Below are 72089 nucleotides of genomic sequence, written 5' to 3'. Positions count from 1 at the left end.
GGAGAGACAGGGACAGAGGCAGGATGACAGAGCAAGAAGGCAATCACAGACAGAGTCCATCTTCCTGGTCCATTTGGAATCTCTACTCCTGATTTAGAAGATGAACCTCTTTGTATTAACAGCTGCTCCAGTTTTCTAAATGGTTGAGCCAAAAGTAAAAGTGACCCAGTGAGGGGTGAGGATGAGTGGAAATGGCCACTTGAGTGTCTGCTGTATCGGAGTCACTGGGCTGGGAGCTTTACATATAAAATCATACTCAAGCCTCAAAATGCCCTACGAGGACAGCCTTCTTACTCCCATTTGATAGAAGAAGAAATTGAGACTCTGAGAGATAAAGGAACCTGCTCCAGTGTCACCCACCCCTAAGTGGAGTTTGACTCTAAACCTTTGTCCTACCCTCCCCAAGTCTACACTCATTACTCTAACTTAGAAAGATGATGCTTAAGAACTTACTGAGTAAAGAATCATAGTTTCCGAAAGGTGAATAATAGGAAGTCTTTAAAAATAGCTATAGAAATTATTTAGTATAAAGCAATGATGTCTGTGATTTTTGGTCTTGTTTTTTGGAAATGGACTGACTTTTCTGATGGAATGAAAACAGTTAGAAAACAATATGTAGTCTATAAAATGCACATGCGCATTGAAAAGTTTGTGCATCAAAAGCTTAAGAATGATACTACCTTGAAGTGTAATACGGTAGTGTAATTATGGGTGGTTTTCACTTTCTTCTTTTGGATAAGATTTTATTTATTTCACAATGAACATACATTCCTTTCTAAAAAACATAATTATTTAGAAAGCAATGACATCACCAATAAGAACAACAGAAAAGTTCTTCTGCTCAAAAATTAAATCATCACCAACACGGCCAGCACCTCCACCGCTCGCACCAAAACCAATGTCAACACCATCACCAGCATTTTCACCCAAATCAGCATCACCTCTACCACCACCACCAGCAGCAAGTACACCACCACCACACAAACTGGTGTCACCACCACCATCTCCGCCCCCATCAACAATGATGCCATTGATTGTCTTACTGTCCAGCAGGCACCATATTGGTATCATATCAGCAGAGGCTGATGAAATACAACCACTGCCCTCCAGGGGTTCTGATGAGGTTGGGGAAAATCGTTAACTTGCATCAAAAGACAAGCTCTTTCATCTTGGTATCCCCAGGAGCGAAAATGGTTCTTGGCATTAGTAGGTGCTCAGTAAATGTTTGATGAAGAAAAACATGAACAAAACAGCATGTGTTAACCATAAGTGTCACTAAATTTCAAACTATGACTTCAGCACACAGGCTGTGCAGATAGATGGAGTTAATTTGTAATGATATGGAGACGCCATTTTCTTTTCATTAAAGTCTACATCTGGTGCCTTTGTAGCCTGTATTAAATGCCATTTGTCATGCTATGGCCTTAGAAGGGCCCCTGGACTCTAGTCCCATTAAACAAACTCTGCCTCCCACATGTCCGTTTGCTATCCTGAGAAGCAATTAAAGCTACGTGGGCCCTTCAAACGAATCTCCTCCAAACCTTTCATTTTGTGTCTAGAGAAACCGAGGCTGAGAAAGTAGAAGTGATTTCTGCGTGGTCCCACAGGCTCGCCATCTTCTTGTCTGTTTTTAAGGTTAGTCCTTCTCTGCTTAATGGGGAAACAAAAGGATCAGAATTTCCACGGGGAAAGAAAGACAAAACTAAGAGTCATGTATGTCTATGTGAGGCACAGGGCTAGAAATTTTATACACGCGGTCTCATTCATGCTCACAGTGACTCAGAGCAGTGGGCATTCTTTTCCCCACTGCACAGATGAAGAAAGTGAGACGCAGAGTTAGGTACTCCATCTAGGTCACGTAACTGTTAAGCAGTTAAACTCGCATCTCTCTGGCTTCCAAATCTATTCTCTTTCTGTCTCACAGCTTTTAGTTGTCACTGAGTTATCTTTCTAAAGGCAAAGTTGCGAAGACAATCTGTTACTTAAATATCCCAGTGGTTCCCATTAGCTGCAGAAGAGGATCTGAACTCTTTAAGATGACATTCAAGGCCCTTGCAGTTGGCCCCAGCCAATTTTGCCCAGCTCTGCTTTCTCCACTCCACCCTTTACCATCACTGGTGTGCTGGTCTTCAATTTAGGGCTCTCTTAGACCCCTCAGCTTATGCATACACTGTTCTCCTGCAACTCTAGTCTCTTCTCCACACAGAAGCATCCTTACCATTTTTCTGGTCACACTTTAAGTTCTATCTTCTCTTCATTATCAAATCTGCAAACGGACCTCTGTCCCTGAGCCCCTTATCCTCCAGAGCATTATGAACATAGCACCATCTTTTTTCCTTGAACAGTTGGTTGGTACCTATAGCACCAGACTTTCCCAATTGAACTTTATTGTTTTGTCTGTCTGCTCCTCTGTGAGACTGTAGCTCCTAGAGCACACAGGCTGTGTACTATTCATACAGAGAACCCAAGGAACCTTCAACCTGTGGCCCAATTACCACGTGTTGTTGTTCACTAAATGTTTGTTCGACTGCATCTTTCCAGCTTTTTCTGTAGTTTACTTTTGTTAAAACAATAATTGGCATTCACATCTGGAGATCATTTGCAGTTGATAAAATCTGCTTTTCTTTTCTTTTTTTTTTAAACATTTTATTTTTTCTTTTTCTCCCCAAAGCCCCCCAGTACATAGTTGTGTATTTTTAGTTGTGGGTCCTTCTAGTTGTGGCATGTGGGACACCACCTCAGCGTGGCCTGATGAATGGTGCTATGTCCGCGCCCAGGATTCGAACTGGCCAAACCCTGGGCCGCCAAAGCAGAGCACGCGAACTCAACCATTCAGCCACAGGGCCAGCCCCCAAAAATCTGCGTTTCTTAGGGACTTTATGGAGTAGGTAGGACAGACTTATTACTCCCTCTTTGTGGATGAGGAGACAGAGGCGAGAGACCTTGTTTTACTCAAGGTCACAGAAGTAGAAGGGAGAGCGCTATGGATGCTGACTCGGATTGTGTGTGTCAATTTCCTCTCTCTTTCCAGAAATGCTCAGCTGCTGGAAGAAGTGTCCCCCCTCCTCTTTTTTTGAGAGATGACAAATTATATTCACTATTGTCCTAAAGTGGTTTTCATTTCTGATTACTTAATTTGCCCGGCATTTGCTTTAAATGGTTTTCCACGGCAGGCTGTAGATGTTTGCGGTTGACTTTTTGACATTATAACACTTTAGTACAAAGGAAGCTACAGAAAAAAACAATGAAAACATTTACTAAGTATGTTTATAATCAAATATATCCCTCAGTAATTTAATTTGGAGGAAGCGGAGAGCCTGGCATTACAAACAGAGGCCTCGTTAATAATTCATAAGTCCTGAAACGGGAAAGCAGGAGCGAAGATTTAGACGCAGGCCACAGTTGGCTGCTCTGCTCCGCACCCACCTCGGCCCACTGAGAACGGGCTAGTCAGGTAATGAGAGCTCTCCGATGGCTTTGAGTTGGTGGGTTTTGAACAGTGGTCCTGGGAGACTCAGATTCTGAGGGGTCAAACTCAGGGATGAGGCCAAGAATTGAGTAGGGTGGGGAAGACTGAACTGTCCCAGATTGGATCAGTACCCCACCTGTAAGCCACCAGGTCCGAGAGATGGGCCTCACAGAAACCAAGTCAGCCTGAGCAGCTGTCCAGCTGGTCTCCCTCATTCAAGGCCTTTGTCTTATCTGTGGCCTTTGCTGTTGAACATCTGGGAGATAACCGATGAGCCCAGAAGAGATGGAAATAGGTGGAGTGTGAAGTATGCTCCATTCTGCCCCATCCTACGGTAGGCCAGGCTTCAGCCACAAACACGCGCTGAGCTTCAGGTACACAGATGGCCTTGACACTCATCCTCTTGTTAGTCTCGCCACCACTGTGAGAGACCAGGGCTGCTCCTGTAGGCTGTGTCCATGTTCAGGGGGAAGTGAAGGCCCAGCCCAAATATGGGGTGGAGATGCAATGACAACCCCGTGCTATGCCTCTGTGAGTGGTTCCCACGTTCACAGAAAAGAGAAGAGGTTCGAATTGTCTCACATTTGCACACTTCCCGGATTATTTCATGACCTAAAATACAGGAGAAAGAGGTTTGATCAATTTTTTTGGAGCTTAGTCATTTAAAGAATTATAGTGAGTTTAGAGGAAAAGGATGGACAAAGGGTGGGAATAGGTAGTTTACAGAGAAAGAAATACAAATAGCTTTGAAGCATATGAAAATATGCTAACTTTACTCGTTACAAGAGAAATGCAAATTACAACTATTACGAGATATCAGTTTTCATCTATCAGATCTGCAAGGAGCAAAGAGTTTCATAAGACAATGTGTGGGCCAAGCTCAGGGGCTCTGCATAGCATTTCATCACTGCAGGGAGTGCAAACCCCGGCTGCCTCTGGGACGGATGCTGGACAGCATAATGTAAGAGTAAACCCACCGATTTTATGGCAAGTGTGTATAAAGGTAAATGTGTAAAGACAGTTGCTGCAATACTTTCTGTAGAATCAAAATATGGTAAATACACTAAATATTAATAGAAAATTGTTTCAACAAACTTTGTTATACACACACGCACAAGGGAATGTTAGACAGTCCTTAAAAAGCATAAAGGAATGAAGTCTTTCATTCGTCATTTATATTCAATATATGAAAATCCTCTTCATATATTCTCAAGTAAATATATGTATATACACATACATACACACATACACATATATACTTCATTCCTTCATACACAAATATATGTGTGTGGATGCATACATATTCACACAAACACACACACACACACCACACTGATATGGAATGCTCTACCTGTTGATAAATGGATTAGAAATTGGTTTAGAGATGAATGTGTATAGTGTATTCCCATTTGTGTAAAAATAATTCACACAAACACACGTGCACACATGCGTACACCTAGTTTCCATACGCCTGCAAAGAACCAAAAGAACTCAAGAACAATGAGCTATCAAGGAGAGATATACATACACCTTTGTAGTCTTAACTATAAGGATAATTATGTATTTATAAATTAATACGTAAAAATATCATGGAAGCAAGAACTGAAATACCCAAGAAAAGGAATTTTGGGGAAAGAAAATTTCAGGTCCCTCATTATAGTCCTTGAATTGACTGAAGATAATTTCCACCCCCAAAGGTAAATATTTTCCTTCTAAGTTGACTTTTACAGTCATGCACCGCTAAACGACAGGGACACGTTCTGAGGAATATGTCATTAGGTGATCTCGTCGTTGTGCGAACATCGTAGAGTGCGCTTACACAAACCTAGATGGTACAGCCTGCTACACACCCAGGCTCTGTAGTACTCATCTCATGGGACCACAGTCGGCCATGCGGTCCATCGTTGACAGGAAAGTCATTGTGTGGTGCATGGCTGGATATTCTTTATGTTTCTCTTTCCACGCCTTGATTTTTCATGCTGTCTGCAACTCAGCCGCTTCTCCCTGAGGATTCCCTCCTGCACATCGTTGGTGAAGTTTAGTGTTTAGAAATAAATGCAAAACGCTAAGTGTGGTCTAACTGGCACCAACTACAGCAAGGCTGTCACCCCCCTTTCCCGAGATGCTACCACTGTTAATGCAGCCCAAGAGCATAAAGCACTGTAAGTGGTCTTATTACCATGCGAATTAAGTTGGAGTAAGAATTAAGATCAAACAACTTTTCTAACTCTAGTGTTTAAGTCTTACCTACCCTCTTGTCTCAGACAAGACGTACATTTTGTCCCTATGATCTAAGAAGGGGAGCGTTATTTGACTTAGATTAGCTTTCAACTTCTTCACTTTAAATCACTTTCCACTCAAATTCCTTGGCCCCTCCCCAGTCTTGCTTCCACCACAGCCCCTCATCACCCCTCCCCCCATTACAAAGCAGATGTTTCCTGGCTGAGCCTTGACTGTGATACATATATATATTTTTACGCTGTGTCACCAATGGCACCATCAGGGTTCCTCTTGCAGTAAGATGCTGATTGGTCGAAAATGGCTTCCAGTAACTCAGTCTTTGTTTTGTAAAAACATTATTGCAACATTGTATAACACTTTAGAAATGTTTCAAATTTAGGCTGGCTGGTGATTTAACAGACTAGGGGGCTAGCATATGGAGTCTGCTATGCTCAAGAGGCTGTGGTTTTATTGCTGGCACCACCCAGCAAGTCGGGATTAGCAACCAGGGGAACTTTTCTCACATCTCAGCTGGCCAGGCCTCCAGGTATGGCTACCTCCCTTGGACCAGGAGCTGACGTTTTGTGTGCATACAGGAGAGAGAAAATTTGGATATCCGTTCAGTTTCTAATAAGCTTTATATATGCAATTCATTCATTCATTCAAACTTTACTTAGCATCTACATTGTGCCAGGGACAGAACTGTTAAAGATATATAAGACCTGGGTCCTCAAAGTGTTTGAGTCTAACCAAGGACACTGGAAAGGTAATGCAAATTACAGGTCAGCTTGAGAATTGCAAGGTGTGGGGCTTTCGAGGGCACCTGGGAATGAAGGGTTGAGAAGATGATAGTTGATTTGAGTTTAAGATCTTCTCCTAAATCTATTTGTCTAATTAGTCAATCAATATTTGTTAAGAATCATAGGAAGTAGAAGAAAAGAAGAACCTTTCGGGCAGAGAGAACTCCGTTGCAGAATCACTTAGTGGAACACGGAAAAGCCGTGGGTTGCAAGTCATGAGTGTCTTTGACTCGAGCTTGTCTGAGCGCCAGCTGTGTGATCACGGACCATCCGTCCAGTGCAGAGCTCCAGGCTTCTAGCCTTCTGGACGGGCATTTGCTTGCTCTGATCTGAGCTGCCATACAAAGCTGGAGTCTCGTAAAAATCATCCTGGTGCTACCCACTGTCTTCTTGAGCACCATCGGTGATGGAGTATTTATGACAATGACAAAATTGGAGCTCTGGGGCTGGCCCCGTGGCCGAGTGGTTAAGTTCGCGTGCTCCGCTGCAGGCAGCCCAGTGTTTCGTTGGTTCGAATCCTGGGTGTGGACACGGCACTGCTCGTCAGACCACGCTGAGGCAGCGTCCCACATGCCACAACTGGAAGGACCCACGACGAAGAATATACAACTATGTACTGGGGGGCTTTGGGGAGAAAAAGGAAAAAAATAAAATCTTTAAAAAAAAAAAAATTGGAACTCAAAAGAGGTCCAGCCTGGCTTTGGCTTTGCTCATTATTAGTCATGAGAGCTGATGCCATTTGCTGAACCCTGCAGAGCATAGGTTTCCTCCTTTGTCAAAGGTGAGTGAAAGTTCGTACTTGCCTGATGGGGATGGAGTCAGGGTCAAGGTATGTATTCCATCATGTGATGTGGGTTTGGTGACCTATGAAGCACTTCACAAATGGTAGTTACCTGGTACGTTCCATTGTTATAACAACAATAATTATCTGATGTTCACATTAAGGCAATTGGCTTCATATTTTGACAGTTCTGAGGGTCAAGGGGTAACTCCTTTTTTTTTTTTCCTGAGGAAGATTCACCCTGAGCTAACATCTGTGCCAGCCTTCCTCTATTTTGCATGTGGGTCACTGCCACAGCATGGCTGGCAATGAGTGGTGTAACTCCTTGCCTGGAAACTGAACATGGACCAGAGTGTGCTGAACTTAACCACTAGACCATGGGGCTGGCCCCCGGGGGTAATTCTTTATCTTAAGCCCAGTTGTCTCTCTCCCCCTGCTTCCCTATCTACCGTTACTAGGGCTTCCTCTCAGCATAGAGTAAGTGTAACCATTCTTCCTCATGGCAGCCACCCACAGGTCTGAGGGCTGCTCTCCTGCACCCACATTTTCTCTTCTTTCTCCCTAGTCTGTCACTGCGGCCTTTGAGAAGAGAATTCCATGCACTAAAGAATGATGTGATTTTGTCTAAGGCCTCGCTAAGGTTAAGTGCTTGTCCCATTTCATCAATCTCTTTGGGCATTCTTCTTTTCTGTAAAATAAGAAGGTGCAAAGGAAGATGATATGCTCACCGAGGTTCCTTCTCCCATTCCAGCCTACACAGTCTGGAATTCTCTAGATTGTTCTAGGAAATTCTCCACAGCTGGAGTGGAGGTCCTTGGAAGGGAACCAAGGGCCATGCCAAGGGAGAGGGAGGGTCATTGTGTGGAAGTGCCTGTGGAGGGAAGAGTCATGGTCCTTTGTAACTCTCAAGGAGATAAATCAGAGCACCATGTCTCATCTATTGTCTGAAGATCCAGCTGAGGCTGATGATGGCATTAGAAGGCGGGAGCGTCTAGGAAGACGGCTGAAGTGCAGCCCAGGATTTCTGCACTAGGGGACCTGGAAGCACACAGCACTGACCTGTGGTGAGTGAGAGTCTCCCTGATCACATGAGACCCCCTGGTTCTCCAAGAGGCACTTGAAATGACCAGGATTTTTTTTTGTCTTGATTCTCGTCTGATATCCAGATGGAAGGAAAATGACAGAGAAAAAGGACAAAGATGGGAAGGATGTCTTACTTTCTACCACAATATATCCTTGGCACGTGATTTTTGTAACAACAATGACAAATGTGCCATCAGCCATGTGGGAATCCTCAAAGAGTGGATGGAAAAATCTGACTGGGGTGGAGTGGGGAAAGATGTTGTCAAGCTCAGTGGCCTTAAAGGTCTGTCCCTTCCAATTTCTCCACCTGCCCGATGTACTCCATAGTAGATGAACAGGTGGAGGCTCTCCAAAGGGGTTCATAGGAAAAACAGCATCCAGGCCCCAGGCAGTAAGGAGGGCAGCACCAGGAATGGGTTCTGGTGTTCAGAGCTGGGAAGAGAGACAGCATCCAGCCAGGAAGGTCATGATAGGGTGGGTTAAAAGAATGAGCTCAAGCCAAAACTTTCTGAAAACACCAAGGCTGAAACCTGGGAAACTAAAATCATGCATTGAGGGGAGTGTTCACTCCCCTCAAACTTCTTTTTCTTTTTTTTTTGAAAGATTTTATTTTTTCCTTTTTTCTCCCCAAAGCCCCCCGGTACATAGTTGTATATTCTTCATTGCGGGTCCTTCTAGTTGTGGCATGTAGGATGCTGCCTCAGTGTGGTTTGATGAGCAGTGCCATGTCCACGCCCAGGATTCAAACCAACGAAACACTGGGCTGCCTGCAGCCGAGCGCGCAAACTTAACCACTTGGCCACGGGGCCAGCCCCTCACTCCCCTCAAACTTCTTACATGGTTGCTTTGTAAGGCAACCCAAGCTTCAAATGCCTTGTTCTTGATCTACCGTTTCTACAAGAGTATGTGCATCATGAGAAAAGAACCCAGGTCCATCTTGTCCCATTTCCTTGCACCGCATAAGAATTCAATAAACGGATGTTGAATAAATGAATGCAGGAGTAAAGTGCCAAGTCAGGAGCTAGACTGAAGCAGAGGGAGAGGGAACAGATTGGGACAAGGAGCCAGAGCAAAGGAGAGAAGGTCTGTGGCTGCCCGTGGGTGCCAGCCTGGGCCAGGCTGGGCCAGTCTGGGCCGGGTTTGTAGGGATCCCTCTCATTCTGGGGACGGGCTCTCAGCAGTCAGCCAGCAGACGCCCTGTAAAACTTCCAGCAGCCAGGCTGGGTGTAAGAGCTGCCTCTGAGCTGGGGCCTGTGGAGTCATTCTGCAAGAGCCGGGTGGGTCTGGAGGGAAGTGGGCCTTCACTAAGGGAGTGGCGCTGTTGGGGCCCTGTGTTTACTGGAAGTTGAGCAAAGTGACACCATTAGAACAGAGTGGAAATAACGGGAGAGAAGGGCCGGTTCGGAGTTGGAGGGCAGAACAGCCCCACAGCGGCTCAAGCCAATAATGCTTCTATTCAGATGCCATTAGTGGGTTTGGCAGGCGAGCTCACCATCTACTTCAGAGGACCACGGCACAGATTAAGGGAGGCTGGATGCTAATTTGCACATATGGAAATGCTTTTTCTCGCCGTCGATGGCTCTGTTGTGGACAGATGGAATTAGCGAGAACTTCGAAGTCGTGAAGGCAAACACATCAAAAAAAAAAAGCCTCTCTCTTCTTTTTCCCACTTTTTCTCTTTCTGTCCGCCTCCTTCTTTCTTCCTTTCTTTTCTCCACCATTCTCAGCCCTTTTTCTTTTTTCTTTCTCTTGTGAGAATCTTCAGACTGCACAAGCATAAATAAAAGTGCCCCAGAATGGCTCCTGGCATTAATAATGCATTGATCGTATTTCAATTGCAAATGACTCTTTAACAGTGAGTTCTCCCCACATCAGTTTTAAGTGGGATTCGGGGAGCCAGAAAGTGCTGACAAATGAAGGCCAGTCTTCAGAGAGCAGGGGCCCCCTTGCTGGCGCTGACCCCGGGAAGCTGGGACTGTGTGCTCCAGGGTCCCCTCCCTGCGTCCTCCTCCCCTCACGTCCCAGCCTGCTTTCCTGTCAGCTCCAGTGGGTTCCTTTCCCCATCATGTCACTGCTCAGTGGAGAAAGGGCTCTTCACAGGCGCTCGGCTTGCTTCAGGGCTGAAACGATAAATCCGATGGGATTACCTTTTATTATTATTTTTCTTTCTTTTTTATACTCTGTGCCTTTGACTGGGAAGGTCTGTAATATTTTATTTATTTGGCAGACTAACCAGGTTTAGAGTCCTTCAGAACCTGACACATAAAGGTGTCTACCTAGCTGAGACACCTACCCGGGTAATTGTCCCTCTTTGGGGGTTGGCAAACTTTTTCCATAAAGGGTCGGATATTAAATATTTTCAATCTTCCGGGCCAGAGGTCTCCCTTGCAAGTAGGAAAGCAGCCCTAAAGAATGTGTAAACAAAGGGATGTGATGGGGTTCTAACAAGGCATTATTTACACAGACAGGCTGAGGGCCAGGTTTGGCCCAAGGTCCATAGCTTGTCAACCTCTGGTCAAGGAAATCTTTAATTGCTCAATTCATCCAGTTCTGTCTACCCTGCTCGGCCTCTATTTCTAATTTATCCAACGGCTAGATGAATATCTTGGACGTGAGAAGAATGTTCTAACCCTGCTTTGTCTCAATTAACTTCAGAATGCCTCACCTCGGGGCTTCATGCAGTGGAGAGGACCCAGCGAGAAGGCCCAAGACTGCTGTGGGTTCCCACCAGCTCTGTCTCTGTGAGCCCCCGTTCTCTGTGACAGGGTGGTCATATGCCCCAAACCCACAGCCTGGATGTTTCCTTTCACTGCCTCCATGAATGACAGAGGTGAACAGACCCACTTCATTCTCAATGTTTGTGTGTCCATCTCCTTTGATCTCAGTTCTGCAAGGCAGGGACGAGGCAGACCTCAATCACTGAGCACAGGACATTCATTGAACAAATCCCAACCACGTGATTCACTGATTGAGTGAATGATGACTGGGAAGGTGTTTTGAAAACTGTATAATGAGGGAAAATACAAAGGCCTGATATAATTTTTGTTGATGTTCCATCTATGTGTGTGCTCTTTCCTCCAGAACACACCTGGTCTACTCTCTTCCTTTCCTAGGCATCCACACTGAGCTGACCTTGTCCCCTGAATGTAATTCCCCTTGGGGCCTTTCCAGGATTATAGCCATGAGGTTGAGACTACTCCCCCAGTCTGTGGTATTAAAAGAAGACACAGAATCACTAGCAGAAGAGCCCGTTGACATTCATATTCAAGTTCATCTAACGTGATCGCAGCCATTAGGATCATTAGACCATGTTCCATGAGGGCAGGGACTTCACTTTTCTGCCATGACATACTGCTATTTTTATATATGCATGCTCAAAATCATATAGACGCATATAGTTACTCATAGAGAGAGAGAGAGAGAGAAAATATAAAGATGCATATGCATAGCATTAAAAGAATGGGTAAGTGGATGGATGGACAGATGGATGGATGGATGGATGGATGAACTATGCAAAGGAAAACCTTAGAAATGATCTAATTATCTAAATTATCTAAGATCACTGTTTTCCCAGTTATTTTATAACCCATGTTCCCTCTGGTTAAATGTGAATCTAATAAGAATTTCATACCCTCTCGTATTTTAATTTGAGGAAAAATTAATTTACGTATACGAAGCGTCTTGAGAATTGTACCTTGAGATACAGGCAGAGGACAGTGCTGTTTTTCTTCACCTTGAACGTCTTGATTGCTGTTTGAAAACGTCCAAGAAATTTCATATTGTCACCAAAAATAAATTGCCGCTATTATCAACATAATTTGGAATTCGTGTAAATTAAAAATTGCTACAAAAATAAAGAATATTCTTTTTTTGCTCTACATCTGTTCTGACAGAAATTCTGACCAGTGGCACATTCTCCCTGCCGGGTTCAGATTCACCCTTTATGTATTGTTATAACGTTATAACACTGCTTCAAAACTCTATACTTGTAAAACAGTAAAAAAAATCCTCTAGTGATTTTTGAATATGAAGCTGAACTTTACCTTACGGTATTCTCTGCATGCTCCTCTTAAAATTCAGTTCTCTTGGGTATTTCCAGGTACTGGATACACTACTCTGTGTAGTCTTGCCAAACTGGGCAAGAATTTGTTTCAGATAAGTCATATTTGTTTGCAAGGCCTAACTTCTACGTAATTGGAAAAATAAACTCAGGAAAGTTTTTCTCACTCATTACTCAGGAATGCCTTGCATTCGTGGGAAAAAGTGTTTCATGAAATTTGAAAAATGGTGCAGAAACCGAGTGCCATCCAAATCAGCCACCTGCACTCTAGAACGTGAACAGTTTAAAAGCAAGAGAAGAATGAAAAGAAGTTGCTACAACGGGAGGGCACAGTTGCCAGGTTTCACTAGAGGATTGTGGAAAGTGCAAATGGAGAAGAAACAAGGTCTAGGTTGCCTCTACCTGGATTTGTAATTTGGGGCAAATCTCTGAGCATAAGATAATCATCTCCAAGAGGGAGGGGGAGAGAGAGAGAGAGAGAGAGAGAGAGAGAGAGTAGTTCAGCCAATCTATTTGGTTCAAAGTGGTGGTATGACAATGAAAGTCATGTCTCTGATTCCGTACCTTATGGTGAGCCTCCATAATCATATGCTAATATCCGAATAGCCCTGGAAACCTATGGAACTTTCCATCCCTCCCACCCCTCTCCATGGCTTTTTTCCTTGTATGTATCATCACAGTCACAACTACATCCGTATCCCACCCTTGTTTCCTCCATCCCTTGAAACACCACAGGCAGAAGACAGCTTTAACATACATTCTGCAGACAGCTGAACCCTAAGGTCCGGAGGGCTAAGGCAAGTCCACTTTATGAGTTAGCTGACCTTTTGTGTCTAAACCTGTGCTTTGGCTCTGTAACACATGTTTTCGGAATGGGGTCAGGTTCTTGCACATCAAAGCCAGGAAAAGGATGACAAAATACACAAGTCCCCTTAATCATTTGCTACTTTCACATTTTCATGACTTTTTCAGATTAGGAAAGAAATATCTGACCATCATGAAAAAGTAACACTTGGACTCCAGAACAATAAAGAGATAGAAATACAAATCACCCATAATCTCACAACAAGGACAAAATACTGTTTGTCCTTTAGAACTTTTCCTGTATGCTTGTGTTTATTTACATTATGGTGATGATATTGAACATAAACTTTTACATTTGTTTTTTTCAATCAACTTTGTGCTATAAACATTCTTGCAAGTGTTTGAATTATTCTAAAATGCAGTTTTTTATGACCCTCTGCCCATCGGCTGACTATATAAGAAATTGTTTACCATTCTCCTATTACTGAACTTTTAGGTTCTTATTTTGTTGTTGTTGATTTTATTGAAAACACTCCAATGCTTATCTTTCTGCATGCTCTATTCTTTACTCCTTCTTCCTGGGATATTTTTCTCCCCCGAACCTGATCTTCTCCACAAGCTGCTTCGGCATTTCCTCTTCAGTGAAACGTTTTTCCAATCCTTTAAAATATAGTCAATGGATTTTACATTATGACTTTGATACCTAAATAGATGTCTATTCTTTATATATATATAATGTTTTGTTATGTAGGCTTTACTATCTACCCCAGCTTAACCAGCTACTATCTAGGTGGCCATGTAAAATTTGCTTTCCCTCTTCTCTCAGAGTCTTCATCTCTAAAGTGAAGATAACTGTGCTCATTCCTTAGAGCTGACACGAGTATTAAATGAGATACTAGACGTAAAGTGCCTAGATAGAACTTGGAATACAGAAAGATCTCCATCAATCTTAGTTTCACTATTTTGTTAATGTAACTACAAAGTCAGTTCCCACCATAATGTGGACTCTTTTTCTTTTCTTTAGGAAGATTAACCCTGAGCTAACTGCTGCCAATCCTCTTCTTTTTGCCGAGGAGGACTGGCCCTGAGCTAACATCTGTGCCCATCTTCCTCTACTTTATATGTGGGATGCCTACCACAGCATGGCTTGACAAGCAGTGCCACGTCTGCACCCCAGATCCGAACCGGTGAACCCCAGGCCACCAAAGCACAATGTGCGCACTTAACTGCTGGTGCCACTGGGCCAGCCCTCATAATGTGAACTCTTAAAGAAAAAAGCACGTGCCCATACACACACGCACACACACACACACACACACACGTATGTACGTGACCTCAGTACCTAGCACAGTGCCTGGTCCTTGGAGCTCAGGAATTATGAGTTGAATGGAAAGGCTGGAGATTAATTTTCTTAACATTAACATCATAAGGACTTTTGCTCAATGGACATGTTAATAAAATTGTTACTTATAATGAGATTTTGCGTCTACTATAGAGTATTTATTTATAGAACTCATATTCACATGTATTTTAGGATTTTATTGATCAAATCTTATTTTTTCTAGAGGACTCTCATATTAGTAACAAACACTAAACTTCAGAGGCGTTCTAATAATCGTTGTGTGTTCAGTGAGCGGCTCTTTTCATCATACAAAAATGTAGTTAGTTAATTCAATGGTTATGGTGGCCACAGAAGGGGTTTATACAAGTCACAATTAAGAGAAACCCACTGCAAGAAAAGGCAAAATGTATTTTCTTTAGGCTCCCATAAGCTTCATTTTCAATGCACAGATTTAAGAAAATTCCCTTTCCAAATCCTCTTTTGTCCCACATGAAAGGGACGCTGACTCTTACGCAGCCTACTCAGGCTTTTCAAAAAATCAAATAAAAGGAATGTTTACTCTAAGTAGAACATCATGGCCTTCGTCACAGCAGTTTCATGACATTCTCCCTCCAGCTGTTTTTATTTATCCTCAACTTCCAATAAAACTTATGTTTTATTTCAAGGAGCAATCCATAATTAACTTTTCAACTGGTGGCAGTGGTTTCTTTCGGTGCCACCAACAGTGTTGAACTCAGCCTTAAAAAAATAAAGTAAAAATAAAAGACCTGGTGGATATACTTTCACCCGACCCAGGGAGGTTTGCTCCCTGGAGAGTTTCACGATGATAGAGACACTATGGAATTCGGCTTGATTGCACAAGGAGAAGCGGAAGGGTCACGTGGCAAATGTATAAGCTCAACTTCCCCCTCCTCTTTCAAAGGTAGATACTTGGAGGACAGAGTTATCTCAATTCCACTAGGTGGTAGATGGACAGATAGATAGATAGATAGATAGATAGATAGATAGATAGATGGATGGATAGATAGATAGATAGATAGATAGAAAAGTGGAGATAGATGGATGTACTCATGTCTATCTAGTTTCTATGTATTGATCGATGGATACATCTAGTGATCTCTCCATCTACTTGGTAGGCTCGCATGAAGCTGGCCAAACGGTATTTTTCTCTTCTGATGTCCTTAGCTCATTTTGTAAACACAGCAATTAAAGAAGAGAAAAAAAATGGAAAGAAAGACATCATATTTTTATTGAGAATCTGAGTGCCAAAGTAAAGAGAAAGAGAGGTTGACAGATTAAGAGGGAGAAGCCAAACGAGAGAGAAAGAGAAGACCAAATCTGTATGCAGACTTCTTTCTTTCCACTTCTTGCACACAGAGAGAGCAGTGCAGAACTCCCATGGCAAGAAGCCCTAGCCCCTCGGCCATACATTGTGTGTATTTGCCTCTCCCCACACTATACACCTTTCCCAGTTGTCCAGATGCCGAGCTGGCCTGGGTCCTCCCCAGGGACCTAGGCCCCCGGGGCCCAGGAAGGTTGGCATGTTGCAGTCAGGCTCCAGAGGAAATGGGCACACCCAGGAAGGACTCAGGGTTTAGGAGCTCCCCAAGGGGACCCAAAGTCTTTTTCCATGAGTGGGTTGCCCTTGGCAGGCAGAGTCCTGGGTATGACACAGACTGGTGGCTGTGTGCAGGACCCACTTTTCCTGTAGGTGGCTGGGCAAGCAGGGCCAGGTCACACCCTGGCGTCAGGCCAGCCTATGTTCTGACCTTTTCTCTGCCCCTTCTTCGCTATAGCACTTGGAGCAGCTCTCAACCCTTTTGTGCCCCAGTCTCTTTACCTGAGAAAGGTAAATGGAGAGGAATGAGGTAGTGCTCATAGGCACCCAGCATGGTTGGTATCTGTTACAGTGGACAGTTTAAAACGTTAGTTCTGTTCCATTTATATTCAGCAGGTATGTGAAACTCCTCAAGGGTCTATAGGATATCCAGCCCTTTAGTTTTTTTTTCCCCCCCTTTACTTTATGAATAAAACGAGTCTCCATTTGTGAAAGCCCAGAAAGGCCTACAACTACTCAGGACAGAACTCCCCAGGTTTCGCTCCCCCTCACACTTGGAGCTCTGTTCCTGGCCTGCAATGATTCTCCCCCTCTCTTTTCTCTGTTCTTGGTCACCTCTGCTGCCTCTTGCTCCTGCTTTCTCTGGTCCAACTTACTCTAAAATACATTTCCAGGAAGTATGAACACAAGATTCAACCACATACCAACTGTGTAATCTTGGGCAAGATATTTAACCTCTCTGTGCTTCCGTCTTCCGATCTTCAAGTTGTGGATAATGATGGTACCACTTTTTGTTTCCTATTGTAGCAAGATATTCTCTTTTTTCCTCATGTAAATTCCTTAGCAAGAGGCGTGGAGCCAGGGCCACATTCAATGAAAATGGATGCTCTCACTGTTCTGCATTGTGTGTAGCCCACAAAATCTTGACCACAAAATGATGAAACAGCCATGTGTCTGAGTTGCTCCTGTGTTACGGTGGTTGGAGCAGAGATGTGGGTGGGGTGCATTTGATGCTGGCACAAGAGAGAACTCTGGTGTGACCCAGGCAGTGCTATGGATCTGCTCCATGGTGGATCCATTTTCCACTTTAGCCCCAACCAAGAGATGCTCTTTCATCTTGGTTGAATTTCAAGAGGGGCTTACACCATCCTAGTTACTCTGCCACCTCAAGACGCTGTCCCCAGACAGAAAGAAGAGAGCTATCAAAGCCACGTGGGCACTGAGCTTCAAGAGACAGGTCAGTCCATTGTCCCAGCACCTTTGTTGTCAACAGCTGGAGCAGAGAGCTGACCATTTTGCAGAGGATGAGGGAGGAAATCAATGCTGTCTGTAGAAATGCACTTTACTAAGGACTGCATTTTAAGCAAGTGTTGAGAGTGTGGCTTAATAAATGAAGGCACTGAAGCAAAAGTGCCCTGTTTAGTACAGCCCGTAGGTAAGGCACAGGATGGACTAGAAGACAGCATGGACCAGAGCAGACACAAATCCTGGGTAATGTGTTATTTTAGGAGAGAAAATGGAGAGTGGCACTGAACTCATGGTGCATCAGCAAGTTGAGTAATCACACAAAATTCTCAAAGAATGAGAAGATGGTGATTCTCAAAACTTTTTGTTGTCTTTGCAGAGCATCAGGTTGAAAAGCCCCCCGCAACAGTCTGATGCACATCTCGCTGGACCAAGTAGCTTCAACCAGAGTTCAACCTTATTGGAAGTTAGGATGTGTTCATCGGTAAACAATAGGAATCTCAACACGAATGGACTGGACCATGTTACATCTCATTCCAAGGAGCTGAATGGTAAAGAGGCTCCGAGTGAATCAGCTCAGTCAAGGAACCACGGATGCAGACTCCTTCTGTTTTCTCTCTACCTTCCTTAGCGTGTGGACTGTGCCCAGGCCAGCCTCCCTCAAAGTTCAACATGGCCAGTTCAAAGCTGGTTCCACTTGTAGACCCAACAATAAGGGGTATATGAGTTCCTAGGGCCGCTGTAACAAAGTATCACCAGCTAGGTGGCTTGAAACCATGGGCATGTATTGTCTCCCAGTTCTGGAGCCTAGGAGTTACAGCCCCTCTGAAACTTGCAAGGGAGGATCCCTTCTTGCCTCTTCTAGCTTCTGGAGGTTGCTGCCACTCTTTGACATTCCTTAGCTTGCAGCTGTATCATTCCAGTCTCTTCCTTCATTGCTACGCGACAGTCTTCTCCGTGTGTGTGTCTCTGGGTCTTCACACCACATTCTTCTCTCTCTATCTTTTCTCCTCTCTTGTGAGGACACCAGAAATTTTACATTAAATGTCCAACCTACCCCAGAATGAACTCATCTTAACTAATTACATCTGCAAATTGACACTATTTCCAACTAAGTTCACATTTTCAGGTACCGGAAGTTAAGATTTCAGCAGATTTTTTTGGAGGACACAATTCAGCCCATAACAAGGGTAACTCCTCTTTAATGAGAGTGGAACTATTTCCTAGAAATAACCAGAGCTCCCCTCACAGTTCATTGGCCAACAAGGGATCACACTTCTCTATTTCACCAATCACCAGCAAGGGGAATGCAATTTCCCTGATTGATTACCATTCACTGTTCCCCCCCAGCTTTATTGAGATCTAATTAGTATCAATTGACAATTTATGCAATTCTTATAATATATATATAAAATTATATATATTTAAAGTGTGCAGTGTGATGATTTTGTTTACATATACATTGTGAAATGATTACCACAATCAAGTTAATTAAAACTTCCATAACCTCAGAAAGTTACCTTCTCATGTGTGTGGTGAGAAAGCTTAAGGGCTACTCTTTTAGTGAATTTCAAGCGTACAATACAATATTATTAACTATAGTCACCATACTGTACATTAGATCTCCAGAACTCCTTCATCTTGTAAATGAAAGTTTACAAGATGGCCAACATCTGCTCATTTCCCCCACCCCCCAGGCCCTGTCAACCACCATTCTACTTTCTGTTTCTATGAGTTCAACTTCTTTTCTTTTTTTTCAGATTTCACATATCAGTGAGATCATACAATATTTGTCTTTCTCTGTCTTGTTTATTTCATTTAGTATAATGTCTTAAAGTTTCATCCATGTTGTCACAAATGTCCTTTTTATGGCTGAATAATAATCCGTTATATATATTGGATATTCTATATTGGACATATATTAAATATTGTATATATATTGGATATTCCATATATATATATAGAGAGAGAGAGAGTACACACACACACACTTCCCACATTTTCTTTATCCATTCACCCATCAAACATGAATGAAGGTTATCTATCACTGGATATGCCACAGGATCATGTCATCATCTTTTGTCTGGTCTCCCTGAATTTACTATCTCAAAGTTTCATTGCTGCTTCCACAGTTAGCTCAAATTGTTTGTGAAAAGCACAGGTTACTTTCCTTTGCTTCCCTTGAATGAGAACAGATTCTGCAGAAAAAAGTCCAAGCTTCTTAGTGCCTTTCAACTGTCTGTGATTGGGGCCCTCAATCGCTCTTGGGATCTCTAATGACTATTTATTTTCACTCTTCAGTGAGAAACACAATGTTCCACCTCCCAAAGCAAACCCTCTTCATCCTTTAAGGCTTGATTCAAATGTACTCCTTTTGACAAGTTCAAGGCAGATGTTCCTTTCTCTGCTCCACCTTTCTGTCCTTTGGTGACTTGGGGAGAACCTTTATATTAATTTCTCAGTCTAGCACATTCAAATCACCCCTCCGGGTTCAGCTCACATATCACTTCCTTTAGGTCTAAGACAGCTTCTTGGACTTTCTTAGTTGGGGGGAATTATCCCCTGTTCTTGCTTTTGTCAGACTCTGTTCCTTCGTCAATAACAGCTCTCGGCCCTTGCATTGATAATATCTGCACTTGATCTGTTCCCCAGGTTAGACTGGGAGCTCCTCTCAGAGATGCACGCCTATTTATCTCTGCAGTGGCTGCCCACATGACAGCAACAGGAACAGGTGATCTCAATAAACAGGTCCTTATAAAGTGCTAAGGTAAAGAAACAAGTAGAGTCCTGAGAAACGTGTATGAGATAAAGAGGAAGCCAAGAAGAGTGGTTAACTCTATGTGCAGGAGAAATGCCATGGAAGCTTCGAAAACTGGCTTTCAAAGGCGTGGTCTTACGTAATCATTACCAGAGTCCAGGGCGGTAGAACTGTCCCTTTGGAGAACGGAGAAGTTGAGGCTCAGGGAAGATGAATCAGCCCCCCACGACCACAGCAGTCATACGGGACAGACCCGAGGGTTAAACCTGGTTCTGCATCTCTCACCCCATTGGTCCAACATGTGTGCCCAAGACGTGGCAGGACCGGATGCTTTTACCTCGCCGACATTATTGGAATTTCGCTCAATTTTTGCAGGTCTGCAGAACACAGCTGGGAACAAGACTAGGTATTGAATAGCAAGCACACAGCAAAACTTGGATTTCTGCGTTGCCAACTTGGACTGGCTAGAAATCCACGAGGGTATGGAATTTAGATACAGAAGGTTCCTGCAGTGTGTCCACTGAGTTTATTCAAGCAGCTGTTTTCTGGAATCAATGCTGCATTTTAGCTGCTCTGGTAGGTGAGATTTCTTTTCCTATAATTCTGAGTTCAGCATGAGCAGAGGGTCATTGAGGTCACTTGTGTCTAGAGACCCTGTTTTTCTGTTTCCTAACTCCCATCCTCGAGAACATTTTTGCCTGTCTATTCTCTCCCTTCTCAGTGAATGTGGCTGCAACCCAGTTCCCTTCTTCTCCTCCCAGTGCTCCTTATCCCACTTGGGAAACTCAGCTAGTGAACCAGCTGAGGGTGCAGTGCGGCCCAGCAGCATGGCCCAACTGCAGAGCAACATGGTACTAGAGGAGGAAGAAGTGCAAAGCGACACGAAGCAGGTGTGTGGGGTAGACAGCAGTGGCTTTCAGTCTCAGCAATGAGGCTGTGCAATTTAGTCAGCCCCTTTGAACCTCAATTTTCTCATCCATAAAATAAGGGCGATAAAGGCTTTGAGATTGTTCGAAGAATTAAATGAGAAATTGTCATCGCAGGCCAGGTCGCTTGACCAATGCATGCTCGATGCCTAGACATGATTAGTGAATGGTAATTTTTAAAAATAAATGTGTATAAAAGTCTTTGCAGAGATACTGGCATATAGTAAATGTTTAATAATTATTAGTTGTTATTTCTATGACAAAAATGATAAAAACCTGATTAAGTTGAGTACTAAAAGAGGAACAGAAGCCACCTTTCAAGATTCCATGAGGACAGGGTATACTAAGCCTGACAGGATCCCAGTTGAGTCCTAGACTTTCAAGACCAGTGACCCATGGAAATCTAAACCCAGTGACCAACACTTTGGCAGTAAATACAAACCACCCATGCCACTGCAGCTGACGGCGACGCCAACCTTTTAAACTTAAGCGTCTAGACAGAGCCACAGCTGAGTGCAATTGTGCTTAGAGAGCGTGCATAATTCTGAGTGTAACCTCTAATATCTAGTCTGACTGGACAGGAATTTTCTGGAGAACAAAATAGTCCAGCATGCAGAGGAGACAAACCCTACACTGAACTCAGATCTGGAATTTCTGCTTGACCTTGGGCACGTTCCTAGGCTCAAGAAACATTGGACTAATATCTTTCCATAGCATATACCAGGTATGGACACAGCAAAAGTAAATCCATTTCACTGTTTGTCTTTGAGTAGAATGGAACCTAGAAGAAAGGAGAGATCAGTGCTCTTCTCTTTACAAATCCTAATTCTGCCCTTTGACTGAAGTGTGTTCACGGGTATCACTATTATTGTTGATATTGCCTTTTAAAAGTGAGAGCACATAGTGGGTTTAAAAGAGCTTGAAATTAATGACTTTAATGGAACTAACAAGGAAGCTAACCCATGACTTTGGAAAGGCTAATGAAAAAAAAATCTTTTGGGAGTGGGTCAGATTAGAGAGGCTGAGATTGTGCCTCCCCAGATGCTGCAGGATGCCTCTATTCCTGTCTCTCACGAACATTTTGTGCATTTCTGCTGATTTTTCTGTCTCCCCAGCACTCGCACTATTGGGAACACAGGTCGAGGGTGGACACTGTGCTTTGCGTACCTCCTCTCACCACATCCTCCTCCTCCTTGAGCTCAGCATCCCTTGTCCTTCCTCGTGGCCTTGGTGCACCCACTCGATGGAGTCTGTCTTCTGAGATCTTAAGGGAGAGCCTGGAGATCACTGGCCCTGTGAGGTCCTCCCAGTGTCCTTGCACAGGACAAATTGCCCTCCCCTCCGTATTCCCAAGGCTTTCCATGCAACCTCCATTGTGCGAGTTACAGAAACTGCCCTGCACTTATCTTGCCCAGTAGACCATCATATCACTTTGCTAGGACAGCTATAGCAAAGTGCCACGTACCGGATGGCTTAGAACAACAGAAATTTATTCTCGCAGTATTGGAGGCTGGAAGCGTGAGATCAAGATGTTAGTAGGACCGGTTCCTTCTGAGGCCGCAAGGAAGAATCTACTCCATGCCTCTCTCCTGGCTTCTGGTGGTTTGCTGTCAATCTTTGTCATTCTTTGGATTATAGAAGCTTCACCCCTATTTCTGCCTTCATCGTCACATGACGTACATTCTCCCAGAGTGTATATCTGTGCCCAAATTTCCCCCTTGTTTAAGGACTCTTGTCGTATCAGATTTGCACCCACCCTAATGACCTCATCTTGATTTGATCAGCCACAAAGACCCTATTTCCAAATAATGTACATTTACAGGTACTGGGAGTTAAGACTTTACATCTTTTTGGGGGACACAATGATGACCATGCAAAGTAACGCATGGTAAGATGCTCTGGGCTAAGTGCCGGTCACAGTCACCAATGACTAGGCATTGACTAAACGAATGAGTGAATGTATGAATGCCCGAAACCACGGGTTTCCTTGTCCCCACCTCAAATGTTCATCCAGTGCCTGAAACGCAGTGCAGCTCTCAGGAAAGTTTGTTCTGAAAGAACAGGAAGTTTTCACTGATGCAGTGAGCAACTCTTCAAAGCAGCAGGCGCCTTCCTCCTGTGCCCCTTTCCCAACAGTGACATGGCATCTGACTCTCTAGGCACCTGTTCAAAGCACACCTGCCCGCCCTGGCCTCTGCCTCACAAGCTTTGCACACGAGACCGACAGCAGGGATCTCACCTCCAGACTCAGGCTGGTTCTACGCGCCGACTCCAGACCTGGAAATCGTTAGCTTTTAATTAAACGCCCCTTTGGCACTCTAGTTCCTGTGTGAAACATCAGTGGCAGAAACGACATTTACTGGCTAAGCGGGTTTATTTAAAGCAAGGAGTCTTGGAGTGCTTTTTGCCCTATTAAGGCCTGGATTCAAGGGGAGCCTTGGAGCAGAAATGAACTCCCTGTTGAAGCTCAGACTCCCCTAGCCAGCCCTGGACTTCAGAAGACAGAGCCAGAGAGCATAACCCTGCACAGTGGCGCTTGCTGAAAGAGAGCACAACATTAAAGGCAGAGAAGGAGAAAGACTCTTTACTCTTTCCCGGAGCACGAGGCTTCTAGCTGCAGGTCAAGTCTAAGGTAAATAGACAGCAGGCTGGAGAGAAGGGGCTGGCTGCGCATTCCTGAGCTCCTCCTGACTCCAGTGCAGACAGGCTTGGTCCTCCGAGCCTTCATCTTCATAAATTCTTTATAGAAAGAGTTTTACAAAACTATTCACCTTTCTGGCTTCTGCTAAAATGACAGCCTGCTCACTCACAGAAAGAGAAAGGAAAAAAAAATATTTTCACATTTGGAAATGGAAGGCCGCTCTCCAGTCTATGCCCTCAACAAATAGAGACCGGGTTTTATGTATCCATGGGACTCAGAGGACCTGGCTTCACGGGACTGATTGCCAGGCCTGGGGTAGCACAATCACCTTACTGGGGCTCAGTTTTCTCATCAGCGAAATGGGGCCAAGGCTTATTCATGGCTTGCACGCATTGATGGAGAGATTCTAAGGATCATTGTAATGGGTATGGGAGTTTGTCAACTAGCATGAAGAGGCATTTATTGTCATAAACGGCCTTATGCTAGACTCTTGAGCATCATGAGAAAGACGTGTCCTGTATCCTCTAAGGAATAGGATACGGACTCAGTGTCCATTGTTCATACAGCAGTGTAGATCCAAGGCCAGGTGTATGGGCCGTCCTCTCTCTCTCTCTTCTATATATGGATATATGATGCATTAAGTTGTTTTGAAATGCTATGCCCTGTCCCCTCTGCCTGAAAGGACTGCCCTTCCCAATTCTCTGCCATCTTTGAGGGCAGCGCTACTCCACAGTGGTCTCCAGTCTCATGCTCCTGTGAAACTGCTACTATTTCGTGAAGAGATCAGTGCAGAAATGGAAAATAAGCATTCAGAAATTTTTATAGCCATTTGACCCTGCCCAGACATCCAAGTATGTATCAGTTGACTCATCTCATTGAGCAGGGTAAAGGCCAACAGGACCTGGTATATAATATGCAAGGCTTGCACAAAATGAGTATGCAGGGCCCCTTATTCAAAAAGAATTAAGAATTCAAGATGGCGACCACAGAGCATGAAACCCAATGTTGGATCCCTCTGAGCATGGGGCTCAGTAGGACTGCATATGTTGCAGGCCCATGAAGCTGGCCCCGGCTATTGAAGTCCCATGCTGGGGCTCATGCAGTGAGTGCCATGTGCCAGTCACGCCCAGCAGGACCATGCAATGTTCTGCTAAGAGCTGGGGGGAAAGCTGGCCCTGTATCCCAGAGGGTTCCAAGAGCACTTCTCAAGGACCCAGCAAAGGCCCCATCTTGCCCACTAAACCTTGACAGCCCAGCCAGGAGGACTTTCTCCAGCACGGTGAAGGTCTTTGCTCTTTCGTAGAACACCTAGCACATTCTTCCTCCCCTGCTTCAATTTTTCACTGACCTACCTCTGGGGCATTCCCCTCCCTCTTCTCTTGGAGCCCCTTCCATGTCAGACTGTCATTTTCAGTTCAGGAGTTTCCCTCCCTTCCCCACGTGGGCCTGAGCCATGCATGGACAAGGAGCTGTGTCTTCATCTTTACAACCACTCCTTTGACACACGTTTGATGGGCACTTCCTATGTGCCCCACACTTTGCCAGGCAAAGACCAACATGGCAGGCTCTGCCCACCAGAAGTTCACGGTCTGGTGGAGGGACAGTGAAAGGATGACGTGCAAGGACAGATGAGGACTGTGGGTGGCTGGGCAAACACAGGAGAGGAAACCAGTTCTGCTGATGTGGCCCAGAGAGTTTCTCCAAGGAAGCCACTTTGTTCAGCAGCCACTCAAGGGCCAGGAAGGGAGGGAGTAGGAAAAACAAGAAGGAAAAAAGGGCCTGTTTAACTAACTAGATTTGACCCGCCATTCCCACCCTGTGTGCTGAAACAGAGCCGACTCAGTGCATGTTTGCAAACCAGCCAACCCTCCTGTATCTCCCCCTTCCCACTTACAGCAGGAGTCCTGTGCAATGTCTCCATTCTCTCTTGAACTCACTTCAGTCAAAGTTTCATCCCCACTGTTTAGCTCAAGCCCTTGCCAAGGTTACCGATGATGCCGGTTGAGAAATCCTGTGACCAGTTCATATCCTCATCTGACGTGATGTGTCTGCAGGATGACCCCATTGACCTCCCCCACCTTCTCATGCCTTCTCTCTGCTGGGTCTTTGCCCCTTCAGCCTCATTTATTGGTCCCTCTATGTCACTCAGATCTCCAGACCTGGGAATGCCCTAGACTTCTGTTTCCAGACACTTCTATTTTCTTTACATTCTCATTTCCACAGGTAATATCATCTAGTCTTGTGTCTTTAAATAGCAGGTCTCAAACTTATATCTCCAGCGCGTACCTCTCCCCTCAACTCTAGACATGTGTATGCAGCTGCCATCTCAACAGCTCCATGCAATGCTCACCAGGAAGCCCAAACTCAACTGTTCACACCTAAACTCCTGATTTGCCTTCTCTGCCCCAAACTGCTCCTCCCCCAGTCTTCCCATCTCAGAAAGTTACAATTCTATCCTTTCCACGGCTGAGCCAGAAGTCTTACAGGAATTCATGTTTCCTCTTCTCTCTGTCAGGAAATCCTATTAGCTGTGCTTCCAAAATCATCTGAACTGTGACAACTTCTCACCACGTCCATGGCTTGCACCAGGTCCAGGTCTGGGGCATCCCCATCTCTCGCCCTTTAGTATCGTCACAGACCAACTGGTCACCTGCTTAGCCACTGTCCCTCTACAGCTGCATTGTCCAATATGGTAGCCACTAGGTACACATAGTTATATGAAATTTAACTTAATTTAAATTAAATTGAATTAAACATTTAGTTTCTCATTTGCCCCAGCTGCATTTCAAGTGCTCGGTACCACCTAGTGAGCAAGGCAGGGCAGGTAGCAACTGTATTGAACAGCACATATATACAGCATGCCCATTATTCCAGAAAGTTCTATTGCTCTAGAGTTGACTTTCATCAGAGCAGCCAGAGTGAGGTGGTTATAACATAGTCATATCATGTTAGTCCTCTGCTCAAACCTGACCAGTGGTATTCCATCTTACTTGGAGTAAAATACAAAGTTCATTGAGTGGCAAGCAACTGTGTTAACTTCCATTCTTGCCCCCATTTATCAATCCAACCTCTTCTCCTCTCCCAGTGTCACTCTCTGCTGGCTTAGTCAGCCGCATCACACTGACCTCCCTACTCTTACTTAAACATGCTCGCATGCAGGGCCTTTGCACCTGCTATTGATCCTGCCTGGAATACTCTTTCCCTAGAAGTTCACACGGCTCATCCCTCACTCCTTCCAGGTCTCTGACCCAACGTCATCTTAGCCGTGAAGCTTCCGCCTCCTGACGTTTTCTCCAGAGCATTTGTCACCACTGGGCATCACACGTATCCACTTGTTTATCGTTTATTGTGTACAACAGACTATAAGCCCCATGCAAGCAAATATTTTTGCTTAACTGATATATCTCCAGAGCTCAGGAGAATGTATAGCACATAGTAGGTGCTCAAAAAGCGTTTGCTGAATTAATTAAAAAAATAAAGGAAGAAAGTCAGATAGGTGAGAAAATACATTTCAATAATCCACAAAATTAGGATATGTAAATGCTTACTGTATACCCAATGCTAAAAAATATTCATCCTTCACTCTGATATTTCTTTATCACATGGATCTTTGGATTAAGCCTATATCTTAACGTTGGGAAATACGAACTGCAACTCTAATTTTCTGACTCCAAACCTCAGTTTTAGTGTAAAAGGTATTAATTTGTCACAGCAGCATAGTAAAACAGTGAGTTTATCAAACTCTCCCTCAAACTCATATTTCCGCAGGAACAATTACACACAGTCTCAGTGGGAAGCAGGCTTTGAGCAGGCAGCCACCCTGCCCCAGGGGAGCTCACTGTGTTAAGGATGCATAAGGTCACTCCACGCCCCGGAACATGTAATGGCTCAAACATGAGGGAAGTGTAATTCTCCCTCACGGAAAGTCCAAAGCAGATATTCCCACTGGCAAGCAGCTCTACTTCAGTGGATGAGTCAGGCTTTTGACTCCTGTGTCATGACTTATCGTCTTGAAAACACGGTGTCTTGGATCTCCATGCGCACCTGCCTTAAGCCAGAAGAAAGGAAAGAGCATGGAAAATGGTGCACGGGAGGTTTTCCTGGGCCAGGTCTGGAAGAGGCGCCCATCACTTCTGCTTGCATCCTATGAGCTAGAACTCAGTCATGGCTACACATATGTGCAACCGAGTCTAGGAATGTAGTCTGGCTGCATGCACAAGAAGAGGAGGAAACGATGAACAGCTATCCGCTCTTTTACAGGGAGATTGTGCTGAATATCCAATGAATGTGCCAACGGAGTTTGCAGTGGGAAGGAGGGGGAGCGATGTTTTCCAGATGATGGAATTTGAGAAGGCTACAAGGAAAAGGTGAATTCTGAGACCTTCTAAGATAAGTCAAATTGCAACGTACAGAGGTAAGCAGGCAGATATACAGGCATGGGAAAAGTCTTTCCTATTGAAAAAGGCCAAAACAAAGAGAAAGATATTCAGATGGGATGATGGGTTGGGGCGAGATTCTGGAATACTTGATATGCTGTGCTTGTCTTGTCTTCTCTGAACACTTCCAGGTCTGAGATGTACTCACTGAAGCCTACGGAGACATGCACTGTGCGTGGAGCCCTGTTCAAGGTTGACAGAAGAGAAAACAAGCAGAGAGCACACAGGTGACTTACCCAAGGACACACGCATCAGGGTCACAGGTGAGTCAAGACCTAAGCTTTCGACCACTAAATCCAGAGATATCTACCAATCCTCCTGTTCTTAAAGTGCTGAGAGTCACTGGGAGCCTTACTTTCAGTATCGTTAAGGATTTTAAGGCTCTGAAGTTTATTGCATTTCCATTTGTCCCATTCAGATAATAAAGCATGCAAAGTAAAACCAAATTAACATTTGAAGCATGGTTACATTATTAAAATATTTTGACTGCCCTTCAGCTGTTCTCTTTAGCTTCTGATCTTATCTCACAGGCATTTTAATTGCAGTGGGCACAAATTTAAAGTAACAGTACCTGCCCTGATGTGTAGACCAGTGCAACAACGACTATGCTGCATCCTGGACTTCTGAGGATATGCAGAAGTTCTCACTCAAGCTTTCCTAGGTTCCTGGGCCGAGAAAGCCTCTGCTCAGGCATGGCGTGGGCAGGCTGGGAATAGCACCAAGAGAGGAAAGACTAGTTTTCAAAGCTTATTGTTATGGTAATGATCATGGCTGCTGATCCACTCCCAATGTGCTTGCATATCTAACATCTAGTCTCCTCTTTAAAACAGCCCAGACCCCAGGAAAAGGCCTACCACATAGTAGGAGCAAGGGCTACAATGGGTATTTGCAATGTAATAGATGAATGACTCTGTGGAAATAAATACAATATGCTTTATAACCCACGTTGTAGACACGTGGAAACTGCATCTCAGTAGTTCAATTACTCACTGAAGGTCACATCCGGCAGACCTGGCAAGAGAACCAGGTCTCCGAATGTGGGCCCAATGCTCTTTCCTTCTTATCAATGCTTCTCCAAGTGTACAGCCCTACACAGCTGGGATCCAAGATGATTTTAGGCAGTGCATGGCAATGGCTTCAGATGGCACTGAATCCCATCATGAAAAATATCCATTGTTTTCAACTGCATTTCAATTGCTTCAAGGAGAAAGCTTCAGATTGGAGCCCACACACATGTATATTTTTAACATGTTTCTACACGGACATCTAATCTCCCTTCCTAACAGAAAGATGACAAGCCATAAACTCAAGCCTTTGCAGGCAACAGCATCTAGCTACAATTTCATAGCAATGTTTTATTCTCATTGTCTTTGCTTTACCTCCCTCTCGAATTGACGACATGGACATTGCTGTCCCTTTAAAATGTAATATAGAATGTGTGAAAAAATTCATCGAAGTAAAAAAAATGATTTCATTAACGAGAACAATGAGACAATAGTATAAATGATAGATTAGATATCGCAAAACTCATCAAAGTCGTCTAGCTCAGTGATTGGAGTTTGGAAATCACTGCTTTATATTGAAAGATGCCCTCGAAGAAACCAAAAAGATCCCAAAACCTTCAATATGAGTAACAGGGAGGGAGTCCACGGACAGAGGATGAGTCCTACTTGATGCGCGATTACCCTGTCATATTTATAGGTCCTGACTATTCTAACTGGTCTCCACATCCTTAACATAAGTGCCACCTCCTCCATGAAGGCTTTGGAGATTTCCCCAGTCAGGTTGGTCATTCTCTATTTTAAGTCTCTAAAACCATTATTTCACCATTCTTAGGGAAACCAGACTGCCTTGCCTTTTCTCAAGGCCTTATCTGTGAATGTTCTTGGTTTCCTTTGACTGTCTTCCTGAGCAAAGCTCTGAACCCAACATCCTTATTTTCTTCTCATGCACGTTGAATTGAATCCATGCCTTTCCTTCATGTGTAGAGAGATTGTCCTCTCTAGGCCTTTAGATGGGGGACAATGATACCCCAGCTGTTTATCACGGGGCTTGCTCTGGATTGAAGTCTTTCTCTGTGGGGAAGTAAATAGAAGTCACAGAGCCAATGACCTTGGGGAAGGGAGTGGGTTTCTGCAATTTGTAAGTGGTGTAAATAACTGGCTTAGCTTGGGTTCTTGAGTCCTTTTCTGAGATGGCCCCAGAAGTCCTAATGACTTCCTATTCTCTAAGTGTCATTCAACACTGCGACTCAGGCTTGCCTCCAGGAAACATTGTCTCTCCAGCACTATCCAGCCAAAATGAGCTGTGTTGGACAAACAGGAATTCACCACAGAGGGAATGGCGTTCCAGGAAAAAGAAATTGCACGTGTAATTCTTTGGGCTTGGAGGCATGGCACAGTCTTTATCATTGAAGGAGTGTGGAAGACTTCAATGTGATGGAGCAAAAGGTGAGTGTGGGACAAGAGGCTTAGGAGCTAGACATGGGATGTGGAGTGCATCCTTGCAGAGATAAGTAAATGAAGCTATGGGAGTTTAAACTTCATTCTGAAACTTACAGAAATCCTTGGCGGTGTTTAGGTGATGGAAGGGCACGTTCCAATCAGCTTTAGCGTGGAGCTTACTCCAGCACCCAGGCATTGAGAGGGTGGTGGATTGGATGGGGTGAAGCAGGAGGCCAGGGCAACCCATTTGGATTTTCAGTTTGGAGCAGAAGCAGAGAGGGCGAGGAGGATGGGAGACACAGAGATGTGCAAGGAGGCCTATTCCTTGAAACCTGCACGTTTGTATTGAACCCACTAGAATATTCAGGAAGCATTTCTCCAGAATAGAGCATCAATTGGACAATTTGCTCTGAACAATTAAATGTGCAGTTTTAAGCCCATAGCAGTAGAGTTTATTTATAATTGGAGCCACAGTTTGCACGCACTTTAAATGCAAAGAGGGGCTTTAACCGTCAAGTTATTACATTACTCAAGAGTTTAATTAATAACACACTAATTGTAGAAGCCAACATCAAGAGTCACACCATATTGTTCCTATTACGTTTGGAAACTGTTTGAAGTGATTTGATAATTAAAAAAATGACTTCGAAATACTGCCTTATCTTCTTATAGATATGGAGAGGCTTTTGTTTATGTATTATAGTACTTTTAAGATAGAGGGGTCTCCCTTGGATTTTATGAGGAAGAGCGTCTGAATAAAGCCTTGAGAATAGATATCTAACGCATAGATATTAAAACAAGGCAAATGCTTGGACGCAATTGGTTAGAAAGACACCTATCGAAAAGTTAAATGAAATAGTAAAATTAAAAAAAATTAATTCCATAGTATTAGAGCTGAAAGGGACTTCAGACTTGATCTGTCTTATCCTCAAGCCCATTTTCCAAATGTGAAAATCGAAATTAATGAAGTCAAACTATTTGCTTGAATGGTCAAAGAAGACAAATGCCTCTCTGCATCTCTCAATTTCCTTCCACTTCTTGAAGAATGCCCACTCTATCGGGCTCTCCCAAAAAACACAGACCTGACTAAGAGTGTTGAAACAATCCATCAGCATCTATCTTTGCCCCACTAAAGGGTAAACTTCTTGAGGGGCTAGCTCATGTCTTTCTAGTCTTTTATGTTCCTAAACTTGACATTCCTAACACATTGCCTGTTACTCAATAGCCCATTGCAAATACCTGCCCACCTGAATCGGATTTACCCCTTCCGTTAGTAGCATAAGTTCTGCATCCGTAAACCTAAATCTACATACAACCTCTGGGCAGACGCACTAATCACCGTGTAGTTAAACCTAAAAGCCACTGACTTAAAATGCGGACCAAACCAGTCAAGGCTATTTAATAAACACTTGTTTACATACTGCTGTCTGTCAAGATTTGAATTAGAGGACAGGAAACAAAGTTGAATAGAGCATACTACCCAGGTAAAAATAGATCCATTAAATACATATATAGATTTATAAATATATATAAACATATGCACTTATATATTAACTTGGAAAGTAGATTTTTGCACAAAGTGTACTATGTATATAGATCAGATGTCAGTAGCCTTTCTGTAAATAGCCAACTAATAGGTGTTTTCTGCCTTACTAGCCACACAGTCTCTGTCATGACGAGGCAACTCTGCTCTTGTATCATGAAAGCAGCTGCCGACAATATGTAAATGAATGGGCATGGCTGTGTTCCAGTAAAACTTTATCTACAGATGCTAAAATTTGAATTTTATATAATTTTCATGTGTCATAAAATATTATTTTTTTCAGTTATTTCAACCATAAACCATTCTTAGCTCATGGACTGTAGCCCTAGACAGGGGACTGGGATTTGGCCCTGGGGCCTGGGGGGCGTGCTTTGTGGCCCGCGCAGTAGCTGAGATGGAGGCCCCCACTAAGCTGTCAGGGGAGGACCCCTCACGCAGAGAGAAAAGCGGCTGCTAGGTCAGAGGCAGAGTCTGTGATTGGGCTCCAGACTGGAGGGTTTGTTTGGGGAATGGCCGGCTATGAGGCCCTAAAGGCAGATGGAGCCAGATCTTAAAGGATTTTGAATGCCTTGGGAAATAACTGGGAGTCTATCCAGTAAAAAGCTGGGAGCTGATGGAGACCATTCTGCAGGGGAATGTCGTGGTTTGGTTTAGGTTTGGGAAGATCACGCTGGCCATCACTGGCCCAGCCTGTGGAGAAGAGCCTGGGAGGAGAGGTGCCAGCAGCAGAGTAACCAGCAGGGGTGCTGTCAGGCTGGTCTAGGGAAGTGACTCGCTAGAATGAGCTCTCAATTTGACAGGAGCGTGTTGAACACGCAACTTTAGCAAGTTACTGAACAGGTTTGAGTAACCTCTCAAGTCTAAAGAGATAATTGGACAAAATAAACATGTATGGCTCTGGGGGAATGTCCTGATTCCTTCTTATAGGACACCAAATCCAGAAATACCATGTCAAATGGATAATGGAGAGAAAGTTTGCCAAGTCATCAGAGAGTCCAGGCACAGAGAAGTTAAGGAATTTCTCTAAAGCCACACAGCTAGTTATTATCTGCCATGGCTACACACTCTGGCCTTCCGTTAACTCATATCCCTGCTGCTTCTAATATTTACACGCAGTGGTAGTGTCATGAAATATCAGGGCATGAATACAAATCAAGAAGTCAAGGACACTGGTCTTTCTTAAGACAAAAGCTCACTTCTGGGTTAGCTCAATTGAGTCCTCCAAGAAAAATGCATAATGAGGTTGAATCGCATAAACAAAATATTGAGTGAAAGAGGCCAAACACAGTGGAGCATGTGCTGCCCGATTTCATCTATATGAAGGACGAGAACAGGCACAGCTAGTCCAGGCTGTGAGGAGTCGGATGGTAGTTAGCCCTGGAGTGGGTAGGCATTGAGGGGAGCCTGAGGAGGGTTCCTGGGGGATTGCTGATGCCAGGATTCCTGAGCTGGGCGAGGGTTACATGGGTGCATTTGGTTTGTGAAATGCACGAAACTGTACCCTTATGTCTGCACTTCTCGGTATAGGCAATATACGCCTCAGTGAAAAGAAAAACATAGCTGTCTCTATCCTATCTCTATCTCTATCCCTATATTTACAGACATCCGTATAGACGTATAAAAAACGAGCTACATTTACATATATAAATATATAATTTGTATCTATATATCTAAGTCTATCTATAGAGGGAACAATCCATTGCCAAACTTTTTAACGTTTTTATTACAATAAAATTCATCGATCCTATACTTCAAAAGTTACTTATTCTCTCTGAAACTCAGAATACTAATCTGTTAAATGAAGATAATTAAATATAGTTTCCTTAAGAATCAAAAGAGTATGTGAGGGTGTGTATTTTTTTGTTTACATGCCCAGCCCATAGGGGAGCTCCATGAAGGTCTTGGTCAGCCCCCTTTCTCCTGGATGTTCTTTACCCATGTGGCTGGCAGGATGGGGTGCCCAAGATTTAGATGTCCTGGACAATCGGATGCTCTGCCCAGTCTGGAATCTTGGCCACCAGCTTTGCCTGGCCACATCCATCCATTGCCATCCACCTACCAGGGAACCCCGCTAGCCTCTCATTCTTCTTCCACATCTGCCAGAGGGAGGTGTAACCCTCTGGAGAGGTCCCTAGTCCGAACATCATCAAATACCACAAAATGCCACCTTGATTCCTAACAGCCTCCTTGTCTGGCAAATGGGGTTTATAATAAGTGTCTTTCTTATCTCTCAGAGCTACAGTAAAGATCAAATGAGATAATAAATGTGAAAGCCTTTTGTCATCTCCAAAGTCTTACACAATTATAAGGATTAGCCTTAATCACTCAATATCGTGCTTGTCTGTTCATACGTCTGTCACCCCCACAAGATCTGGAGTTCTGCAGGGTGAAAGTTGAGTGCCCTTCATTGCTGCAACCCTGGATCCTAAGACACACAGCCTGGCAAAGAGCTGCCGAATGAGAAAAATCTACACAAACAAGCAGTCATTGCATTATCATGTGCTATAGATGCTTTATGAAGAAATGACGCGTGATAACAACTCCACCATCCTCCAGCCCTTATAAATTTTCAACATATTTTCACTGAGTTTTACAATATATGCCCTGGACGTCAAGATGTGTATTAAGGACCAGAAACAGTAATAAATGACGACATCACCATAACCACGGAAAATCGATGATAAAACAGGAAAACAATAGCTTATAACTGGCTTGAATGAAATAGAAATCAGGGGCACATTTTCAAGATTAGGAATTAGATTAGAAAATTGACAACATGATAACTTTTAACACAAATGAGATTCAGCAATATTTCAGAATGTAAAAGCCAGGACAGTAACTCAACGTACCACAGTACGATACTTTGTGATGTTTCCAGTGTCATATGAACCATTTCAACTGTGAGGAGATTACCTGTAGGTTTGAATCAGAAAGCATGTTTTATTACCGCTTCTAAACCTAACCTGATGGTGTCCATTTCCAAATCTGTAAATATAAAATCATGCCTTTTTCTCTAATTTACCAATTTCTAAGTCACACATGTACAGTTTGTAAGCTCCTAACGATTTACAAATTCCTGTAATTTTATTTTGTAGGTTATAGTGTAAGAAAGCCGTGCAGAGAAGATAGAGGAGGAAATAGCAGGAAGGAGTCCAATCTCTTCTCTCTGTTGTAATTTATGAGAATATGGGAAGTGATCTGTTTGATAAGCAATTCTGCCCACTCTGGGTGAAAACAGACTTGATATCATCCATTGATATGGGTCAGTACAGTTTATTCGCCCTATGCCAATTTTTGGTTATGCATTCAGGTGTTAAGATATTCAGCCTCAAAATGCAGTGCACACAATTTTGAAATCCATTTTCCGCTGTGGGTCTCTGAATGGGATGCAAACCCCATAAAGGTCTCATGGGTAAAATTTGAAATTTGTCCCATTTGATGCGAATCCGATAGGATTTAGAGTAGCAATAACAAAGAGTCAAATTGTTTCCAATTTTATTTTTATTTTTATTTATTTATTTATTTTTTGGCACTTGAGCTAACATTTGTTGCCAATCTTTTTTTTTTTTTCTTCTTTATCTCCCCAACCCCCCACAGTACATAGTTGTATATCTTAGTTGCAGGTCCTTCTAGTTGTGGAATGTGGGACGCCGCCTCAGCGTGGCCTGACGAGCGGTGCCATGTCCGCACCCAGGATCCGAACCCTGGGCCGCTACAGCGGAGCGTGTGAACTTAACCACTCAGCCACAGAGCCGGCCCCTGTTTCCAATTTTAAATGGGAATGTTAGTGCTTGTGAAAGACATCAACTTGATGTAGCTTCAGTACTGAGGTCTTTGAGTGGCAAAGCTGACAGAGAGGAAGGGCAAAAACATGCCCGAACGAGCTTCCTCAGGCTTGCCAAAATTCGAGCTTTGGGCCCTGCAGGTGGGGGCAAAACTGAAGCACCCCAAAAATAGGAAGGAGGTATTTCATTCCTGTGCCTCATTTAATCATCTCAGCAGCCCAGTTTTCAGAAGGAGGGACCGAGACTTAAGGAGTTTGGGTGGCTTTGCCAGGATCTCACAGTGACAATGTGGACTGAACTCTGACATGTCTAATTCCAAAACCCAGGCTTCTTTAAGATTTCTTAGCGGAGCCACTTTCTGAGAACTCTATGCCTGCCCGTTTCGAGACCATGAACTTGTTGATCAAAGTGGAAACCTTGGGAAGGGAAAAGGTGGGTGCTGGTAATATTTAGACCAGGACAACAGAGGTGAGTCAGGATTGCCCCAGGGGAACTGCAGATCAGCATGTATGTCAGCCCTGCTGCTGGGAACACGGGCCCAGTGCCCCCATAGCAGAGGGACAGCCCTTTATTCCAGGAAAATGGAAGGGACCTGAAAGAACTTTTGTTCAGAATCACCAGCACCACCTCCCACCCAGAAAAGGTCCCCAGATGCTGGTTCTCAGAGTTTGTAATAGGCACAAAGTAGGGGGTAGGGGCTGGCATGTGCACAGGAATTCCTTGGGGCCCCATCTCTGCCACACTCCTTTGGGGTACTCTCTCCTCCCCGAGCCCCAAGCTGGTGAACAGAGTGGGAGTTGTCTGCTGGCCACAGGGATTAATCTAGCATCCCCCACCCCCTCATAGACACACTCCTACCTCCTGAATGATTGCTCCAGGCCCACGATCTAACCGGGCCAGTTTTGAACCTTACTCAGGATTTCTCACCCGGGACTAGAGGATAGTAGGCCTGGAGCTGCTGTTGTCCTGTCTGCTGATCTCAGTAGAAGACAAGGAAGCCAGCAGAGAGAAAGCAGCAGGGGTGAGAGCCAGGACACCGAGTGCTTTGTAGGAGATCTCCGACTCCAGCCTTCCTTGGCTGCTCTCTTGCTGTTCCATGCAATGCGAGCCAGTGCATACCCCTCTCTGCTTCCGCTAATTCTCAGTGTGCTCCCATCACTAGCAACTAAAAGAGTTCTAAATAATATGAGTCCAATTGTCCATGCCTAAGTGATGTGAGGGCGTGGGAGGTACAGGATAACAGCAGGGGGTCAGGTGCCTGGACAGAATGCAAGACCCAGCAGGGTGGAAATCGTCACTACTCAAAGCGTGGTCCACCAGCTAGCAGTATTCGCATCGCCTGGGAGCTTACCAGAAACGTAGAACCCTAGACCTATGGAATTGGAATTTGCATTTTCACAAGATCCCCAGGAGATTCATAGAGTATTAAAATGAGAGAAGCACTTTACTAAAGGCAATAAAAATCACTTGTTGGTTCAATAGTAACAGTCAGTCCAGTCCCTGGAATGAAGAGCGAAAATCCAGCTTCTCTCTAGGTGCTTGTTATTGAGAGAACGCGGTGTGGATGAGGGACACAAGGCCCCTTAGAGCCCACGTTGTCCACTTAGCTCCCTCTACAGATGGGAATACTGAGGCCCAGGGAAGGAGAGTGGAGCCCATGTGCAGAGCCCAGAGAGGACGGCTCCTTCTTCCCATCACATCGTGAACTCGAGCCAGCTTGCTTGTTCCCTCTGTTCTTTCCTACCTTGGAAAACTTTCCATCCAACCCTTGCCCTTGTGTGTCCGGGGCCGCATGGAGGAGCACACGTGCACACTGAGCACAGCACTGCTCCAAATCCCCGTGTCTGCCTGGGAGGAATGAGGTCTTCCCTGGCCTGACTGAGTTCATTGGCTCAGCTGTGCTCGGGCTACAATCATCCTCGGCAATTCATTCTTCAAGAATTTCCAGTAGCTTTATAAATCTGGAAAGCAATAAAATCATCAACTTTTCTTAAGCTTAAATTAAGTTCAGATCCTTCTGTTCTGTTTAAGTAATGGCAAAAGGCGTGCTTTCCATTCTGTTCCACGCATATTCACAGGCATCTACCAGCACCCAGCACTTTCTCCTATCAGTCCATCAGAAAGCCTGTAATTGCAATTCATATTTGCACAGAAATTTAGGGCTTACAAAGTCCTTTCATACATACGGCCTTGTTTTATCCAATCAAATGATAAATGTGAAAAACTCTTGCATTGATGTAAAGACGTTAGTTAATATGGCGGCAATGTTAGTGTCAATAGTCAGGTTAAATTAATAGTAATGATAATAGAAAGTCTTATGGGTCATATATTCAATTTTTTGTTAAATTAATGAGCATAAAAACTTTTATTATTGACGAGTTGATTCTTACCACTAGAGCCTGTGAGAGTTGCCTTAATCCAGATTTAAAAGCAGGGACTCAATACCCATTGCGACCTTATGTTTTGAGCAGTGATGTAGGGAGGTTAGTGGACCCCTAAAAATGTCCATGTCTAAGCGCTGGAACCTTGACTATGTTTCCTTACGTGGTGAAAGGGACTTTGCAGATGTGATGGAGGATGCGGACCTTGAGGTGGGAGATGACACTGGGTTATCCAGGCGGGCCCAATCTAATCACGTGGGTCCTTAAAAGTAGACAACATTTCCCTGCTTTAGTAGAGAGAAACATGTGGACGTCATGGAAGGAAGACAGCAATGCTACGTTGCTGGCTTTGAATATGGACGGAGGGATCCATGAGCCAGGAATGCGGACATCTTCTAAGAGCTGGAAAAAGCCAAGAAACGAAGTCTACCCTAAAACCTCCAGGAAGGAACACAGCCTTACTTCTTGATTGGAGCCCAGTGAAGTCCATGTTAGGACTTCTAACCCACACAACTGTAAGAGAATAAATGTGTGTTGTTTAAGCTGCCAAGTTGGTGGTAATTTGGCACAGCAGCAACAGGAAACTACTGCAGCTATGTTTAGCCTCAGGAAGAAAATATAGGAGACACTCTCTGTGTCTTAGATCAGGAAATAGCATAGGTGAAGTGTAGCAGAGTTTATAATCCTAAAAAGATTCCTCTCCAGGAGAGGGTGAATGGAGAAGGTGCTGTATCAGATTTCCAATTTGCTGAGTAGCTCTGTGGAGTGTTCAGGAGCCAGGCTGCCTGGGTTCAAATCCAAGCAACGTCACTAACTAGCTGTGTGATGTCAGGCAGGCTGCCCAACCTTTCTGTGCCCAGCTCTCTAAAGAAACAGGGGTAATAATGAAACTGATGCCAGGCGCTGTATGAGGATTGAATGAGCTAACATGGTGCCTGGTACGCAGTAAGCGCTTACACATTTTGGACTCTTCTTAAATGTATTTTAGAAATTGCAGTTTAGCCTAAGAATTTAGTTGAGGGAAAAGAAATAAAAAGATTTGAAACTTGTGGAATGCGGAAAGAGCATTATCCATGGAGTCAGACTCAAGTCATAGCTCAGCTAAAATGAAGGACAGTTTATTCAACTCCTTTGACCTTTGGTTTCCACTCTCTAAACTAAAGAAAATAAAACTACCCCTTGGCGTTAGTGTAAGGTTGAAGTGTGGTAATACAGGTGGACACATCTGTCTAGTCAATTTGAGGGCCACATGTCATGTGTGCCATGAATGTCCATCATAATGCATGCAAGTCCTACCACTGATTCCCCAGCTACAAGGAGTTGCTTTGTATGAAAATTGCTTTTTAAAGTGTAGGCTATCGTACGCGTGACATAGTTATTAAATGACTTTATTGTATACATGTAGTATTTGTTAGTGGCAATTCTGACTTATGATAATCAAATGCAGGAACAGATTATAGCCCACATGCCCACAGTGTTCTTGAACTTTGGCAAGGCTGTGGTTTTGTGCATGGATGCTTCTAACCTCTGGGGATTGAGTTGCTAGCCACCTTAAATAAAGAGTCCCTGGCAATCTGAAAGGACACTTATTTTCAGGAGGGACATGGGATTCTGTCTCTTGACCTAGTGCCACAGAGCCATTGCTGTTACCTAACAGGGGAGCTAAGGCAGCAGGTTTTCAAACTGCAGGTGTTGTTGACATCTGGGGACTGGGCAACCACCACGCTCTGCAAAGGTTTTGACCTGTGTCGCTTCAGACTCCATTTGTGGAAGAAGGCTTGCTTGCCATGAATACGTGTGACGTGCTGCGCCATCTCCCTGCTTCCCCATCCAGTCCTGTCACCCCCTCCTCCTACTCCTCCCCCGAACCCCCTGCAGCCCAGCCCTTTCACATGGGTGACCCTTAGCTGGCTTAAGAGCCTGAGCATCCATGGTGGAAGGAAATAACAAATGTAAGGTTGTGAAAGGAAGCCATTGTAGGGGGTGCAATGCAAGTCAGTGGAGACATGGGGGATGTGAATTATGTGGGCAGTGAGGGCATTAGTAAAGGGGCAGAGGCCTAGGAAGAGCCATCACTTAGACGTAGAGCTTGGACATGGAGCCAACAGGCATGGGCTTGAGACCCTTGGAAGTCACTTTGGGTCACTCACTCTCAGTTTCCACATCTATAAAATGGGCATAATTATCATCACTACCTGGAAATACTGTTATGCATATAGAACATAACCCATGTAAACCCTTCAGCATGCTGCATGCCTCCCGGGGGGTACCTAACATCAGCTCCTCCCAACCCCGCACAGTTGGGGTAGGGTGAGAAGTGCTTCATTTGGAATCAGAGTATCCGGGTGAAATTTCCACCCCCCACTATCTCATTGTGTGACCTCGGGTATGTTACTGAATCCCTTGGGCCCTCACCTGCTGAACAGCAATAACCGCCTGCCCTGTCTCCCTCTCAGGAGCTGCTGGTCTCCTTCCTGAGACCTGGATACTCACCTACTATCGGTTCCAACTGGTCATTCAGAGCCCATTTCAATGTCTTGGGGATTACTTAGCCACAAAGGGATTAAATGAAAATGATGTCACCCTCCTACAGAATGATTTTTCTATGAAGTAGATGTGGCTAGTCACGTGACGAGATTTCATAACGTGATTGCACGTTGTGGTTTTGCGTTGAGCTCCAATCTCTTCTCACCAGCATCTAGGAAACCTTCTGGCAGGTGTCATTCAGGAATATGTCTTCATTCTGGTTCTGTCTGGATTTCCCTTTCTGTTGACATCCAGGTTCTGTGAGGTTTGCTGATGCTCCACTGGGCCCTTCCCAGGACCACAGTGTCTTTGTACCCGGCCTTGGATATCAGTTTTGAGAATTCTCTTTCTTTGGAATTCTCCACTTCACACAGGAAGGATTGTCTCCATGAAGTATATTTCTATGGGAGTATCTCTCCTCTAGGACGCTCTCTCTATGGAATGACAGTACTCTGGCCAAGGAACAGGTTCTCTCTGTTTGTAGCATCTTCTCTCTCTCAGTCACCACTTCTTTCTCTGCTCCTTCCCCCTCCCACCCTGTCCCAACCAACGCCTTTCACTCTTACCCTTCAGATCTTGACGCACTCGAAAGCCCATCTTGGGACTCTCTTTAACCCCAAGCGTCAGGGCTTAATGGCCTGGTGATGGTTCCATGTCACCCTGCACTTTGCATAAATTAAAGCTTTAAAAAAAGATCTAACATCTGTCTATCATCCATCTGTCTGTCTGTCTCTCTCTCATCTATCATCTGTCCATCCACCCATCTATCTATCAATATCTATCATCTCTTTGCCTATCTATTCTACTACCTAATCTAGCTGTCATCAATCCATCCATAAATCAATATCTATCTTCTACCTATCTATCTACTATCATCTATCTATTTATCTATCTATCTATCTATCTATCTATCTATCTATCTGTCGTCTACCATCTAACACCTACACATGCATGCTACGTATATGGTTTAACACTCAAATAGAACTAGAAGGATTTTAATAGAGAAAAATAAAACCTCTGACCCACCCCTCTCCACACCAATACCTGCCCCCTAAGGGCAAACCCCTTCAAATGTTTACCTGTTTGTCTGTTATTTACCTCTATACGTTTGTAATAACCTGATTACACAGATACATATGTTACATTTACTTAGGCATTATCTATTGACTTCCCACGGCATAAAATGAAGACTGTGATTTTGTACTCTCTCCATGCACGTTTACAAATGCACAAATTTCATGTTTCCTCATTCTCCCAGAGCTGTTCAATTTTTGTCTGAATCGATATTTACTGCTGTCATGGTGAGTTTGTCAGTATTGTCCACCTGTGTCACCAGGTGTGTGACAACTGTTTCCTTTCTGCTGTAGTTTCACTGAACTAATCATAGCCTTATCTATTTTTCTTTTCTTTCTTTTTTTTTTTTTGAGGAAGATTAGCCCTGAGCTAACTACTGCCAATCTTCCTCTTTTTTGCTGAGGAAGACTGGCCCTGAGCTAACATCTGTGCCCATCTTCCTCTACTTTATAGGTGGGACGCCTACCACAGCATGGTTTTTGCCAAGCGGTGCCATGTCCGCACCCGGGATACAAATCGGCGAACCCTGGGCTGCAGAGAAGCGGCATGTGCGAACTTTAACCACCATGGCACCAGGCTGGCCCCTATTTAAGTTTCTTTGTCTGTTTTTCTGTATACCTATCATCAGTTCATCCCCAAACTCTCTTCTATATATGCCCCTCCTAATGCAGTCAGAGAATCCGGTCATCTCTTAGTACTATTTTGTTCTAGGAAACGTCCTTTCTGGAAATTTCTATACTCTTCCTTTGGTATGCACTAATTTTTCTGTAAACTACAGATGTCATCCTACAGCCTCCTTTCTTCCTGATCCTGGGAATTCCCTTCACTCCTCTCCTGTGTTGGGTTCCCCTTCCCTGCATTCCAGCTCTCCCTCGATTTTGGTTTTATTGCTTTTGTTTTGGGGACACATTCTCCAGTCATTTCTGGAGAGAGGACACAGGGCATTTCCCAAAATGTCCACATCCAACCTTCCCACTTGATGTATAGTTTGGCAGCTGGGTGTGGAATTCTAGATTAGACTAACCTTCCCTTTGAATTCTGAAGACACTGATCTGCCGTCTTCTAGCTCCCAGGGTGGCTGCTGAGAAACCTTGCCACATGATATCTGTATGATGTGAACGCCACCTGCTTGTTTTTGCTTTCTAGAAGCTTCAAGGCTCTTCCCCTTCTCTCCATTCTTCTGAAAGTGATAGTCCTTGCTGGAGTTTGTTTGCATCCCTTGCACAGGATTCTCTGACGGTTATTTTAACTTGTGTTTTGACGATTTTTTGTTCCTAAATAATGTGAGTGACTTATTTGTTTATGGAATAATTGTTTTCAATACTGAAGAATATTTCATAATTCTTTTATTTTGTGCTGTGCACAATGTAGTGGACACATGTATCATATACTTTTAAGATTAATCCGAATTATTAGCATATTCTCCATCTCTTTCTTAAATGCAGGCATTCAATAATGCAATAAAGCCTTGCTTTGTAAAAATACATCATTTTTGTTTTATATTTGTTTATGGCTTTTATTTTTTTCTCTTGAGGTAAAATTTACACTCACTGAAAGGTACAAATCTTGAAGTATACCATTTGATGAGTTTTTATTTTTTTTTAAATTGGCACCTGAGCTAACAATTGTTGCCAATTTTCTTCTTTTTTTAAATTTTCTTCCTACTTCTCCCTAAAGCCTCCCAGTACATAGTTGTATATTCTAGTCGTGAGTGCCTCTGGTTGTGCCATGTGGGATGCCACCTCAGCATGCCCTGATAAATGGTGCTACATCTGCACCAGGGATCCTAACCTGCGAAAATCTGGCCTGCTGGAGTGGAGCTCATGAACTTAACCACTCGGCCCCAGGGCTGGCCCTGCCATTTGATGAATTCTAGTCAATGCATATTTCCGTGTAAGCAAAGGTACTATCATGGTATAGAACATCCCAGCACCCTAGAAAGATCACTCATACTCCTTCTGGGTCACTCCCACTCGTACCCCCAAATCAACTGTTGTTGTGGTGTTTCACATCGTACACTAGTTTGGCCTGTTCTAGAACTGTATATCAAAGAAATAATACAATATTTTCTCCCTTGTTACCTCAGTATATTTCTAGATTTATCAGTGCTGTTGCCTGTATCAGTAGCTTGTTCCTTTATATTTCTGAGTAGTATTCCACGGTACTAAAGAGCATTATTTGTTTATCCATTGCCCTCTTAATGGACCTCTGGGTTATTTCTAGGTTGGAGTTATTATGAATAGAGATGCTATGAATATCATTGTACAATTTTTTGTGGACTTTTGCTTTTCATTTGTACTGGGTAAATATGTAGGAGTGGAATTTCTGGATCATAGGGTAGATACATGTTTCTATTTTTTCCAATATGGCTGCACCATTTTTCATTATGATTAGCTGTATATATGAGTGCCAGTTGTTCCACATCCTTACCCACATTTGGCATTGTCAGTCTTCCTAATTTTAGCCATTTTGGTGAGTATATAGTGGTATCTGCTCGTGGTTTTCATATGTATTTCCCTGCTAACTAATTATGGTGAACACTTTTTGCATGCTTATTAGCCATTCATCTATATTCTTTAACGAAATATCTGTTGTCATTTTCATTGGCAGGTGTAAAATTCACATTCGTTGAGTTGAATGAAGTTCCTCTATTGCTTCTAGAGACAGGATACCTCCTACCCTGCTTGGTGAGAATAGAACCTCATTTTTAGGTGAGTCAAACCTGGAAATGACTCCTTCATTATTCCAAAGTTCAGACTTTGTGAGACGCATCTCTGACACTGTGAAGCATGCCCTCCTACTGCGAGACTCTCTTGGGACCTGGTTCCTCGGTCGTCTCGCCCTCACTTCTCCGTAGGTTACAGGCAGGCACTCTGGGGTCTACAGTGAGCTTTGCTCTGATTTGCTCTACCTTGAATGTCTGTTCAGCACTGAGCTTTGGGGCCGGGGTTATTTTCATGTTTTCATTACAGGCTGCCACTCGATTCTCATAAGGCAAATTGGCCCCAACTCTCTTAAAAAACAAACAGCCTCTCCTAGTGCTTTGAAATAATTATCTCCAAAAGGGAATGAGGCAGCCCATCCATTGTCAGTCCTCAATGACATCATGGCTGGTGTGCAGTATTTAGAAGATTAATGACATCTGCTTTTTAAATCACGCTTGGTCGCAGACCCTGGAGCTCACATCAAACATATGGGTTATTTTGTATGCACGATGTGCAGGCAAACTCTACACAGTCAAGGCCACAGACTAGAGAAAATGCTGTAATAACAACACTTGCTTCCTTTTACTGAGGGCCCCATGTGAGATGGGCATGTACTGACCCCTTAAAGATACTATACCACTATCTACCAAAGTCAGCCTGTGGGACTGGTGTTGCTATTCTCACTTAGCTTAAAGAAAAGCTAAAGATCCAAGAGTTTAAAAACTTTAGCCAACTTACACCTGAGACTAAGTGATGAAGCCAGGATTCAAGTCCAAGTAGATATGATTCCAAACATAGCTCTTTCAACTCTCCCAACCTGTTTCCAATTTTGGATCAACAGGGCATATTCAGAGGCAAAGAGTTCACAGAACATCCATGATGAGACAGGACCATTCATCGATTTATTTAATCATCTTCCTCTGCTCGGTTAAACACATCCCGGAGAGTGGAGTTTGAGCAGAACTACGCTTTCATCCTTGGAGCAGGAGCCACATGTGTATCTTGATGTTGAGTAAAGCGACTGTCCCAGTTGTGGACAAGAGCTTGCATGAAACCTCGGCAGTCCCAGCTCCTGATCTCTCCTGACTGATACCCAAAGATGAAAATGGACGTGAACGACTGTCTGCATTTTAAAGACGTTTGTCTGAGGTTTTTTTGTTTTTCTTTTTTCTGTTGTTCAGGGTTAGAGAAATTGGCCGCCTGCCCTTAGTCTTTCAAGCAGGTTTCAATGAGCAAAGAAAGGAAACAAAGGGTAGAAAACAATGAGCACGTGCACAGTTTCTAAGTGTTTCCAGGACGAAAACGGTAGTTCAGACAACTTGAAAAGAAATGAATAAAAAAGGCCGCCATGGTACTCTTACTCGTCTCCTGAATACGACAAGAGGACCCAGAGGCTGTGCTGGGACAAGGGATTTCTCCCTAGGTCCCTAAGTGTGCGAGGCCCAAGGTCTGCCTTTGCTTGGATCTTTGGAAGGCATCTTCTCTTAGCTCCAATCCCACATTTCAGACCATCTCTCAGTTTCTTTTTCCTTTTTTTTTGAGGAAGATTAACCCTGAGCTAACTACCGCCAATCCTCCTCTTTTTACTGAGGAAGACTGACCCTGAGCTCACATCTGTGCCCATCTTCCTCTAATTGTATGTGGGACGCCTACCACAGCATGGCTTTTGCCAAGCAGTGCCACGTCCACACCCAAGATCTGAACCGGCGAACCCTGGGCACCCAAGAAGCGGAACGTGCGAACTTAACCGCTGTGCCACAAAGCCGGCCCCTCAGTTTCTTAAAAAAAATCTTAGAGGAGAAGGATGAGGGATGACAAGAGAATACTTTTAACACCTTTCTGCCCATATTACCTAAGCTATGGATACCACTGGAAGATTCACATATTTGCTTGCCAAACAAGTTATCTACTAGCTAGTGGGAGGAGAAAGGAGCAAGGAGTTAAGAGATGGTCTTGGCACCAGCCCTATCCCAGGTGCTTGGTCAGGGCCAATCACAAGATACTATGGATGGGGAGTGGGAAAATACAGGATGGACTGTGAGATCCAAAAGATGGCGCTGTGCGTCACTTTCATTCATTTCACAAATGTATATGGCGCGCCCCTCAGTGTCAGTCACAGAAGCCATAGAGCAAGATAGGCCTGATCCCTGTCTCCATGGACTTTACACTCCCGTGGAGGAGACTGATAAAAAAAAAAAAAACCCAGTAAAGGTGCAAATTAACCCAAGGATTGCGGGAAGAGTCAGGTGTTTTGAAGGGGACAAGCAAGGAAAGCTTGGGGAGCCATCTTCTGTGGCGTGGTCGGGAAGAGCTCTATGAAGAAGCAGCGTTTAGTCTGAGACCTAAAAGAAAAAAGGAGGCCAGCCGTGCAAGATGAGGGGAGAGCCTTGCAGGAAGAGGGAGAGCTTGCCCACACCTTGGCAGGAGGAGAAGGCACAGAAGGACTGAACTACAGCAGGTGTTGGGGTGCCCCAGGAGGTGAGGGGCTGGGTCGTGGGGCGCTTTGTGCAACACGGTAAGGAGGTCACATTTAATTCTGATTGCCTTGGGCAATCATTGTAACGTTTTAAGCAGGGGAATGCTATACACTAGGGGCCAGGAAATCCAACTCGCCACCTGTTTTTGTAAATAAAGTTTTATTGGCACACAGCCACATCCATTGGATAGCTGACAGTCTTCAGGGCTCTGGAGCTCCAAGGGCAGAGCTGAGTACTTCTGACAGAGACCGTATGGCCCCAAAGCCGAAGATATTTACCATCTGGCTCTTTACAGAAAAAGCACACAGAGAAAGGTCTCCATCAAAGGATCTGTGGTGAACTCAAACTCTGGGTGCATCAGTTTTCTCATTTATAAAATGAAGACCTCAGTACTCTTGAAACAGGTAAATTTTACCGTATGTAAATTCTATCTCAATAAAGTTGTTAAAAAAATGGAGATGCCAATGGTATGGATGTGATAGTGCTACACAAAGGGTTAAAAGGGACACTGAATAAAAATCACATAGCAGGTGGAAAACAGCAATCTCTGCTGCGAATACCATGACACACAGCAAGTCTTTTTCGCTTATGCACTACAGGTCAGGAAAGTTAAGTCACTAGCCCAAGGATGCACAGAACTATGGAGTGGTCGGGAAGTGCCCTCGGATTCCAGGCCTGGTCTCCGAGACCCCAGTGCTCCTTCCTGCACACAGCCCTGCCTTTAAGATCACTGTGACTTGCAAAGTCAAGTTAGGCTGAAAGGTGGAAGTGAATTGTAGGGACAGGAGGCAGTTTTGGTGAGCTGGAGGGAATTCATTTAATGTCTTTTTTTCCCCCTTTTGGTTTCAGGCTGTGTGAATTCTCGCTGCCCTGTGTTTCACTTTGAGCTGGGCGTTCATGTGAGCTCTGCACTTCGCATGAAATCTGGCCTGAATTTTGCTTGGTCGGGGGTGAGGCTGTCAGAAACCGCTGAGCTGGGCCCAGTTGCTGGGCCCCATCAAAGGTGCTGGCCAGGGCTTCCAGACCTGGGTCTAAGGCCAGCCAGCCCACAGCTTCCTCTGGGCCAGAACACAGTCAGCTCATCTTGTTTCAAGTTTCGGCTCACCTCCTTTCAAGTTTCGCTCTTGAGCAGTTCACACAGAACCTGCCCTCCCTCCCTGAGCTGGTCTTGGCTCTGAAGTGCAGGCTGAGAAATCCGTGGCCCTAGGTGAGAACCTGTGGTCTAGAACGTGGAAAGTGGACCAGACCTGGGTCTGTAAGCCAGGAGGCCTTGGGTCTTCGTCAGGCTCTGCCCTCAATTGATGGTCTGTATGGGACTCACCAAGCAAAGACACCTCTCTAAGCCTCAGTTTACCCCTCTGTGAAGTGAGGGGTTGGACTACGACCTCTAGTGTCTTTTGAGCTCTAATCTTCCATGAGGCCTGCTCTAAGGCTGAATCTTTAAGGATGAGTAGAACCTAGAGTCCCAGGTTTTAACTCTTTCTATCATTTCTAAGACCTCAAGCACACTTTCAAAATTTTTATTTCCCTCTCTCATTTTACAATGGAAGAAACAAAACTCAGAAATGCTGAAGGATTGCCCCAGGCTATCAAGGAAGTTGGTGTCAGAACAGGGACTAGAAGCCACGCTACAGGCTCCTAGAGCAGTTGTCCAAGAGCTCCACCTGAATCACACCGCCCGGTACACACTAATGCTCCCATGGCACCTTTGATTGGAGCTTTTCTTGTAAACAAAAATGAGAAAGAGGCTTCATTCATACTTATTACACCTTAGATAAATTAACAGCAATTTTCTTTGCTGCAGCCTGGCAGCTTTCCCAAACATCTGGTCCAGGCCGGGCAGGGCTGGCCCTCCGACTCGGCGGAACAGTTGGGACTGCTAAAGCTTGGAGCCTTGGGGGTCCCCCGGGATGGATGCTACCTAATGCGCTGTCTGCAGGGCTCGCTTCACTTCCACAACACCTGCCTTCCAGAGCTGAGCTGCCACTCAATCCCGGGCCAGTGGAGCATGGGAAATTGGGAACGGGGGGAGAACACAGCACTGTGGTTTGGGAGGAGATGACATGGCATCTGTGGGAAGGGGGCCCAGTGACAGGGAGGAAGAGGAGCGAGGTGGAGTGTAACATGCAGGGCTATCTGGGGGCAGTCGTGATGGTGATGGTGCTGCAGTTAAGACAGGCTGAGGTGCTAGGAGAACTCTCCCTGCCTGCTTTGTGTCCAGACACCCTGTGGTGGCTTTTCATCTCCGTGACCTCTTCTGGCTTGGGGCACCCTTTGTGGTGATGAAGGCATGTTCTGAAGTGGACAGATGAATCCAGGATGTGAGTTCTGATCCAAACTTCTTACTGACTGTAGGCAAATCACTCTACCCAACACCATACAATAGGCACCAAGCCCCTGCTGTGCTGTGCGAGGGTCTGGATGCTGAGAGACAGAACCACAGGCGACTGGATGCCTTCCTGCCAGCTGCTCATTAACTGGTTAGGCAGGAAGAGAAGGGCAGCCATTAAAAAAAAGAGTTTTTGTTATTTATAAAGCAATGAGGGGAGGAGGAGAGCAGGGAAGGGAAGAAGAGAGAAGGGAGAGAAAATTGAGAACATGCAGGGAACAGAGAAGGAACATGTAACTCTGTGAGACGTGGTGACGGGCAGGAAAGGCTCCACGGTAGATGAGTGAGCTGAGTCTCAACCCGAGGGTAGGAGTTTTAGCCAGTAAAAAAGGGAGGGATCAGCCAGACCAAATTCAATGAGTGAATTTGGAGAAATGAGAATCCACTCACCATAGTGCTCCAAAAATGTCTGCTACTAACATTGCCAAGTTATGTATGAGGCAAGAGGGACCTTAGGACAGGGTGGGCTCCCCCATTTAATTTTTCCTGTGGTGTAAATTCAATTAATTCCTATATATTGAGAATGTACCACTTGGAAAGAATTGTGCCAGGATTTTAAGGGATGGTGAAGACCATAAAGAAAAACCATCCATGGAAATCAATGGTAATTATCTACCCAATCACCACCTGGCTACCTCTTTTTTGCTAATAGACTCCAATTTTGTTGGAGGCAGCCAGGTACCCAGTCTCAGAGGGTGAATCTTGATTGGCAATAGGACAGTTGGGTCAGTCGATTTTGCTTTGCAGGAGACACACTTTCCCAGGCTCCTTTGCAGCAGGTGTGGTCACGTGACACAGTTCTGGCCAATGAGATTTCTGAGAAAACATTGTCTTTCTGATCTGTAACAGTGGCATAAATAGAGCTCCCCAGCAGACCCAAATTTTCTCTAGTTTCCAGGTACTAGTGAACCCCTATAGCCAACCCCACATAATTCTAGACCTGAGACCCGGAGATATGGGTCAGAGGCATTTTTTTTTTTTATTGAGGTATAACTGACATACTTTTATATTAGTTTCAAGTGCACAACATAATGATTAAATGTTTGTATATATTGCAAAATCATCCCCACAAGTGTAGTTAACATCCATCCCCATACATAGTTACAAGTTTTTTTTCTTGTGATAAGAGTGTTGAAGAGTCACTTTCTGAACTAGCAAATACGCAATGCAGTTTTAACTATAGTCACCATGCTGTACATTATGTCCCCAAGACTTATTTATTTTATAACTGGAAGTTTGTACCATTTGACCTCCTTCACCCATTTTACCCACCCCCAACCCTGCCTCTGGCAAGCACCAATCTGTTCTCTGTATCTATGGGCCCTGTTTTTGCAGAATTAGGACAAAACTACTCCAGCCACAAAGGTTGATTTTGAGGATTAGGTGGCCCATTGACTGTGAAAATACCTGTGTGAACTCCAAAAGTGTTTTCCAGAAATGTCATTCTTAATAATATTATGATGATATTCTCTTGACTATTCAATGTAATTATTATAATTACTATTTATAGTTTTTCTCAGTTAATTGTATTTTTGTTATATTTATGACTGTTGAACTATAATGGGATATCATCAAACCCCCGTGTTTTCTAATAGCTTTTCAAAAAACAGTTTCAGTCTTTTTCATGATATTTATGAAGTAAAAGGTGGGTGGGCATTGAATCATTTTTCGTAGATTTTTATCAATTTTATATTATTCTGTCATGCAATATTAGTTATATTTCTTTATCAAGTGATGTCTTTAGTAGAGCTAAAGTTAACAAATAAAATAAAACGTATTTATATATGACATAAAATTAGTCTTACTAAATTCATAGAAAAACATGTGTCTTTCTGATTTAAGGACTTTTTGTGTTAACCAGATAAGCCTGGCAGCTAATGGATTTTAGATAAAGTTTGACCAAAGGTGTTGTCACAAGGTGGCAAATTTTCCCAATACAAGTATTTGATGTGATGATCTCTGAAGTTTCTTCTCATTTATTTTAACATCCTATTCTTTCTTCTAACAAAATTGGGGAACTAGTACACGCCCAGTCAATTATGTTCTCAAACTGGTTGCCCACATATTAGTTCCTCAACTGAGTTGGAATAATGAGCCATTGATACAGCTAATCAATATTGTTGAATTACCGACCACAAGGAAAGGGTGTGTCAAATCACATCAGAGCTCAAAGACACCACCTTAGTCCTCTTGGAGGACCCAGATTCTTCGCCCTTCTTGCCCAGGAAGTGAGAAACCCATTTCATCTCTTCCTATCAAAACATCATTTCTCTTCTTTTCACTTTTCCTAGCTCCCTGTTTTAACAACTAACTTTCCAGACAGAGCCAAGCTTGGTAAGAGTGGGAGACTGTGTAGCCTACCTGCCACCAGCTGTATGGCATAAGGAAGGGATTAACTCTCTGGCTGGCGGCCACCATCTTGCTTCTCTCCTCTGCACTCTGTTTTGTCTCAGCCAGAGAGTCTCTTCCTGACCTTTTGTGTTATCAAGTACCTTTCTGCCCCCAAGTCTCCCACAGCTTTTCCATAGAAGTTTACATGTGATTGAGACCCCGCTATCCCACATTTTAGCCAAAGTTCAAACGGTGACTCCTCTAAAGTGGTTGATTTTAGACTATGCTGATTTGTAGCCTAATGTTTCCAAATAATGTGTTTCTCCATGTGTGATAACTTTGCATAGTAGATGTGCAGAGGAAGTACGATATCCCAAGGCATGATTGGGAATTATCACGCAACCTGGGACGGCTGGAGACCCCAGACATGAAATCTATACTTTCCTTTTAGGAGTCCCCTCTCAGAGCCTTCATTCATCACCAGAAAGGAGTACAGAGCAGAATGTCACCCCAACACTGAGGACATGGGCCCCTTTGACCCTTGCTTCACTGTCATCACAAGAAAGACTGGACAGCAATCTGTTACCTATATGACATAGGGGCCTCCAAAGATATTTAGTGATATGACAACTGAGGATGAAATTCCTAAAGGAATAATTAAAAATATATGGGGCAGGATGGGCTAGGATGGGGTAAGTGAATGTTCATGGTTTTCAGAGCCTAGAACTAATGAAAGCAATTTGAGAAGATTCACAAGATATTTCAGCTAAGGTAACATGTCTTGCTTTTCAACGGCCAGGCCATTGGGGACCATGGAGAAAGGAAAGAATTCTATCCTGGCATTCTCATTTTTCCTTTCCTCTTATTTTTTCTGGTGGGCAGGGAGAGGGGAAGAGATGACTGACTTCATTCATCTCTATTTCCAGACATATTTTTACTCTCAGGATTAAATGATATTTCGCCAAGAGACCTGACAAGTTAAAGGAAGAAGAAATGTTCATTGTGCAATGTGCTGTGTGAATCAATATGTATAACTTTTTTTTTTTAACTCTTTGTTTTCAATACTTATTCCTCATTTGGCATTGTGTATACTTTTGTAAGGCACTTCAAATCATTTATGGAAAAAGGCAGAGCGAAATTAAAAAAATAAGTAAATAAATAAATGTAAGATCTTCAGTGCTGCTTACGAGAACACTTTAAGAAAAAGTCTCTCCACTTTCCAGATGAGAAAGCAGCGCTCAGAGAGGAGAAATGAGCTTCCCATACCTCACTGGTTGGGTTGAGCTTTGGTCTGAAGTTGACCTATGCTGAAGTCCACTCAGTTTGCAGTACTCCATGTCTCCTGGGGGGGTTTTCTTGTCTCTCTAAGGTTCACGGCGACTCTGGATTTCACTGCTACATGGAACTTTCAGAGCAGAGTACCCACAGGTGGTAACAATAAACCTCAACTCTGGGAGATGAACTACTCTACCCCGTGATAGCAATCCCGCATGTGTGAGATAATAGAAAAAGTATATATTGGTCCCTGCCCCTGATTCCTGACACAGGGCTCCTGAAACCCTATAATTTCCCGGGTGATAGGAGTGTCTTTTGTTCTAATGAGGTCACTCTCGGTGGGCTCTGGGATGGTTCCCGGAAGGAGGCTGGTCACCAGAGGGAAAAAGTGGTGACTAGAAGCTTGGAATTGTGAGCCTTTTGGCCCATTCTCCAGAGAGGGGAGCAATGGAGCTAATAACTGATCATACCTATGTAAGGAAGCCTCCATAAAATCCTGACCATATGCAGTTTGGAGAGCTCCCAGGTTGGCGAACACATCCATGTACCGAGACGGTGACACACCCCAACTCCAGGGGCACAACAGCTGCGGTGCTCGAGACCTTCCCAGACCTCGCCCTATGTATCGCTTCATCTGGCTGTTCATCTGTATCCTTTATCACAACCTTTAATAAACTGGTCCCCGTAAGTACACCAAGTAGGACAGAAGTTTCGAGTAATGGCGGGATGTGCTACTTGCGATCGACATCTGAAATGAGGGGCAGTCTCTTGGGACTGAGCCCTTAACCTCTGGGATTCAAAGCTGTCTCCAGGTAGATGGTGTCAGAATTGAATTAGACTGTAGGACATTCATCTGGTGTGGCAGAACCACTTGCTGTGGGAAAAATCCCCACAACTCTGGAGTCAGAAATGTTGTGCATGTGGTAGTGGTGTGAGAGGAAAGGAGACACACAGGAGGCGGAGGACCGGGTTTTTCCTTATACCACATAAATAGATTTTCCTAAACACTCAGTGGGTAAGGGTGATTTTTTCCTTCATTTGTTTTGCTCATTAAACAAATGCTATTGAGTGCGTAATATCTCCAAATTGGTACATCTTAGTGTCCATTAAGATTATCAATTAGAAATTTTAAAAGATACTTTATCAGTTTTCAATATCCAAGATATTTGACTTCATACATGGCAGGGAGTGTTGCCCAAGAAAATCGGTCGTGTCGATTTTCCTAATTCTCATTGTAGTAATCTTGGTATCGTCTTAAACGTGGTTATTACTCTGTATACTTATTTAGCCTTAAAACCCATGTGTAACTACTGGCAATTCAATGAAAAATGTTTTCTCTTTTCTGATATAGCTTGATGTTATTGAAAAAAATTAGAGTTGCGAGAAGATTTTCCTCCTAGGGCTGGTTGAAACGCTGACCAGCCCAGCACCTTTGGTTAAGGCATGGCACCTTCTTGAAGCTCTTGACTGTCATCCTTAAAAGAGAATAATAACACTAACGTAATAAGGACTTTCTCTTATAGTTGTTTTGAGGACTAAGTTCCTGGTATTGAAATCCTTAACGCAATGCTGTGTTCCCTATAAATTAGGCTAAAAGCAAAGCCGGAATTTGTTGCATTGATTAAGTGAACTAGCAAATGTAAAAAAAAATGCAATGCATATTGAAAATTGCTGTATATATTTACTTTTCATTGTAGCTATTTCTATCTATGTAGCAAGCTAGTTATCTATCTATGATCTTGTTCCAGAAATAATTTAATGTGGTCTATTTAATATTATTATCTTGTTTTATGATTCATTTTCTAGTCAACCCTATTCAGACACATTATTTTCTAGAAATAATAATTATAGTGATTTCAATATAAAATACAGTATACATGTATTGTTGGTTTCCTTCTAAGAGGCTGTCATCTACTTGTAGGTTTAATTGCTGCCACTGACATGAATTTACAAGACTACAAACTGTTAGGTGAACTCTCTGTGCATTCACAGACTCAGACTTCAAAGGATTAAGAATAGCAAGAAAGTCTCATTTGAAAAAACAAATCATTAAGAGTTAATATGCTACCTTTTCACCAAAACTTCCATCATTCCCTGGATATAAAAATTCTATGTTCAGGGTCGGCTTTTCATCTTAAATTCCACTCCAAGTGAATCTATGGAGCAAGGATTTCTCTACCGAAAGCTGCAAAATTTCGAAAGAATTTGAGTTGTAGCGCTGAAAGGAATCCTACGTATAATCTGGACTCATTTCATTTTCAAAGTAAGACTGCCTTTTATAACATTCTTGGAAGGAGATTATCTAGCCTTTGCTTGACTGCTCAAAGTAACAGGAAGCTCATTACTTAACGAGAATGATCAGCTCATTGTGGGGCAACTCTGGCTAGGAGAAAATGCTCAACTGTGAATTAGAAAGAGTGTGAGTACAGTCAGAAAGAGCTGTGCCTTAACTGGTCTTAGTTGCTTAACTGGCCATGTAGTCTTTGACAAGTATTTTTTCCCACCTGCCCCACGGCTTCTTCAACTGTAAAATCAGGAGAGGGTATATTGCTCTGAGAAAAGCTGGGAAAGTGAAACCAGAGAATGAGAGCAAAGTGCCAGCACAGCTTAGCAGGTACCCCAACCAAACATCACTTGCCGTCTCCTGACTTTACCTTCCTTTGAATTGAAATTTTTGCTCTTTGGCAACATTTACTGATTGGGGATTTTCCCATAAACATAATAGTAATTTAAAACTAAACAAAAGCTAGACTTCTTCCTTCTTCTCGTGGCAAAGGCTGGTCGGAGCAGAGAAGCGGCTGCCCCGTTTAGACAGGATGCGTGTTCTGTATATTGCCCAGCCCCCAACAGCCAGTTCACTCTTTTTTTCATATCGCCTGAGTGCTCTAGGCAGTGAGGTTTGCAACCTCTGATGTGTAAAACAGATGGCGTGTCCCTCTAGATCACTTCTCCAAACTTCAGCTCAGAGCATCCATTGACCAGACAACCATTCCGGGAGCCTGTCTTTACAAAAGTGTAGTCGGTGACAACAGTCAGCACCCAGGGAATGACCCCAGCCACAGTGCTGTGTATTCTCTGTTGGCTCCTGAGGACCCCCAGCGTCTCCCCCCGGATCTGACCCTGTGTGAGATCAGGTCAACACATTTCCTAGGCCGGTCCTCAGGGAAAGTTCACAGACCCCTTGCTTTAGAAGCTGGCTGACTAAGTGTCATCAATTCATACTGAAATTTACACTCACCTCCTCCCTCTGGTCCCATCAAACACTGCGGAACATTCTGTCATTTGTTCTCAAGCGAGAGGAAGGGGCCTGTGTAGCTGGTGGTATTGGGTTTCACATGTGGGCCACGGGGAATCTCAAAGGGTCTGCTTTTCTCAGTGTGAGAGACGTCTTCCAGCTCTAGTACTTTGTGAGAGAATCAGTGGGGTCAGACACAGCTGGAGTCTCGGGGAAGCTCTTGTCTAGAGTCTAGTTACCTTACTACCTCCCATCCCCCAGTGAGCCCTAAGGAAAATAATGATAACCCTCATCATTTTGTAGGCTGTTTACCCTCAATGGTGTCACACACAGTCCCTTGGAATGAGCTACTGCAGGGTGAACATACTCAAGGTGGAGGATGAGCTTGTGACCCTTGTGAGAGCTCCGGCCTCACAAGCTATGGAGTAGGTGACATTCTGAGACTGGAGTGGGATTCTGGGCCATTGTATGGAAACCTTACCTTGGGTCGTACTTCCAACTCAGCAGCATTCCTTCATTCATTTGACAGTCATTGAGTACCTAGCAAGTCTCAGGCTGTTTTTAGGTATTCACAATACATGAGTGAGCCAAATAGATAGAGGTCCCTGCCCCTGGGGAGCTTACATTTTAGTGGAGAGAGCGATAATAATAACATGATAAAATGGTACATTATAAAGTAGAGATCCGATGCGGTAAGGATTAATGAGAACAGGAAAAGTAGGGTTGGGGGTTAATGGGTGTGTTTGTGGATGGGAGTGCATGGGGTGAGCCGAGGAAGAGTTAGAGAAACAGTCAGGGGGTGGTTACTGGTTTAGGGCTTGGGCTATGACCATGGAAGTTCTGATTTTTCAGTTTGGGTTCTAGTAAAATGCCCTTGGACAAACTATTTAGCATCTCTAACTTTTCTCATCCGTAAAACGAAGACAATAATAGTGCCTTCCTCCTAGGGTTGCAGGGAAGATTAATTGAGAAAGGTAACTGATATTAAAGACATTGGCTAATTATTATTTAGCTCCCCATGTTGCAGTTAAGGTGGCTGAGACCCAGAGAAGAGTTACAACTTCCCCAAAGGGCAGAGGTGGCAGGACCCGGGCTGGAGGTGCGGACTTCAGATCATTGCATTTAATCATAAGCTACAATGATCACTTGTGCAAGTGGTTGTGTCTTTTGGGTACTGTTTGGAGGACTTCTGCCAGCTCGCCTCTGCTCTGGACCATTAACAAGACGACACCTCGAGGGTTCAGCTCTCTTAGGTACCTGGTAGGATCGTGAGGAATATTTGATCAGTCGGTCTGGTCAGTTGTAGCTCTTGCGTGAGGCATAGTAAGCCTTTCTGTTCTTGCTCTGGCCTTGCAGAGGAGAGAGGACAGCTGCTTGCTGATTAGCATCCACGTGACCTTATATATAATTGAAGACACATTAAGTCACCCATCCGCATTCTCTTCCCTGGACCACATGGTCCCAGCACGCTGAGTTCCCAGAGGGCCCCCTTTTCAACCTTTTTATCCATTCTGTCACTCCTAGACTTTTTTCCTCCTTTCATAGAAGGACACGCCCCAGACAAAAGGCAACGGACTGTTGTGGGGGAGGAGGAGAGAAAGAGGGAAGAGGGAAGGGAACGCCTCCTTTCCGGGTTCTCCCTCCATCCATAGTTGAGACTGTTGCAGGAGAGTGAATCCAAAGCCAGACAGTGTAGTACAGACCTGGGATTTCCTCCTCATTTCTTTGATTATGATGTTCACTCTTCCTTTCCTGTCCCTCTGGCATCAGCACTGCCTGCATGCTAGAATCTCTATATACATCCAAAAAGATGGTGAGTAGTTCACTCATTCCTCCACTTCATTCATTCATTCATCTACCTCATTGAGAATCTCCTGTGCTCTGGGCTCTGTAATAGGCCTGGAAGGAACGGAAAAGAACAGAGCAGGGCAGGATAGCAGCAAGCACAGAGTGCCGCAGAACCCCAGAAAGGGGCAATGGCTTTGCCCATGAAGGAAGGGTGGTCAGAGAGGGATATAGAAAAGAGACAAAGCATGAGCTGACATGTAATGCATGAGAAAGAATTAGCCTAGTAGAGAGAATGGGGAAGTCAGAGAAGCAAATGCAAAGACTGAAAGGTGAGCAGAACTACGGCTCAGGGGTGAGGGCTGGAACAGAGTGTGTGAAAGAGAGAAGGGTGGGGACCCAGAGGCAGAGACTGGATAACAGGCACTGTGGAGAAAGACAGAGCAGTCTGGGTTCTATTCTGAAGCTAACAGTGAGCCACTGAAGGGTTTTAAGGAGGAAAGAGAAAAGATGTGTTTTATATTTTGCAGAGATTTCTCTGGCTACATGTGGATAGTGGAGCATAGAGGAGCAAGAACAGAGCAAGAGTGATCAAAGTACTTGTGCAAAATTCAAGAAGAAATTTGATGGTGACCTGAATCAAAGGAATGGCAATTTGGATGGCAAGGAAGGGTTTGATGTCAGGGGAATTTGTGCTGGGCTCTGTAGGAATTAATCAGTTGTATTGGTCAGCTTAGGCTATGCTGGTGTAACAAACAATCCTAAAACCACAGCGGTTCATGGTAACAAAAGTTTATTTGCAGTTCATATTTATGTTCAGTACAGAAGTGACAGGACGTCTGTGGCTCTGCGGCATGCCTCTCCAGGTGGGACATACAGGTCTTGTAGAAGAGACAAAAGGAAGAGAGTAGAGCCATACAAGGATTCTAAAAACTTCTGTCCAGAACCTGCACCTGTCACTGCCACTCACATTTTCTTGGCCAAAGCGAGCCACAAGACCAAGGCTGGCATCACTGTGGTGGGTGGGATTATATTTCCACAAGGACCGTTCTGTTAGGAGGGATAGAAAATGTTTTCAGGATGTTATAGTCCTTCCCCGTCTGCCCCTCACGGGTCACAAGTATCCACTTTCCTCCTTTATTCATGCAAAATGTACTTATTCCTTCCCAAGGAGCGATCATCCAAAAGTCCCAGCCAGCCCCAGCATCAGACTCAAAATCCAGCATCTCATATGTCAGGATATATCATGTATATATTGAATATATCATATACCAGGAGCTCAATATATCAAGTCTGAGGATAGTTCTTCCTGAATAAAAATACAAGTTAGTTGTGGCTCCACCACCAGACCCAATACAAAGGTGTTAGAGGGAGGTGGACAGGAATGAGAGCAATAGCACTCCTATTCAAGAGGAAGAAGCACCCATTATGTTAGTCCTTACTAGTTCTGAAATCCCACGAGACAGATGTGATAGGATTTTCTACACTGGAGGGGAGGAATGTCCTTGGTTAGGCCCCAATTCTCCTGCCTGGGATGAGCCCTCAGCCCATCATTCTCCGTGGCTCTTGGAAGCCAAGGCCTGGATTCAGAGCTGGCATCAGAGGCATGAAATAAAGAGTTCAATTTTTGTTGCATTTGATCCAGGACGCTCTCAACAAATTTAGACTGTTTCTGTGGGGTATGTGTGTGTTTAGAAATATATTTAAAACAGCAAATGCAAATTATCTGTAAGGTTGGAGATCACAATTAAACTTGGATGCCCCTCTCTCCTACATTAAATTGAGCTGTTTATGATTCCAGCTCTTTTTTGGGACACTGACACAACTCCTGAGATTCCGCCAGCACTGTCAATGGGTGCTGACGGAGACTGTGGGTGTTGGGGATGTGAGTGCAGTTTGAGAAGAGAGGAAATTCAAGACCACTCTTCTACAACTGTTACTCTCCGTGAGTGTCCACATTTCTCCTCTTTGCAGTGAGGCCAGCCGTCCCTGTCTCACCTCTCAGGTGATACTTTCCACAACCAGGCTCCTGCACCAAAGAGCGCAGCTGTTCTCGTGATTTCCATCCGCCCCTCTGGGTACATATGAACAGCAGTGATGCAGCAACAATCCAGATACCTCGTTAGGGGCTGCATGGGAAGTTTAGTTACAACTTCAAAGTCACAGCAGCAAAGGCCATCCACTGCTCCACCCCTTTCCAAATGTAAAAATGTATATTTTAGGGTCTTTCAGGCCTAACTGCATCCCTATTTGAAGTTTTAACTTAATTTTTTTTTCTTTTGTCAAAGAGAGGGGAAAATTTTCTGATGGCAGACATAATGGCAATCAACAAACGTTCCACTTGCTTTGCCACACACCACAGCCCTTTGCATTTAGTCAGGGCCATGTGGCTACTTTCGGACATGGGCTGTGGATAGAATTGACATTTGACACTTCTGGAAAAAGTTTAGAAGACTCCACATGCCACATCCCAGCAATCTCTTTCCCTATCATGGCAAATGGGAAGATGCTGTGTTCAGACAAAGAAGCTAGAAGAGGGTTGAGTCTGTTAGTCTAGATCCCTGGATGAAATCCCATGCTGAGCCACATAGGATATAGAGCTTGATGAAGACATAAGCTATCATTCTGTTAAGCCACTGAGATCTGGGAGTGTTTGTTACTACAGCATAGCCTAGACTTTTCTGACTAATACACTGAGAATCAAGAGCTCTTCTTCGGCCCATGAAGAAAATTTGATCATTATCTTTCAAAATGGCACTTTAAAATCACTTTGGTCTAAAATCCTCCAATGGCATTAAGAGAAATTAACACCCTGGGAAAGGGAATCTGTTGGTCAAAATTACCGAGCACTTAGGAGACAGACTAGAACATGATACAGGACTCAGGCTCCTGTCCCACACTGCAATTAAAATGAGTCCCCTTTTTGGTATCTAATAGGACCAGTCACAGGCTTGATATCACATTCAATATTCAAAATTACGCAAATGGTTTTAACATCAGCTACTCCGTCCCAATTAAAATTAAACTATTTGTGCCACATGCATATTTATACAATCATCCGCTCTGACTAGATAGAGTCATGTGCATAGACGTCGAAGCCAAATCATGTATTGTCTGAACATAACAGACACAGGAGAAGGACGAGATGATGTTGGGAGCCGGGGATAGCGTCTCCATTAGGCAGGCAGTTAATTTAAAGTTTAAAAATGGATTTTCAACAGCTGATACATGGCAGATTTAATAATCTGACATTTTTCCTCTCTCTCTTCCTACATAGTCCGCTCAACTTTGACTGGACCCGGGTACGGGATGATATGATTACCATTGTGTGCACCCTCTGGCATTATTTAAAAAAGCGATTCCCTAATCCCTGCTTAATTTTATGAACTGTCAAAACGATTCTAAATATCTCCTCTGTTTGCATTTTCACCTCGGGACAGGAGTCCAGAGGTACAGATTGGGTGTAGAACAGTGGACTTCAGGCAATTTTCATCTCTTAATGCCTGTAGTGTGAGAGGCTGAATTTGTAATAATCACCAGATTATCTCTAAAGATCGCTCTGTTGTACCTGCAAAATGGTTCTGCAGGAAAACGCAAAAGATACAGGAGAAAGTAATTGATGAGAGGCAGGAGATGATTGCTCTTCCTAATCCCTGATGGAAAAAAAAACTCACACCAAGACAAATGTCGGTAATTTCTGTTAAATGCTGTTTGGAATTTGCAGCAGCAGAGTCTGCTTGAGAGTCAGTGATGGCCTCCAGCCCCTGCCCCTGCAGGCAGCTCCCAAAGCTGGAGCCTCGGGGTGGGGGATAATTCTCAAAGTAGGTCCAGAAGGGGAGGCAGGCACCTAACCCAACAAAAGGTTTGAGAGAGTGGCCCCTGTGGAATATGCGAAATTCGAAAATGCAGGAATGTCCCTGGTGCAACACCTGGCACGTGGCAGGGCCTCAAAACATGTTTGTTTCCCTTTTCCCATCCCCTGCCTGCTAGGGATGCAGGAAGACGGCGAGGGTCAGACCCTAGTATGCTTCCAGATATTGCGTGACTTTCGGCAAATGGCATGCTGTCCCTCTCCAGGCTTCTGTCTCCGTGCCTGACAATTGAGAGTGGAAGGCACTATGCTGAGGCTGGCAGCAAATACCACCAACACCAAGGTACAGAGCAGAGGGGAACTGAGTCTCTTTCCTTTGCTGGGAACTGGATTTGGAGCTTTCCATCCACACCTTTTAATCCTTATTATTCTGTGCAGTAGCTGTCAGAAGCTGAGGGTGTAGGACAGCCCTTGCTTCTGCGCTATCAGTCTTTAATCTTGGAAAGGAGAAAAGATTGTGTGTAACTAAAGGCAGGAAAAGATTCCTGTCTGGGAAGACCCCATCTGCCCCCCAAAAACAAAACCTGTGGTTTTAAAAGTGCTTAAATAATCACACAGGCAAAAGACCATTGTAAAACCATTCCTCATTTCAGAGTTCTAAGAGTGGAAGTTCTTGGTAATAGAATCTTCTGGAAAATTGAGGGAACGTTACTTAGAAATCTTGCTTCCCCTTCTAGTTCACTAGCTGAAGGGACCAGAATGTAAACTTTCTCCTACCTTTAATCTTGAGGACACTGGGGACAGGATTTGGAAGTCAAGTCTTCTTTTTCAGGATTGACAAAGGAGGAAAAGTCAGAACTGAATATGCGCAGACTTTAGTTCACGCGCTTGTAAATAGTTACGATAAAAATTCCAAATCAAGCTATCTTCCTGTATTGTGTTACTTTTCCTCAAAGAAAAAGCCAGTCCATTTCCAGTTCTGCTGAGCTAAATAAGCCAAACCCAATGCCCCTTCTCAGGATGACTTGGAGTCAGGCATCTCTGGGCAGAAAACGGGCAGGAGTGACCGGATTCCCAAGCCAGCGGTCTTCTGAAGGAAGTACTCATTGTGTGCGTCTTAACACATCAGAATGGTTTATTGGTCGTTGCTTGGTTTACTTGTTTTAAATCTGTGAAATCCTTGCGCCTGTTTATCAGATACTCTTAGCTAAGGAATTTGATGTGAAATCTTCCTAGGCATAAGCTAAAATTGACCCCAATCAATCAGAAGCTGGGAATTTTCTGAGAAAACTGGTAGAATGAATTTTCTTATGCCTTATCTTTTTAGAATACCCTGCATTGATAAATTACTAAGCTAATTCTCTTCTTACAATGAAGTTTCATAGAAGGGAAAAACGTACCTCACTTCTACGTGAAAGCAACTCCATAGCTACCACTTTAAATGATAGACAATACTTAATGATGATGCTAAACGATATTTAACAATGATCCTTTACAATGGTTTTAAAAGATTATAACTTATCAAGTGCTTTTAATACACTATACATCATACCAACAGTGTGGCTTAATATTGTTTGTCTAAGAAAATCGTTTAAATAACATTAATAATATTTAATTTTAATAAATATTAAGATATTTAACATTTCACACATGTTAATGTAATAAATGAGGAGGGAGCAGCTATAAACCAGATCCTGTGTAGATGCGTGATAGAGCCTTGCTTCCTTCTTCATAGCAATACCAAAGGTCTAGTTTTATTCATCACATAATAGATTAAGAAAACGAACCTCAGGGAGATAAAGCAGGGGCTTGACCCAGCTTACACACCTCGTAAATGACAGAGACAGAGCACAAAAATCAGGTCCTAAGATGCCAATTGAAATAATTTTTACAGTGCATAATATTACCCTAGGTTTAAAAAATATGTTATTTGCAAATTACATAACTCTCTAAGTTCCACTATTTGCAGAAACTTCCAATACTGTAACAGGGTAAATTACCACTTTGACATCCGACCCTTACTTGGTATAACGAAGCCTTCTATGTTATATAAAATCCAGAAAGAAAAAATTAAAACCAAAACAATTCAGAAGGCAAGTTGAACATGAGTTCTCATTATAGAAAGCAAAATTGTTTCTTTTCAGAGAAGGTATTTGGTACATCGTCACACGGGGGATGCGCGCGCAACTTTTGTACAGCAGGGGCCCTGTGTGAACATATGGGCCCATTAATCATGAAATATTGATTGTGGATTGAAACTATGAAACAGGTTCCATGACACATGGGTTTGTTTTGTTGGTCCAAAGTGTTAAGTAAAATAACACAGAAGCCATGTTAACATTCATCTCCTACTCTCCTTTTGTTAGCAGGTTAGTGCTCACCCAATTCACATATCCTCAGGTTTATGAATTATTAATCAAAAGAGCTAAAAAGTCAATCCAATCTGGTTAGATACTGTAGTTCTTGTGGTTTCCAAACTTTTAAATAATGAATGGTTTCATCACTTTCCCAGTGGATGCAAAGCAAGAAGAATGTCTGGAATCAAAATCCCACTGGGTAACAAAAGCAACATAGTCAAAAAAAGTAGTAATTTTTAATAATAGCAACTCCAACCTATTGTAACATCACTGCCACTCTCAAAAGATCACTTCAGAATGGGAAGGAGAGGTGTCTTGAAAAGAGGGTGATGGGATCAAATATTGCCAGAAAAAAGTGATATACAATAAGGGAAAATACACAAATATACCCACACACATTATATTGCAAAAAGTGCATGCCTTTGCTATTCCTAATTCTTCAAAAGAAAAGCGTACCTTTAGTTATTCCTCATATTGGAGGAATTCTCTGAAGAACACCTCTTCCCGGGTGAGAACTTAGAGGAAACAGCATAGAATAGAAAGCAGGAAAAAAATGATGTACTTAGACTGGCTGGATGATCGTGAAGAATGGGACCCAGCCCCGATAGGGAGGAGGTATTTAGTGGGTAATAATAGAAAGAAAAGACCAACTCAGAAATAACTGCTTTTAGCAGGGTGGGAATGTGGTTGAGAAATGCAAACTCTAGGTAAAAATGTGAGGGAAGGGGGAATGCTGTTCCAAAGTACTGAGGCGTGACAGACGATGGATTGGTGAACGCATGCTGGAATCTGCGGATTCTCCACGGTTTCCGATCAGTCTATTGGGCCACTTCTGCCTCCAGGTGGGAGTGGTACTGAAGCACGGGCATGGCTGCGACTTGGTCAGTCAGGAAGTCTTTTGTGTCTGGTTCGTCCTTTCCATTCTACTATGTGCTAAACCCCGTTCATTCCGAAAATGTCAGTTCACTCTGCCCTTCCCATCCATATCGAAAGCTCCAAGTCCCTCCAAAAGTAGCGAGTCACCAGTGTTAGGAATCATTGGCTACATTTGGGATGCTATTATATGTACTTGGCTAAGTGATTGTGTTGGCCTTGAGGAAGACGTCTGCACAATGAGCAATGGGAAATGCTTGTGCCTTTACGATTAACCAGGCTTTTCCCTGGATCCCACTGAGTAGCTTTTTGGTAAAATATGCTCAAATACACAAAGATTAATAACAAGCCCAAAAGCCTCTTGTTTTTTCCTTTACCCTAAGCTAGGGTTGCCATATAAAATACAAGTCGCCTGGTTGCATTTGAATTTCATAGCAACATTTATTTAAGTATAAATGTGTCTCAAATATTGCATGAAACATACTAAGAAAAAACACTTCTTCGTTTTCTAAAATTCTAGTTTAACTGAGTATCCTATACTTTTATTTGCAATCTTATTCTAAACCCAGTCTCAAATCTCAAGATATCATCGTCTTCTGAAGTTTTTTTAAATGGACAAAATCTTAAGAAGGTGCCTTATATAAATAACTTAAGTTTAAAATATATGCTCCCGTTAGATTCCCTGTCTCCTTCTGTCTCCCTCCCTCCTTTTCTCCTCTTCCTCTTCCTTCTAGGTTTCACTGAGCAGATGCACCTGAATCTATGCTACTTGTGCTGCTTGTGAGGGTATAAGACTGAATTATATCCAACCCTATTCCTGGAAAAGCTACCAGGCTCCTGGAAGAGAAAGGCTTACATATACTACTCGTCAAAAAGAAACATTTTAATAGAATTCATATCCATCCGTCCCTCTATCTACTCATCCATTTGTCCGTCTATCTACTCATCCATCTATCCATCCTTCCATCATTCATCCAGCCATCCACTTATCCATCCGTCACCTATCCATGCATAGATTCATCCATTTATCCATCTATCCATCCTTTCATCATCCATCCAACCAGCTATCCATCCGTCCATTCATCCTCTATCTAAATCTGATTCACGGAAGAAGAACTTATTGTTTCTCCTTCAAGAAATCTTGCTACAGCCTTACAGTGTCTCTTTAAAAGAATATCCCATTTTCTGGATGGTAAAACCAAGTCTAGAGAAGTCACTCAGAACTGCAGAGCTGACAAGTAGCAGGTTTGCGATGTAAATCCCAATCCTTACCCTCAAAATACACCCCATTTTGATATATGACAAGAGACAGAGCTAAACATGCACATCACCACCTTCTCTCCTTCTGCCTTTTTTTTTTTTTCTCACAGAACCTTTACCCCCTCATGTGCCAACGCTCACACATTTCTCTCTATTGACATCTGTGGCATTGGGCCCTGTGACTCCTGTCACCTGTGCTGTGCAGGGGCTGCCTCCTTCCCCTCCCCCGCCTTCCTCGCCCTGGGTCTCTGACCGCAGGGGCTGAGAGTCTGGCCTCCGAACACCACTTTCTCAGCGGGGCACTTCCTCCCGCACACTGCTCTGGCAAGTTGTTTATCTCTCAGAAGGATAGTCACAAAGATCGTATCTGTGGAACTCTATCTGTCTGGGCACAGATGTCTGCCTCCGTGGCAGCCACTTCATCTCCCTGCTGTGCCTCACCTTCCAAAAGTTTTCTTCTTCCTCCCCCGAGCCCCTCCTTCCATGTTGCAGAAGATTAGCTGAAACACAGCAGGGCGTAGCGGCTGCACAGCTTCACCCGGGAGCATTTAAGCTGCGAGGGAAGGCAGCCCTTCCCGGCATTCGCATGACTCTTCAGATACTGGTTACCTGTGGGTCATGAATTAGGAGGGGACGGGGTGGGTCACAGGAACCCCAGATGGGAGTCAGATAGCAGCACATTGAAGGATGTAGAGGAAAAGGGAGACGGTGCTCACAATATGACTAATTTAAAATGCCAGGCACGAGTGGCCAAGCTGGAGAGCTTTCAGACGGGTACTGCCCAATAGAACTTTCTGGGATGATGGAAGTCTTCCCGCTCTGTGCTGTCCAACACAGTGGCCACCAGCCACATGCGGATATGGAGCACTTAAAATGCGGCCAGTGTGACTGAGAAATGGAATTTTTAACTTTATTTATTTTAATTAATTAAAAGTGAAATTTAAATAACCACATATGGCTAGTAGCTAGCAAATTAGACAGCACTGTTTCAGAACCTACTGCCAGACACCCCAGTGGAAGGCGCATCTCTTTGGGCTGATGAACTTGCTCCTTTCTGACCCCTGCTAATGCTAGAGGAGACATTGGCAGTTTGCTCTTAATTCGTTGGCTACTTTCCTTAACTTAAAAATGTGATTAATAATCTTTGCCTTACCTTCATTACCATGTGTTGGGAGAATCCAATGAAGTAATTGATAATGACAGCTATCAGCCTTAAAAGAGGTATCAGCAATTTGTCAGGACTCTGCTGTGTGTTCAATGTGCGTGTGTCTCGCCTGGAACTCTCACGATGCACACTTGCAAAGCTCCAAAGAAACGCCAGACTCATTGTGTCTACTGGCATTGTAATGCTCCTCGCCATTTTTTGACTGCACCTGGAGAAGGGGCAGGGGGATGTGGGTGGAGCAGCACTTCGGTGTCTGAACAACCTGAGTTTCAATCCCATATAATCAGATGACGACCGGCAGGTGACTTAACCTCCTGGAGATCCTGCTTCCTTATTTGTGAAAGAGAATCATGATGCTCATGGCATTAGGCTGTCAGTAGCAATGACGGGAGGTCCTGTGTTTGAAGTGTCAACTGCAGTGCCCAGGGTACCCACTAAATGTCAGCCGCTGCCCTTCCCCGTGGAAAACAACCGCTGATTTTGATGAAACATTTCAGATGACTGGTAAACTTTGAATGCCTGACTAAGGGCTACTGGGAACATCACAAGGGAAAGTTCCGTGGGTCTGATTGCAGTTCTTATTGAGTGCAACGTGGACTTGCTGTTTCCAAACCCCTGTCAACTGCCTTGACATTTCTCAACTAAAGTCACTCATCTCCAGTGGGTTTATTTACATGCAGCAAAGCAAAGTTTCCGGCTTTTAAGGAAAGAGGCTTTTAAAATCATATTAAAAAGACCTCAAAAGGTTTCCTAGACATCAAACAACGCTTAAAATAATATTTTGATGATTTAATTGTAAATAAATCAAGAACATGTGGATTAAATTTCGATCAAAATACACGACTTTCAAAATCAGAGAAGGAGGACTTGGCAAAGTGCTCTTGGGGTTTTATTGAACTTGAGCATTTGAGCAAAGCTTTGCGGCATGGGGCAGGGCTCAGAGAGAGCGGAGCGCACTCTGCCCGCTTCTTTTGTAGACACTAAAGGAAATTTTAGCCGGGAAGGCAGTTTTAAGCTTTCACGAGATCTGATATGAAATGGACTTACTGCCCTGCCCAATTGGCAGCCCCAAAGCACTAGAAGCCCCAGACCTCTCCAGGAGAGGAAGGGGGAACCACCATTTACTTCCATGGCAGAGCAAAGGAAGCACGACTTTGGAGGCAATCTGGTTCCTTCAAGCCTGCAGAGAGGACGAGGAGGTCCGGCAGGGGCCCCGTCAGCAGATAGAGTGGCTGAATTCATCCTCAGGCTGCTGCTGAGAGTGGATGTGCAGGCTAAGGAAGTAGTGGGTCTGGATGACCAGTAAACCACTTCTCACATGCACACGTATGCGGACTCCCTCAGACACACACACACACACACACACAGAAGCACACATACGTACACACAGACACACATGCATACAGAAGCACACACACGTGTACTCACGTTCAGACATGACCAGGGAGGGAGGAGATTTGGGAGAATGTATCAACATGGGGCTAGAGCTTGCCTGCCGCCTGTTTCCTCTGATCTCAGTCCCTTTCCTTCCATTCTCTAAGTGGATTCAAGCCAGCAAGCTAGAGCGGGAATGCGAGACTTCTCCTCCTGCCCCCTCTCCTCCTCTCCTTCTCTCTCTCTGTCCCCATCCTTCATTCTCTTCTCTCTCTGTCACTCCCCTTATCCGTCTTCTCTCTCCTTTCCTTTCTCCTTTCTTCCTCCTTCTCTCCTGCTTTCTTCCTCTATTCCTTTATTCTCTCTCTCTCCCCTCTTTCTTCTCTCCTTCCCTTCATCGCTTTTCATTGAGTACCCCTCGGATCCACACCCAGGATTTATAACGCATCCTGTTCAAATCAATCCCAATGTCTTTTTATACTCCAGAAAAGCCGGCGTTTCTGCTTGTTCTCACCCCCACTGATTGACACTCTTGGCCCCATCCAGCAGTTGATAAGTGTGTCAGGCATCAGGGCACGCCTGCGCACAACGGGAGACCGCAGGTTCAAGGAGGAGCATGGCCGAGCATAAGGCTCCCAGCAGTGTAGCTGAACAATTGGACTTTCTCGATGAGGTGAAGGTTGTGTTCACACCTGCCTGGGGAAGCCGAGCCACTGAGCATGGTTTCAGGGGAGGGGGTGGATTTGGACAACAGAATGGCGCCACCTGAGGCCTTGCATGTTCTGCCTACACGTGCTCGGTTGATTGGAAGAGCACAGAATGGGAAGACCTGAGAGCTGAGTGGATGTCCTGGCTCCGGCTCTTCCAGTTGAGTGATTGGCAGTAAAAGCAATCATCCTGGAACCTCAGGGTCTTCATTTCCCAAAGAGGCATTTTGCAAAACTTGCCCACTGAGCTCATTTGATGGGCAAATAAAACTATGTCTGAAGGGAAGCACAGCATATCTCCAGCCATTATTGTCAAGCCATGGGACAAGTGGGGAGGAGTCCGTGGTTATATGGGGCTACTCTTGGCAGCCCCGTGCCAGTGGTCCTCTGTGTGGGCACAACCCCACCCCAGCAGTCTGACTGGTAGAGTCTGGGTCTGGTCCAGCCCTCAGTGCCCAGAAGTGCCAGGAAGAAGACATGGGGAGTTGTGGATAGGAGAGTCGACCGTAGGAGTCTGACCCACAAAAGACGACCTAGAAACTCCTGGTGACCACACGACGATGGCGACAATGATGAAATCACAGTAGTGGCTGCCAGTTAGGAAGTGACTATCACAGTGCTAAGTGCTCTCCTGCCTCATTTTATTCTCCAGAAGATCCTGTGAGCCAGGCATCACCATTCTCATTGCACAGACAGGAAACTGAGTCCCCATGAGGTTAATGACTCACAGAAGGACACACAGATACAATGCGGTAGAGCTTGGGTACTGAGAACCAGAGTCCTTACCACAATCAGGGAAGTTGCTTGTTGTAAGGTTCAAAAGAGATAAAATATATCCAAATGAGCACCGCCTGTGAAGACGTACTCAGATCTGTATTAAGATTATGACGATTAATAATTAGCGGTAACACTAAAAATTAATATTAATTCTAACAATAATGAGTGGTGATACTAATTGCTACTGATAATTATGACAGCTCACTGCAGCTAGTCCAGTCTATTTCAGCCTGTTTCCTAAGCAAGGTTGGCTAAGGTTTAGGACCAGGTGTATTGAGGTAGCACTGGTTTGTCTTGAATCCTATGTTCACAGGATTGGGATACTGAATCTTAAAACATGTTATTTTTAGGTGTGTCCATATCTCACTAGTCCAGTAGATGTGACCAAGTTACACCACTGGTCCTGGCCTCCCCTCCAAAGATGACCCATCCTTTTAGCATCAGTCTCACTCCTGCCTTCTCTGCAAAGCCATTCCAAGGGCAGCAACAATTCTCTCTCCCTGGATGTAGGTGGCCTTCCATCACTGGCTATTCTCACTGGACACAGAGCCCTTCCTTCTCTCCATACCATCCCCCCAGCTGCATCAAAGACCAAAGAAGGGCGGGGAATGTCGGGAGAGGAGAGCGAGCACGGGCTTGGAACCAATTTTCTGGCTCTGCTGTGTTCTAGCTAAGTGATATTGACAAGCCGGTAGGGCTTTCTGCCCCTTGGCTTTCTCATCTGTCCCAGGAGCATCGATATCTCTACCATGGAAACTGAAGACATACTGCATGGATGTTGCCTACACAGGTCCTGACTCTAACAGGGGAAGGGGCTCCCCTCCCAGGTGCAGACTTTGGTCAAGGGTGCACAGAGAAGATGCTCAATCAAGCATCCTCTAGCTTGGAACAGACTGCAGAGAGGGTGGACATGGATAGGCAGATGTGGCTCCAACTCTCAGCTCTGTGTGCACAGAGGGACAGTTATAGGGCAGGCTCAGAATATTCTAAAGATAATTTTTCTCATCTCCAGAGAGAATAATACCTACCTCTCAGGATAATGGTGAGAATTAAATGAGCTACTACTGTATCACAATGTCTAGCCCTTCAGGAAGATAGAAGTTGTGTTTAAAAATGTCTGTTCTTTCTTGTCCTTCCCAGAGCTCATGTTTCGACAGTGGTGATGAAGAGGCAGGCAGGGAGAAAAGATGGGGGATTGGTCCTTCACTCATGGAGTACCACCAGTTTATGTAGCCCTTTAGCAAATATAATCTCATATAACATTTACGACAATCTCAGGGGGAAGCTATAAGATCCATTTCACAAACCTAGATACTGAAGCACAGCTGGCTTTAGTGACTTTCCAAGACTGCCCAAGTGGCCGCTGGGATCTCCAGCATCATTGCTGCTCACAGTTGTCCCACCTTGTTGGGGAGGTCCAGTGCGGGTTCCGTGGATTCAGAGCCAAGGCCTGACATTGAGAACCGCCTGTGCAATCCAGGGTATACTTACATAATTAGGAGTAGGGTGGGAGCATGGGGCTGAACGATGACCCCCTTCTTTTTCAGGTTGCCTCCCAAAGATGAAAAAAAAAATCCAATAACCTTCTACTCTGTGTCTACAGGAATGAATTTCTCCTTTCCCAAATTCTTCCTTCAATTTTTGGCTAAAGTTTCAAGCTGTGATCACTCCAGGGCAGAATGGAATTTGTAA

The 72089-nt window shown here is 44.1% G+C and overlaps 1 long non-coding RNA gene across 1 annotated transcript; it reads left to right on the top strand.

Annotated features, from left to right (window-relative positions):
- Positions 1–27947: 27947 nt before the first annotated feature.
- On the top strand, positions 27948–47504 carry LOC102149957 (uncharacterized). The gene is made up of 6 exons (XR_011431946.1): positions 27948–28101; positions 28255–28386; positions 29825–29907; positions 30379–30573; positions 44487–44587; positions 45423–47504. It is a non-coding gene; the product is annotated as an uncharacterized lncRNA (long non-coding RNA).
- The last annotated feature ends 24585 nt before the right edge of the window (positions 47505–72089 follow it).

Source organism: Equus caballus, chromosome 24, assembly GCF_041296265.1.
Source record: "Equus caballus isolate H_3958 breed thoroughbred chromosome 24, TB-T2T, whole genome shotgun sequence".
Lineage (NCBI taxonomy): Eukaryota > Metazoa > Chordata > Mammalia > Perissodactyla > Equidae > Equus > Equus caballus.
The sequence above is the reverse complement of the archived record's forward strand: the minus strand, read 5'-3'. Positions and strand labels throughout refer to the sequence as shown.